General features: G+C 40.8%; 2 protein-coding genes across 2 annotated transcripts; both read left to right on the top strand.

Annotated features, from left to right (window-relative positions):
- The first annotated feature begins 189 nt into the window (after nucleotides 1-189).
- LOC145340155 (arf-GAP with coiled-coil, ANK repeat and PH domain-containing protein 2-like) lies at nucleotides 190-15,907 on the top strand. The gene is made up of 4 exons (XM_080184587.1): nucleotides 190-284; nucleotides 5,273-5,383; nucleotides 6,985-7,043; nucleotides 14,575-15,907. The coding sequence occupies exons 1-4, from the start codon at nucleotides 190-192 to the stop codon at nucleotides 14,673-14,675; spliced, it is 366 nt and encodes a 121-aa protein (XP_080040713.1). The 3' UTR covers nucleotides 14,676-15,907.
- Nucleotides 15,908-35,754: 19,847 nt separating this feature from the next.
- Nucleotides 35,755-64,287, top strand: LOC145340154 (xyloside xylosyltransferase 1-like; the record flags this gene model as incomplete). Its single annotated transcript, XM_080184586.1, has 2 exons — nucleotides 35,755-36,264; nucleotides 64,140-64,287. Coding segments are annotated over exons 1-2 (646 nt in total), but the record flags the coding sequence as incomplete, so codon positions are not given.
- Nucleotides 64,288-67,020: the final 2,733 nt, after the last annotated feature.

Genomic DNA, 67,020 nt, shown 5'->3' with positions numbered 1-67,020 from the left:
AGTAAACCTAGTCTCCAGCTTCCAGACTTCAGAGACAGGAAAGAATAAGTCTTTGAAATTGTCTAAGAAAACTTAGCTGTCTCCAGTCACATCTCCTGACCTGGCAATTATCCCAACCGAGCTCTACTCTGCAATCCCAGGGGAACGTTAAAATAACAGAATACTGCACTAGTTCAGGTTAAAAGAAACATGATGTCAATCATGCAGAATGGAGCAGATGTGAATCACAGAGACTGTCATGGTAGAGGACCGCTACATCATGCCACCATCTTGGGACATACTGGGTAACAAACTCCACTGCTCTGCGATATGTTTTCTACTTTCTTTATGTCTAATATAATACAATAAGCCATTCGATGCTTTAAGACCCGGTGATATTTTGTTACCTTGCAAAAGCGTGCCTCAAGCTTAAGTAATTTGGAAGAGCCTTCAAAAAGTATAAATTCTAGGTAAATCTGTAAGCGTATATATTCACCAATACCCTGTATAACCGCAGCATAACCTCTAATTGTATATTCAATTCCCCTCTCAGTAAAAGATAACAATCTTTTTGCTTTCCAAATTGCTTGCTGTACCTGCATACTAACCATTTGTGATTCATGCACCAGGACACCCAGATCCTCCTGCATCTCAGCTCTGCAATCTCTTTCCATGTAGATAATGTTTTTTATTCTTCCTGTCAAAATGGACAATTTCACATTTTCCCATGTTATACTTCACTTGCCAGATTTTTACCCACTCATTTAACCTATCTATATTCCTATGTAGCCTCCTAGTGTTGTCTTCACAACTTATTTTCCTACCCATCTTTGTATCATCAGCAAATTTAGCAACCATAATTTCAGTCCCTTCATCCAAGTCATTTATATAAATTATAAAAAGTTGAGACCCCAGCACTGATCTCTGTGGCATATCACTCATTACATCTTGAATAGGTGGACATGAGACAAATGTAAGTTTAATGCAGAGAAGTATGAAGTGATTCAGTTTGGTAGAAAGAACATAGGAAGGCGATATAAAATAGAGTATGAAGTGGATACGGGAGCAGAGGGACATGGATGTCAATGTATGTCATTGAAGGTAGCAGAACATGTTGACAAAGCAATTAATAGAGCATCCTGGGTTTTATTAGTAGGGTCATAGAGTAGATGAGCACGGAGATTATGTTGAATTTATATAAGTTACAAGTTCAGTTTCAGCTAGAATATTGCATCCAGTTCTTTGTGTTGCACTTTCGGAAGGATCATACCCTACAGTGCAGAAAGAGGCCATTTGGCCCATCGAGGCAAAAATCCAGCTCTATATTTAATGGGTTTTCAATCTGCAAGAAATTAGTGTAATATTCCAGGCTAGGAGAATGTGGGGATTATTTTTAGAGGGAGTTAAGGTTTGAAGTGTTGTTGGATAGGAATCTTGTTACTGTAATAATCATCTGAAGCAAATGCAAATAATTCTGATTTTTGAGATATGTTACAAGTTCAAACTAACAAAGTTTACAAATGTAAGTTTGACAAATGGGGTGGCAGTGATGTTTATGAAGTGTGATCTATGGACCGTTCTAGGTTTTCAGTGCATCCAGACTGACATGTTTTCACTTTCTCACATAAAAAAACACTCTAATGCAGATCTCTAATGCGGATACTTGAGTATCTTGTGGCTCTTGCCTTCTTGGTGAGTTGCAATGCTGAAAGGTGCTGTGAAAATTAACTTTGTGAATTGTTGCAGTAGATGCTAGATAATATTTGTACATCAGGAGGTGAAGAATGCATCGCATTAAGCCTCTGGAAAGTGGTGAACTCACTCAGTCCCCAGGACTTTCGTGATGGCCGAATTGATAAATGTAGTTCTGGTGAAGATGAGATTATTAAATCTTTTCTTGTTGGACATTATCATTAGCTGAAGTTTATGTTGTGTGAATATTACCTTATATTTGTCAGCCCCATTTTGATGTTCACGTCCTTCTATAGGCCGACTTGAGCTATGTTAGAGCTGAAGAATTGTGAATAGGACATAGAACATTACAGCACAGAACAGGCCCTTCGGCCCACGATGTTGCGCCGACCAGTTAAAAAAACAATGACCCTCTAACCTAAACCAAACCCTTACCATCCATAAACCTATCCACGGATCTCTTAAACGCCCCCAAACTAGGCGCATTTACAACTGCAGCAGGCAGGGCATTCCAATCCCTCACCACCCTCTGGGTAAAGAACCTACCCCTGACATCCGTCCTATAACTACCACCCCTTAATTTAAAGCTATGCCCCCTCATGCTAGCTTTCTCCATCTGAGGAAAAAGGCTATCACTGTCCACCCTATCTAAACCTCTAATCATCTTATGTTTCAATAAGGTCCCCTCGTAGCCGCCTTCTTTCTAACGAAAACAACCTCAAATCCCTCGGTATCTCCTCATAGGACCTCCCCTCCATACCAGGCAACATCCTGGTAAACCTCCTCTGCACCCTCTCAAGCCTCCACATCCTTCCTATAATGTGGGGACCAGAACTGCACACAATACTCCAAGTGCGGCCGCACCAGAGTTTTGTACAGTTGCAACATGACGCTGCGGCTCCTAAATTCAGTCCCCCTACCAATAAACGCCAAGACACCGTATGCCTTCCTAACAACCCTATCTACTTGATTCCCAACTTTCAGGGATCTATGTACACATACACCTAGATTCCTCTGTTCATCCACACTATTCAGAGTCCTACCATTAGCCCTATACTCTACACATCCGTTATTCCTGCCAAAGTGAATTACCTCACACTTTTCCGCATTAAACTCCATCCTCCACCTCTCGGCCCAGCTCTGCAACTTGTCCAAGTCTCCCTGTAGACTAAGACACCCTTCCTCACTATCTACCACACCTCCGACTTTGGTGTCATCAGCAAATTTACTAATCCACCCAACTATACCCTCATCCAGATCATTTATAAAAATTACAAACAGCAGTGGCCCCAAAACAGATCCCTGAGGCACACCACTCATAACTGAACTCCATGTCGAATACTTACCATCAACCACCACCCTCTGTCTCCTATCCGCCAGCCAATTCCTAATCCAATTTCCTAGATCACCCTCAATCCCATACATTTGCAATTTCTGCAGAAGCCTTCCATGGTGAACCTTATCAAACGCCTTACTAAAGTCCATATATACCACGTCAACTGCCTTATCCCCATCCACCTCTTTGGTCACTTTCTCAAAAAACTCAATAAGGTTAGTAAGGCACGACCTACCCTCCACAAAACCATGCTGACTATCTCTAATCAATTCATTACTCTCCAAATAACTATAAATCCTATCCCTAATAATTTTTTCTAAAACCTTGCCCACAACAGAAGTAAGACTCACCGGTCTATAATCCCCGGGGAAGTCTCTGTTCCCCTTCTTAAACAATGGGACAACATTCGCTAACCTCCAATCTTCTGGCACTATACCGGTGACCAACGACGACCTGAAGATCAGAGCCAGAGGCTCTGCAATCGCCTCCCTTGCCTCCCAGAGAATCCTGGGGTAAATCCCGTCTGGCCCAGGGGACTTACCTATTTTCAAACCCTCAAGAATATCCAGCACATCCTCCTTATCAACTGCAATACTGTCCGGTTTACAACCCTGTAACCCAGTGTTCTCCACAGCTACATTTATGTCCCCCTGCGTGAACACCGAAGAGAAATATTGGTTCAATGCCTCTCCAATCTCGTCCGGTTCCACACATAAATTCCCACTGCTGTCTCTAACTGGCCCTAATCTTGCCCTAACCAACCTTTTGTTCTTAACATATCTGTAGAATGCCTTAGGATTCTCCTTAATCCTATCAGCCAAAGTCTTCTCATGTCCTCTTTTAGCCCTTCTTAACTCTCTCTTTAACTCCCTCCTAGCCAATCTAAAGCTTTCTAGTGCACTACCTGAGCCCTCAAGTCTCATCCGGACATGAGCCTCCTTTTTCTTTTTAACCAGCGAATCAACTTTCCTAGTGCACCACGGTTCCCTAGCTCGACCAATTCCTCCTTGCCTAACAGGGACATACATATCAAGGACTCGCAATAGCTGCTCCTTGAAAAAACTCCACATTTCGGACGTTCCGAGACCCTGTAATCTCCTAGTCCAACCTATGCTTCCTAATTCTCTCCTAATAGCCTCATAATTACCCTTCCCCCAGCTAAAACTACGGACCCAAGGTTCATGCCTATCCCTTTCCATCACTAAGGTGAACGTAACCGAATTGTGGTCACTATCACCAAAATGCACCCCAACTTCCAAGTCTAGCACCTGGTCTGGCTCATTTCCCAGCACCAAATCCAATATAGCCTCACCTCTAGTTGGCCTATCAACATACTGAGTCAAGAAACCTTCCTGCACGCTCTGTACAAAAACTGACCCCTCTAATGAGCTAGAGCTATAGCTATTCCAATCAATATTAGTAAAGTTAAAGTCCCCCATAACAATTACCCTATTACTTTCACTCCTATCCCGGATCGTCTCCGCAATCCTTTCCTCAACCTCTCTAGAACTTTTAGGAGGTCTATAAAAGACTCCCAACAGGGTGACCTCTCCTGTCCTATTTCTAACCTCAGCCCATACTACCTCAACAGACAAGTCCTCATCAAACTTCCTCTCTGACACCGTGATACAATCCTTGACTAATAATGCTACCCCTCCCCCCCTTCTACCTCCTCCTCTACTCCTACTGAAGCATTTGAACCCCGGAACCTGCAACAACCATTCCTGACCCTGCTCTATCCATGTCTCTGAAATGGCCACAACATCAAAGTCCCAGGTACTGATCCACGCTGCAAGTTCATCCACTTTATTGCGAATACTCAGAATGGAGTTGAACAGTGTAAAATCAACAGTAATAATGAAAATACATTAAGAAGCCCAACCAGTCAAGGGTGAACAAAGTAAATATAAGGTTTTGTAGATATTTTGGAACCTTGGAGTATGCAGAAATAAATTCTGCAGAACATTTTCTCTTTGTTAAAAGGGTTGGATGGTGTTGATAATTCAGTCCATCAATATTCCCTACCCCATTAAAAGGCACCTGCTTTGACTATGTACCTACCCAAAATAGTAATGGTAAAATAAGGGATATGGAGATCACATCTGTGTTTGTGTGTTGTGTTCCTGTGCTACATTGAATGAGTAAAAAAATGAATAATAAACAAAAATATGTATTCTTGTACGAAATATTCTTCAGTTTTACGTTTGGAAAATTGAATGCATTTGGTTTGTAACAAAACAATTATAATCTGCTTCTTTATCTCAGGCAAGTTTGTTTATTTCTGAAGCGGGGAGCTGATCAAGGTGCATTAGATGAAGAAGAGAAGGACCCGCTCACTATCGCTGTTGAAGCTGCAAATGCAGATATAGTTACATTGTGCGTATTGTATTTCTGGCGTTTGTTCTTTACATATTGTTTGCATTCTGCATACTTTGAAATTGGGAATATAGGAACAAGAGATTGAATAGTCTACCTCCTGAGACTGTTCCTTCATTTATTAAGATCATGGCTAATCTGAGTCCTAATTCTATTTTCCTGCCTTGGCTCAATATCCCTTAATATCCTTGACTAGCAAAAATCAATCACCAATTTAAACAAATTAGTGACGTATCCTCTACTGCTGCTTTGTGAGAGAGTGTTCCACACTTCTACCACCCTTCACATGAAGTGTTTTCTAATTACTCCCCTAAATGGTCTGGCTCTGATCTATAGTCATGTCTCCTTGCCCTAGATTCCTCCCAACAACAAAATTTTTTTTTCAGTCTGATCCTTTAAAAATCCTTTCAAAACTCTAAAATCTTAATCAAATTGTCTCTCTAACTTTCTATGTTCAAGATCCAGTTCGTGTAACCTCTCCTCTTTAGCTATGTCAAAGAATATTCGTCTTTTTTGGCTTGATGGCAGCATCCTGTCTGTGGTGAATACCACTCAAGTTGCTACTGCATAGTAGCAACATTAAACAGCTAGATTCACCTGTTTACCTCACCCTTCTGAGGTAAACTGGATACTTTTCAGGGCTGAAAGTGAAAGCCATTTATTAATTTACACAATATACAGCACAAAATGATCCAATCAGGGTAGCTATTTTTTCGGTGTGCCCTATTTCAGCTCCAAGCTTGCATGGTGAGCAAATAGCTCAGGCCCTATTTACAAGATTGCCAATAAGACCAATCTTGTAGCATATGGAACTGTAAGAATCTCAACATGTACATTGACAGGTGAAGGTAGGCTTGCGGTAAACAGTGGTAGTGAACCCCCTGGTAGATTTCTCAACTAGAACTAATGCACAGGACCCAGTTTTTTCAGACAGAAAGAACACATGCATACATTGCACATGTTTAAGCTAAACAAAATAAGTGACGGCTGTTCTATGACGCATTGCTTGGAGCACTTCCTTGACTGATTAGTGTTAAACTAATTTAGTCTGGACTAAATTTCAATCAATGTTTGGCAATTAACTGTCAATTATCTGATGCATTCTCCATCGCAACACCTCTATCAACCAGTGTCTACTTGTCAACCAATCAGCACTTTATTCTCATACAGTAGAAATTGAAGTTTGAGTTTCATGTTCAAAATCTCCGCTGCGCTCGATCTGCCTGTCTTTTTATTTGCCACTGTTAGGTTTGTTGAACAAGTTTTTATAGGTGAATATTGCTTTTTGGTTGCAGTGTAATTAACTTTCCCATGTCAAAGAAGTGAAGATAAAATCCAGGACGTAGTTTTCTATATAATAATAGGGACGAAATCACCTGACCAAAATGACAGGCCATAAAATTAAAATGATCATATCAACTATGGATTATTTATTACAGTATTCATTCTAAAATAGCTTTAATCTCATTTTGTGTGTGTGTGTGCCTACATAAAATATTTGGAAAAGGTACATTTATTGTCACCAAACAAGTTGCAATTAATGTTTGGTTCTATCACACTTTATTATGTGCTTTTGCAAATTACAGTACTTTTTTTCATAGGTTGCGTCTAGCAAAAATGAATGACGAGATGCGAGAATCCGAAGGCCTTGGACAGTCAGGTCAATATTCCAATAACAGTCATACAGAGATGCAATATAAAAAATGCATGCAGGAATTTATTAGTTTGCAGCTGCAAGATTCTTGAGCCTTATTTAAAAAAGAGTTATCTAAATATCTACTGTTAGGGGCTGGGGAAAGGGATGGGAGCCTTATTAATCTTGTTATTTGGCAGTAGATGCCATTCTTAAAGGATGTATCTCACTTGGTTGGAGGACCAATATGGTAACCAGGTAAATCCCAAGGAAGTGTATCTTACGATCTGAAAAAAGCAGATACCAAAGCTATTTGGCAAATATAAGCAATGCACCTCAAAAAAATTACAGTATTTAATTACATTTTTTGTTTATTTCAGTCTTCTATATTGCATAACTTGAAGTTTAGGTAAAGATAAATAATGCATAAAAGTATGAACTAAAATTGACTTTTATTAGAATGATTGGAGGTTTGTCCTTAGTTTTCTCTTTTCCCACCCCAACCCAAAGGCTCTGATACTTGTGTGGTAAAATGGGCACTGATAGCTCACTGATACCTCACCATTCTTTGTGTTAGTTCAGCCAAAAGGTATGCAACCATGGAGTGCCTCACAGCCAATTCCAAACCCATCCTTACCTGATGCCCATAAACTTGCACTTTGCAGGAGGAGTCATTGGATAATAATCAGGAACAGGAACCCTGGCTGACTTTTTGCTTTGAAGCCCAGGTACTTGGAAGGAAATATTAGTATTCCCCTGACTCGTGGATTGGGGTTCAAAGCTGAGGTCACTTGATTTGAATGTTTTAGTACCACTTTAGATGGTGCATTTATCCAGTTGGCCATCAGAGGTGCAACAGATTCTGGCGATTTTTTTTTTCTGTTACATGCACACTTTTTCTTTTCTTGCACTTTAGCCCCAGTAGGCCCTTCTTGATTGGAAAACAAAATGTTTGTTTTAAATTTATTATTCCCTTGAAATTCTTAGCTGAGATCTGAATTTCGTCACAGCTGAAGTCACTGGAAGGAATTCATGGCCTATCAATAAGCAGCAATGCACAAACATAACACGTTATGGCACCTTGGCAGCCTGGTTTAGATATGGTTTAATTATTGGGAATATTTACGAAAATCTTGCCATTGAACTGGTTTTAAAATATAAACATCAATGTTTATTTTTAATTAAAGTCTGATAAAGAAGTGCAGTGTAAATGGAAAATATTGTGATTTCAGCCAGTTTCTATTTTTAACTGTGCTGTTACTTTCTTTTGTCAGAAAAGGACAGTACAATGTGGACATTAAGTATTATATATGGTATTTTTATTGCTTTGGATTTTTTAAAAAATCCAAGTTAATTCATATACTTCAAAAATAAAGCCATATTTTTCTCTGAATATTAGCAAATTTTATGAACTCATCTATTTTTGCATATGGTTTTGTTTGGTTTTCCTTTTGGCAATTTAAATTTATAAAATATTCCCAGGATTGAAGCGTAACCTAGTCGTACAAAATTAGGTAACAGTAGTAACGTTTTAAAATTTATTTTGATACATCTATAAAGGAAAATCATGATGTGGGAAAGTGTTGCTTAAATATGAGAGATGAATGACAGCAAGTTATTAAAAAGCATTGTTATTACTTGAGATTCTGTAACTAGCTGTAACAGTTTTGTAGCTGTGGACCATATCTCGTTAATAGTTATAAACTTTATTATGATAATAAATGAGCTCTGTAGTTTACTAGGAAGAGACCACAAGTAAATAGTTATGCACTTAAAAGAAAGCCATATGCAATGTTCTGTTTAGCTTTTATATTTAGCTTTGAGTTGTCAATCATGAAAGACAAATTGGTGCTACCAAATACATCTGATTTTTTTTCTTGTTATTGCTTTTAATCTTGTCTGTACTGTATTTGTCTTTTTGTATGTTGTGTGCCTTTGAGTTCCTAATCTCGATGGTAATAGCAGCTTTGCTGTATTTATGTACTTCCTGCACTTAATGCAGCATTGCTGTAAAAAGAAATGAAGCTCCTGATGTTGGGTTTAATATTCTTCTTGAGGTTAAGACTGCAAGTTTTTTTGCCACTAAATATTAAAATATGCTTTTAAGAAAAACAGCTGATAGGATTAACCTGCATTAATATTCCAAAGTTTATGCTACTTTAGTTGTCTGTATAATGTGATACATATCTCAAGATCTGAGTTAATTCAAACTCTTGCAGTTGTATTGGTATTTTTAGCAAATAACACTTTACTTACAACTCCTGCTTCAAATATAACTATGTTACCTTCACAGAAGTTTTCCAATTGTTTATGTTGATTATCAGCTGCCTTTGAGTATCATGCCATCTTTTTGGTTTGCAGGCTGATTTCTTAAAACAAGCATTACATTCAGATACTTTTTGAAATACTTTCCCAACAGGCCATCTTTGGGGATTGATTAACCTGTTCCTTATACTGAATGGCATAACGTTTCAGTACTTGTCTGAAAATTATTTCAGGCACAACCTTACAGAAAAAATTCTAAGTGTTGAACGAGCGAGAAAACGGGAGAGTTTCAGACTTTTTTTTGGGAGAGTTTGAAAATGCAATCTCATGGCATTTAGTACAAAATGTGATTCTCTCCAGGCTGGCTGCTAAGCTGTAGGAGCACCATTGCACAGGCACCATAATCTCCCAATATACTGGGAGATCTCCTGCTACCCCACGGACATTGCCAACACCTTCCTCAATCATGCCCCCCTGCAGTTTGCCCACTTCTCTCCCATCCTGGCAGAGTTCCCCTTTGCCGCCCTCATAGCTCCATCCCACAGGCTGTGCCCCCATTCAGACCATGTCATTAATATTTGAAAGGGCTTGAAGCCAATCTTGCTGGCAAAACAGGGTTCATATGATCAAGAGAAGCAAAAATAGGGTGCATTTCTGATTTTTTTTGGCCTTCTGTCTGATCTTAGCACATCACCTCACCGAAAGTTGGGCGGGATGAGGTTGTAAGATTGCGCCCTTAAACTTTCCAGATCACAGTTGCACCTATAAAGTTGTCAGACATTTAAAACAGCAGTTGCTGCAATATTATTTAAAAATCTTAAGTCATGGTGAAATCTACATGTAGTATTTTTATGTCATAGGTGCAAATGGGCAAAATATTAATCGTATTGAAATTTGCAGTTGATTTGATTATATTTATAAACAACAATTACAACTTGCAATGAATTATGATTTTGCTTCTACCAGTGTTATATATGGATCTTATTGTATATGAAATTTTTGCATAACTTTATATTTCTGTTTAAAAGGAAAACTGCCAATTTGTTTTCAGCTTAGTTAGTGCTAATGATCATTACTCTGGTTATAAGTAGTTCTTGTTTTCCGGTATCTACTCATTTAGATTACTGGTTTTAAGATGAATTGATTTCTGATTCACTGCAGAAGATAATTGGTTCAAAAAACTGAAGTAAACCCAGTAAAACTCCTATTTTTCAGTTTTCACTTTCAAATAGAATTAATGGAAATACTAGCAGAATTGGAAACAAAATGAAATATGGAAATTTTTACATTACTCTGTGTAAAGTGAAGTGCTTTCAAGTTCTTATTTGTGAATATTAGTGGTTTTACGCTAAATATCCAACCTACTTCACTAAATTGTTTAAGATTTGAGTCATTTGAATTCTGAAAAATAGATTTTAAAAAATCAGATAACTATATTAGATTAGTATGAAAGAAGCATGAGACTCTGAATTAGATCAATATGTGGCAGTGAAATTAAATTAATCTCTATTTAATTGATTAGTAGCTGCATTATAATGCATACTATCGACTTAAATATGCACTTGGTCTAAAACATGTTCTTATAATTCCATTTCAACTAGCCAGAAATGGGGTTATCTTTTGTGTATTAAAGACATCTTATTTATTTACTTTTGCCAATCAGTTCTCCTCTTACTCTTCCTATTTCCCAAACACACACCATCTCTGATTGAGGGGACAAGCTGCTTCCAACTACCTCTCAGTGCCTCTCGAGCACTAACCCTTGTGTGATGTGTAGCAATAATATCAGGGGAAGTCACTTTTCCTCCTTTATGTGGGTTGCAATTTTGTCTATCTGGTACCTACCCAAATCAATGCCGATACTGCTAGAATGCAGTGGTTTAGCAAACTGGGATTGCGCGAACAAAGTACCATAAAATGATGAGTCTGAACTTTGATGCTCTGCTGAGCTTTTGTGTGCCAGTGAGTAACTTTTTCCCACAGGAAGAAAAAAATGAAGGAAAGTTTTTTGGGGCTGCTGTTTGTGTAGTTCGATGAATGATTCAGGGCAGCATTGATGGAGGCCTAGCAGCAGAGTAACCATTGATGAGGAGGAGAAAGGAAATGTTTTTGGGGTTGAGGTTAAATTGGTGGGAAAGTCATCTTCCTAAAATGCAAATTCCAAAAGGCACATTTCTTAAATCTGGAATTAGTGGTGAAATAAAGAATTTGGAAGTTTTGAAGCAAATGTTTAAAAGTTGAAGCTGCTATCATCTTTCATACAAGCTGTCTCTTGATTCTTGCACTCTTGATTTCTATTTTTTTGCTGCTCTGAGGTTTATGCAGGTATGATAGTTATTACCTTGTGTGGTGTCTACATTTCTATTTTCTTTCAGTATTGTGAGCTATTTACTGATCATGTCAGAAATTTTTGCATGTCTTTTTTCCTATGGTACTATTTTACACTTGTACTGCTACGATGCTGCTCATTAACATTTTTATCTGAATCTTTTTTGACATGTAACATCTTTTTTGAATTCTCCACAACTAATTATTGTTAATTCTTGAGAGATAACAAATTATGCTCAATAAGCAATGTTGTAGCTGAGTTGTATTGAAAATCCCGCAATCCTTTAAGATATATTGACACTTTTCAGTGTAGTGTGTATGCGTTCCTTATATTGATGTTAGCAAGGTATTCTGTGAAGGGTGATGAATTACCTGATAATTCCAATATAGAGCCATGCTGTGGCTGTAATTCAGACAAAATAGTACCAAAAAATCTTTAATATATTCCATTCTGGTGCAGGTTTGCAATACACAAATTTGGACTTGAGATTCAGTTTGGGAGTGAATAATTGGGTTAAATTGTTGTGTTTTGATGCCATCTGAGCTTGTAGATTTGATTTTGTCCTTTACTTCTCTCCTGATCTCCATTGTCCTCTGTAGATTGGATCAAAATATACTGCTGCATTTGAAGAGTTAGCCTCCTTTTATCTGAGATTTCATTATAGCTGTTCTACATAACTTGCCAATACTTTGCAAAGTATTTAACGATAAAATATCAACAGTAACTCTTACAGCACCCTTTAATCTTTAAAGCAAAGTTCAAAATGCGTCAACTGGACATTGATACTGGAAAAGTTGAGAGGAAACAAAGAGATGATAACAAAAACATGAATGTTGTTTTACGTTGGGGGAAGTAGGAGGGAAGGTACATAGTTTAGTTCCAACAAGGTAGATTACATAGGAGAAGTGATGTTATGAAATTGGGTGTTTGACAATGCTGAATGTTGTGGAAAGGTTAATCAGTTACAGATAGCCCTGATGAAAACACATAATGCCTTCTCAGAGTCCATTATTAAGGATGAGATTTTGGAATACTTGGAAGTCCATGGTAGAATAGGATGAAGTCGGCATGGTTTCATCAAGAGGAGGTCATGCCTGACAAACCTATTTGAATTCTTTGAGGAGATGAAACAAGTTAGATAAGGAGAGCCAGTGGATGTAATCATCTTGGATTTCCAGAAGGCCTTTGATAAGGTGCTGCACAGGAGGCTGCTGAGTAAGATAAAAGCCCATGGTGTTAGAAGCAAGGTATTAGCATGAGTAGAAGATTGGCTGACTGGTAGAAGGCAGAGAGTGGAGATAAAAAGAATCCTTTTGTGGATGGCAGCTGGTAATGTGTAGTTCCGCAGGGGTTAGTGTTGGGACACAACTTTTCACTTTATACATCAGCGATCTAGATGAAGGAACTGAGGGCATTGTGGCTGAGATGATTCAAAGGTAGGTGGAGGGACAGGTAGTATGAGGTGGCAGGGAGGCTGCATAAGGACTTGGACAGGTTAGGAGAGTGAGCAAAGAATAGGCAGATGGAATACAACATGGGAAAGTGTGACAATATGCACTTTGGTAAAAAGAATAGAGGTGTAGACTATTTTCTAACGGGCGGAGAATTCTGAAATTGGAAGCGCAAAGGGACTTGGAAGACTTCTTGGGATTCTCTTAAAGTTAACTTGCAGGTTGAGTTGGTAGTTCGGAGGCAGATGCAATATTAGCATTCAGTTTGAGGACTAGAACACAAAAGCAGAGATGTACTGGTGAGGCTTTTTAAGGTTGTGGTCAGACCACATTTGGATTATTGTGACCAATTTTGGACCCCGTACCTAAGGAAGGATGTGCTGACCCAGGAGAGGGTTTAGAGGAGGTTCACAAGAATGATCCTGGAAATGAAAAGCTTGACGTGTGAGGAGTGTTTGAGGAGTCTGGGTCCATACTCGATGGAGTTTAGAAGGATGAGGGGGATCCCATTGAAACTTACAGAATACTGAAAGGCCTGGATAGAATGGATGTGTGGAAGATGTTTCCATTAGTAAGAGAGGCTAGGCTGTGAGGACGCTGCCCCAGTAAATGGGTGACCTTTAGAACCAAGGTGCGGAGGAATTTCTTCAGACAGAGGGTGGTTAATCTATGGAATTTCTTGCCACTGAAGGCTGTGGAGGCCAGGTCATTGACTGTGTTTAAGACTGAGATTGATGGGTCCTTGCTTGGTAAGGGAATCAAAGTATATGGGGAAAAGGCAGGAGAATGATGTTGAGAAACTTATCTGCCATGATTGAATGGCAGAGCAGTCTCGATGGGCCGGATGGCCTGATCCTGCTCCTTTTATCTAATGGTCTTATAGGTAGTGCAGAAGTCACATTAGAGCACAGGCTGTTGTTTGGAAGACTGGAGAAGCTGGACCAAAGAACATTTAAAGAAATATTTAGAAATATCAATTATTAATGGGTTTGATCAAGTAAATAAGGAAACTCTTACAAATGGCTGGTGTGTCAGGAATTAGAGAATATAGCTTTGGGAAAAAGAATCATTGGGGCAATGAGCCTTTGTTGTAAGCAGGGAGTGGCAATGGTTTGGACTGCATTACCTGAATGAACGGTGCAACCAGATCACAACTTTCAGAAGGGAGTTGGATACGTAGTAGAATTGGGAAATTTTCAGGGTTGTGGCATAATTGACAATTATATGATGAAATGCAAGTTATACGAGAAATAAAAAGCAGGTTTTCTAATTTAAATGCTTTAAAACATAAAAACATTCAGTAGATGTTTGGTATAAATTGACATTGTAGAATGAAATGTAACTTATACTAGAAATAAAGCATATTGTATAATTTTATGAAGTGCAATTTATTCTAGTTCTAAGATTGTGCATTTTACAGATGTGTATACTGTTAGATTATCATAAGTTACAATTTTAAAAATATTTTATGAAATTATTTGCTTCAGTAACTCAAAATTTTATCTTCTTGCAGGTGATGCAACCTACCAGGATATTTTCAGAGACTTTTCCCATATGGCCTCACATAACCCAGAAATACTAAATCGTTTCCCGCGGCGATCAGAGACTGATTAAATTTTCTCACTCGAGAGCTGTAATCATTCTTTTGGTGCAATCATCTTGAAGCATATTCATCAGTTCATCTCATTATCCATACCAAAAATAAATTGAAGATTTGAGTTTTGAAGAAAACAATTATATTTGAAGGAGCTTTTTACTGCAGCACCCACAAACAGCTGCCGTGATTTATTCTACTTGGGAGTGTGGTGTCTATGCAAATGATCAACCTTTGCACTTTTTTTGTCATGTTTTGAATTGAAAGTAAAATCTTCCAAGGTTTTCACCAGTGGGAGATGTGCAAATAGAATGGGTGTTCAAGTTGAACAGTAGTTTTGAAATTTTTGTGCGTACCCAAATTATAGAAATAATTCAATTTATTTACTCACAAGCCTGTTTTTAACCCATTTTAAAATACGCGAACTGACACGGATATTGCAATGTTTCAACTGCAGTGCAGTTGTGTACATCTCTGAACAGGGAAATATGGTAACACCAGTGCTTTTTGGAGCAGTAAATTTGTATTAGGACTGTACCCCTTTTTGAATTTATTTCCTTTTGCTGAAAAGTTAATACCAGTTATCTGTTGTTTCAGGAAATATTTTCATATTTTCAAGTTTTGTACATCTCCAATAAATTTACTACAGTGTAGAGTTACCGATCTGGTATCCCCGAAAACAAATCTACAACCATACATCTGTAATTGTATATACACTTAAAAATAAAATCTGTCATATTAAGATAAATTGGTAACGGGAATTGAAATTACTGGATGACTACCTGCATGTTGTACCATTAAATCAGTTGATGCAGTAAACAATATATCATCAGCAACAAAATCACTTTCTTTTTTAGTTTGGTTTTCTATTCTGAAGATATCAATCAGTTGTCGAAGTTATACACTCTGTACAACTCCGGCCAAACATCAATGTTTCCTATTCATTTGCCAGTAATCAAATCATCTTCAGTAAATGAAAATGCAGGTAAATTAATATTCTTGGTTGATTTTGTTTACCAAAGTTCAAGGAACTAGATCGAAGCAGCCTTTTAAATAAATTTTTATTTAGTGATGCTGCCAAAGAAGGAACACCTGATTTATTCCACGTTCTTGTGTTGTAAAAGGCTAATAAAAGGTAGAAACATAGAAAATAGTAGTAGTAGACCATTTGGCTCTTTGAGTCTGCTCCTCCATTCATGGCTGATTATCAAATTCAGTATTTTGAATCTGCCTCCCACCACACCCCCCACCCCCCCACCCCCCACCCCCAACCATATCCCTTATCCCCAAGAGCTATACCTATATGCAGAACTTTAGCCCTTGAGGAGCTATATCTATATATAGAGCTTCTTGAAATTAAGATGAAATGTTCAGAATAAAGCTTCCTGGAAAACCACGTTTTTAAATTCTCACATTAAATGTTTTTGCCTCTGTTGAAGAAATAGATAAGTAGGCATTCCGATGAAATTTCAGAATATCTTCAGAGATTGACAAACTCGAACCTTATTTTTTAGTGATGTAGTTTTCTGTTTTGTTTTGGTGCTTGTTTTAGTACATTTGTACAGAAAAATTTATATTATTATTAAAACTCCAATGGAAATGTATTGAAAACACAATGGGCTACATTATAGGCTTCAAAGCAGTTGTACATTGTAACATGTACATTACTTATATTTCAGTTTAATGTTTGATATGACTGTTTGATAGGCCTACAAGCATTTGAAAACTGTTTTTTGGTCAATAGGCATTACTGCATGGAGTGATTGTGGATTTGCCTCATAATCAGATCCATTACACCAAAACTGAATAATAGTTCTTCATAGTTTGAAATTGAAATAAATGTATTCATTCTTATTAGTTATTGAATTGAATCTCATATTTATTGTATATATCAACTTTTCTGTATTGAGCATTTTTGTTCATATTGTAGAATAATTATATACAAAGTTACTGAAAAGCTTGTATTATACATTCCATGAACAGTAAATATGCATTTAATTCTTAAAACTGCAGTAAGGCTTTTGTATTTCAATGGCTGCATTACTGTTTTGAGTTTTAACTTAATGATTTTCCAGAGAATGCAGGGATGTGAACTCAATTCACTATTGCCTGTTTTATGCCTGAAAATCAGGTGGCCAGCAGCTAAAAAAAGGGAAGGTAGATGAGTAAGGTGGTAAATGTACCGTGCTCATCCTATACATAGAAACATAGAAAATGGAAGCAAGAGTAAGCCATCTGGCCCTTTGAATCTGCTCCACACTCATTTTGATCATGGTTGACCATAAATCCAATATCTTGATCCTGCCTACCATACTTACACAGGCCAGTAAGTGGGTGGAACATGTAACACTTAAGTATGCAAATTGGATTCTGTAAAGATGCTCGTTCACTAGTGTACGGAAAACAACTTGTTTATTTACAGGTTAAAACTAGGCAGAGGCTTGCTGCAATCAGCTCCTGTGATAACTCCAGGTACAGAGGCCCAACCTGTAACCATTACTCTCAGATTGATCCTTAAAGGATCAATCACTGCAGGTTCTTATGCTAGTTGTAACTAATTGGAACGTTCTTTCAGGGAGCCGGTACATGCACAATAAACCAAATGGCCTTTGTGCTACATGATTGTAGGATTTGAGTACAAATGGGCTGAGCAGGCACCATGTCCACTTGGCTAGATGTATCAGGCTTTGAGCACCTTAAAGGAACCTCGATTTTTTTTTTAATGTCCAGATAGGACAGGAATGTTCTCCTAGGACCAACAAGAAACTACTTTCTCAGGAGACCAGGAAATATGGCATGCCCTCTGTAATTCTCACCAACTTCTACAGACGCACCATAGAAAGCATTGCTTTTGATTGTATCACAGCATAGTGTGACTTGTGCTGTCCAAGACTGTAGTAAATTACAACAAAGTGCAGTCCATCACTCAAAGCAGCCTCCCATCTATTGACACTACCTACACTTCTCCTGTCTCAAAAAAGTAGCCAGCATAATCAAGGACCCTACGCACGCTGGACATTCTCTCTGCCACCTTCTTCCATCAGGAAAAAGATACAAAAATCCGAGGATATGTACCAACATGCTGTAAAACAGCTTCTTCTCTGATGCCATCGGACTTTTGAATTAAGTTGATTTTTTTTACATCTTAGCTATGACTGTAACACATACTGCACGCTCTCCTTCACTATAAATGGTATGTTTTGTCTATATAGTGTGAAACAAACAATACCTTTCATTGTATACTAACGTGACAATAAATCAAAAGAAGTTCAGCCTATTCCAAGGCCTTTCCAGTGATCACCTAATTTCCTGTTCTCTTGTCTGCTATATCTGATGTTTCCTGGCAGCATTAAATGAGGCCCAAAGCCAAATTTGCCTGAAGCTTAAGGTCAGGTTGTTGCTGATTGATTTTGTGTCCACTGTGGGAGCATGCAAGTTTCTTCAACAAGAGAGATAGTGTCTTCGCATTTTCATTTAGGTTCTTAAAAAAGTGGTTATGTTATTACTACATTTATGACTCTTTGATAGCAACATTCATGTTTTCTTAGTTGTGATAGACACATTGAGATTCAATATTTTCTAGAAACAATTTTGAATATTATAAGCAAGTGCTGTCAGGCGTCAGATTTCACTTTCCTCACATAGAAAGCTCCACATTCTCTCCTTCACTGTTGACAGACCCCCAAAATCGGCATGGCGGTACAGTGGTTAGCACTGCTGCCTCAAAGCATCAGGTACCTGGGTTGGAATCCCAGCTCAGGTCACTGTGTGGAGTTTGCATGTTCTCCCGTGTCTGCATGGGTTTCCTCCCACAGTTCAAAAGACGTGCTGGCATTGACCTGAACAGGCGCCGGAATGTGGCGACTAGGGGAATTTCACAGTAACTTCATTGCAATGTTAATGTAAGCCTAACTTATGACTAATAAATAAACTTTAAAATCATTGGCTGACCAAAACTCAGATTTATGTCCCAAGTTACATCACACATCTGGTTTACCTTATTGAATTGTGCCAAGTCCAATTACCAGATTAAATGATACTCATTGATCCCCTCCCTTCCCCTCCCCTACCACCCCGAGTCCCCCAAGAAAGTAATGAATGAAGTTATGGAATTTAATTCCCAAAGCACCAATGAAAAAGCTTACATAGTATTTTGGGAAAACATAATCTGATTTTTTGCATTCATGGTAAATGAGTGGTTGTGATATTATTCCTACAATACATTAAGATCAGTATTTGTAGAATCACAAAATTGTTACAGCACAGAAGGAGGCCAATCTACCCAGCTCTCCAAATGAGCATTATGACTATGTGCCATCTTCTAGTTTTTCCCTGTCCCCTTGCACATCATTGATATTAAATTAATCATCTAATGCCCACTTGAATGCCTTGATGGAAGTGGTCTCTGCCACACTTGCAATACATCCCAGACCTGAAATACGTTTTTCTCACAGCTTATTTGTTTTTTTGTTGCAAATCACTTGAAATCTCTGTTCTTGATCCTCTTTATGAGCAGGAATAATCTCTCCCCATCAACTCTATCCCCTCATGATTTTGAACACTCCTATCAAAACACCTCTTAGTTTTCTGTCCAAAGAGAACAATCCCAACTTCCCCAATTTATCCTCATAACTGATGTTACTCATCCCTGGAACTGTTATTGTATCAGTAATGTTATATAGCTAATCCCATGCTGACTTTGAAATGTTACCTTTGTCTTTTGTTACTTTTTTACCAATTTTAAAATGGCTCCAGTTAACTTAATTACAGGCTCTGATCACTAGATGGTGCTGCATTATTGGTCAGAATGCTTTCTGGAAAAATGTTGTATCATTTAACTTGAATTCTAATGTCCAAAACAAGGATTTAAATAGAATCATAGAATTATGACTGTGAAGAAGAAGGCCATTCTGCATATTGAGTCTGCACCAGATGTGTTCCCTCCCTATCCCCACAACCCCACATATTTACCCTGTAATTCCCCCTAACAAAAAGGGACAATTTACCATGGTCAATCCACATTACCCACACACCTTTGGCCTGTGGGAGGAAACCCACACAGACATGGGGAGAATGTGCAAACTCCACACAGTCATCTGAAGCTGGAATTGAACACGAGTCCCTTTAAAAACTACTTTAAATTAAAAACTTCATGCTATGGTGATACAAGTTTTTTTTTAAAAGTTTTACTTGAGAGCTTCAACCTCTTAAAAGTTTGGACTTGTTCTTGATATGTTTGTTCCCTATTGGAACACCATTAGCTAAATTTTGGTGATGCTGCACATGCACTTGCTGCTGTAAGTACTTTTTCCCTGTTATATATCAAAAGTATGAATCAGCCAAATTGGTGATTCCCATTTCCAACAAAATCCGTTTAGTTGAAGGCTTGCAAGCCCTAGTGCATTGAAACTCAAAAATCCTCTTCCTCGATGCTTCTAAATTCTAAATAAGATGTCCCCTACTCGCGGCAAATTGCATTTGTGACTCTTGAAGTATTTCAAGTAATTTTGCAGATTTCTGAGACTTTTCTGTCTGCAGGCTTTCAATGTATAAAGCAGGGAATATAATTTTTATTAAATAACTGAGTTTAATGCCCATTCTCTGGATCAAAGTGTTAACTCCAATTGTTGGTATCCCCCATTGTTTAAATCAGCCTTGCACCTCATACAGGCTTCCATTTATTTTTGTATGGGGGGTTATGGGGATAGGGTGGAAATGGCCTCCTGCACAGTCAGAATTCTATAATTCTATTTAAACCCTTGTTTTGGACATTAGAATTCAAGTTAATGATACAACATTTATCAAAAGAAAAAGGTTTAATTCCACCAATGTATAGTTTGTGCGATCATCAATGCAAAGGGAAGAGAAGCGAATGCAACTGATTCTCTGACAACGACTAGACAGGTAAGAATGGAACCAGGTGAGAGCAGTCCCATCCAGCTGGTGGACAGCAGAGAGGTGTTGGCGGAGGATGGTGCAGTCAACTCGTGTCAAAGCTACAGGCAGGTTGAGAAGGACAAGAAAGGATAGCCTACCTTTGATAGGTTCTCATTTATGTCTTTGACATAAGTTGCTCCTGTATTGTAGAGAGGCAAAAACCTGATTGGATTAATTTAAAAGGGAAGCTCTGAGAAAGTTAGGTTCTGATTTAGATGGTGATAACACATTCAAGAATCTTCTGGTGGAAAGGGAGGTTGGTCATAGCTTATGATAGTGGGGTCAAGCATTGGCCGTTTGAGAAGTGGAGTAAGTAATGATGGCAGATTGTAAGGAGTGAGGAACAGTTGATGAGAGAGAAACGTTAACATTATCAGCTAATGCGGGGATCAGGATGGGGAGGTTGTTTCATCAGCAGGTTAATGGGCATAAGGCCAAGAGAGCAGTAACTAGATCTCATGGGAAATGAGGTGAGTGAAACTAGAGTAAAATGGATATTCAAGGCTAAGTGGTCTTACAATCCTAGCTGATACTACTGGGCGGGATGGAACCCTGACTCAAAAGGCTGTAATTTTAGAAAATGTGGATGAAGAGAGTCAGGGGACTGCTGGTGAACGGGTCACAGTGTGGAGGTACAGTAGGGATGATATACAGCCAAATATAGAAGAAAAACCAAGTCGTTCAGAAGTCAGAACAAAGAGAGACATGTTTAGGCAAAAGGGAGTTCAGCAAGGCTGGGTGGCATTTTAATGCAAGGAGTCTCTGGGTAAGGCTGATAACTCGGTGTTGATTAACACATTGGAAGTATGATATTGCTAACACAGAGACATGATTGAGGGAGGGGCCAGACTGGGAGCTCGATATACTGAAGTATAGAATCATCAGATGAGACCGGGGAGGAATAAAAGTGTTGCAGTATCGATCAAGGAGTCAATCACTGCAGTGAGGAGGGAAGATATCTTAAGCTGCTCAATTGATGCCATATAGATGGAACTTAAAAACAGAAAGGGGGCAATCGTGTTGCTGGGAGTGTTCTATGGGGCCCCAAACAGTCAGGAAGAGACTGTTGGCATAGGTAGCTGGGCTCAGGTGGATCCCTTGAAGAGTATTGAGGGTGGAGTAGTAGAGTTAAAAGAGAAATCAGGAGAGCAAAAGGGGACAGGAGATTGCTTTGGCAGATAAGGCAAAGGCGAATCCAAAGAGAATCTACAATTACACAAAGGGCGAAAGAGTAACTTGGGAAAGCGTGGGGCCTCTTAAGGACAAAGAAAGTCACCTATGTGCAGATCCACAAGAGATGGGTGAGATCCTAAATGAATATTTCTCATCAGTATTTATGTATTTAAGATATGAATGTTAGGGAATTTGGGGAAAGAGTGATGTCTTGGAGTGTAAATATTACAGAGGTGGTGGTGCTGGAAGTCTTAAAGCACATCAAGGTAGATAAATCCCCAGGACTTGAAGTGTATCCCAGGATGTTGTGGGAGGCTAGGGAGGAAATTGTGGGTCCCCTAGCCAAGATATTTGAATCATCGACAGCCACAAGGAAGATTGGAGGGTGGCAAATGTTGCACTTTTCTTTAAAAAGGGCTGCATGGAAAAGCTTGGGAACTACAGACCGGTGAGCCTCACATCTGTAATGGGTAAGTTGTTCAAAGGTATTCTGAGAGACAGGGTCTACAGGCATTTAGAGGTGCAAGGACTGATTAGGGACAGAAAGCATGGCTTTGTGAGTGGAAAATCATATTTCTCAAATTTGGTTGAGTTTTTCGAAGGGGTAACCAAGGAGGTAGATGAGGGCAGTTGATGTTGTAGCGAATGTTGTCCCATTGTTTAAGAAGGGGAACAGAGACTTCCCCGGGAATTATAGACCGGTGAGTCTTACTTCTGTTGTGGGCAAGGTTTTAGAAAAAATTATTAGGGATAGGATTTATAGTTATTTAGACAGTAATGAATTGATTGGAGATAGTCAGCATGTGGAGGGTAGGTCGTGCCTTACTAACCTTATTGAGTTCTTTGAGAAAGTGACCAAAGAGGTGGATGGGGGTAAGGCAGTTGACGTGGTGTATATGGACTTTAGTAAGGCGTTTGATAAGGTTCACCATGGAAGGCTTCTGCAGAAAATGCAGATGTATGGGATTGAGGGTGATTTAGGGAATTGGATCGGGAATTGGCTAGCGGATAGGATACAGAGGGTAGTGGTTGATGGTAAGTATTCGTCATGGAGTTCAGTTACAAGTGGTGTGCCTCAGGGATCTGTTTTGGGGCCACTGCTGTTTATAATTTTTATTAATGATCTGGATGAGGGTATAGTTGGGTGGATTAGTAAATTTGCTGATGACACCAAAGTCGGAGGTGTGGTAGATAGTGAGGAAGGGTGTCATAGTTTACAGGGAGACTTGGACAAGTTGCAGAGCTGGGCCGAGAGGTGGCGGATGGAGTTTAATGCGGAAAAGTGTGAGGTAATTCACTTTGGCAGGAATAACGGATGTGTAGAGTATAGGGCTAACGGTAAGACTCTGAATAGTGTGGATGAACAGAGGGATCTAGGTGTATGTGCACATAGATCCCTGAAAGTTGGGAATCAAGTAGATAGGGTTGTTAGGAAGGCATACGGTGTTGGCGTTTATTGGTAGGGGGATTGAATTTAGGAGCCGCAGCGTCATGTTGCAACTGTACAAAACTCTGGTGAGGCCGCACTTGGAGTATTGTGTGCAGTTCTGGTCCCCACATTATAGGAAGGATGTGGAGGCATTGGAGAGGGTGCAGAGGAGGTTTACCAGGATGTTGCCTGGTATGGAGGGGAGGTCCTATGAGAAGAGTCTGAGGGATTTGAGGTTGTTTTCGTTAGAAAGAAGGCGGCTAAGAGGGGACCTTATTGAAACATACAAGATGATTAGAGGTTTAGATAGGGTGGACAGTGATAGCCCTTTTCCTCGGATGGAGAAAGCTAGCACGAGGGGGCATAGCTTTAAATTAAGGGGTGGTAGTTATAGGACGGATGTCAGGGGTAGGTTCTTTACCCAGAGGGTGGTGAGGGATTGGAATGCCCTGCCTGCTGCAGTTGTAAATGCGCCTAGTTTGGGGGCGTTTAAGAGATTCGTGGATAGGTTTATGGATGGAAAGGGATTGGTTTAGGTTAGAGGGTCATTGCTTTTTAACTGGTCGGCGCAACATCGTGGGCCGAAGGGCCTGTTCTGCGCTGTAATGTTCTATGTTCTATGTTCTCTACGTGGAATTTGGCAAGGCCTTTGACAAGGTACTGCATGGTAGGTTGTTATGTAAGGTTATATCTTATGGGATCCAGCATGAGGTAGACAAATAAATGCAAAATTGGTTTGATGACAAAAGACAGAAGGTAGTAGTAGAGGGTTGTTTTTTCAAATTGGAGGCCTGTGACCAGCGGTGTGCTGAATTCATTTATATTAATAATTTGGATGAGAATTTAGGAGGCATTGTTAGTAAGCTTGCAGATGACACCAAGATTGGTGGCATAGTGGACAGTGAAGTAGGTTATTTAGGATTGCAGTGGGATCTTGATCAACTGGGCCAGTGGGCTGACGAATGGCATTTGGAGTTTAGATAAATGCGAGGTGATGCATTTTGGTAGATTGAAGCAGGGCAGGACTTGCTCAGTTAATTGTAGGGTGTTGGGGAGAGTTACAGAACAAAGAGATCTAGGAGTACATGTTCATAGCTCCTGGAAAGTGGAGTCACAGGTGGACAGAGTGGTGAAGATGGCATTCGGCATGCTTGGTTTCATTGGTCAGAACACTGAATAGAGGAGTTGGAATATCTTGTTGAAGTTGTCCAAGACATTCGTAAGGCCACACTTGGAATACTGTGCACAGTTCTGGTCACCCTATTATAGAAAGGATGTTATTAAACTAGAAAGAGTGCAGAAAAGATTTACTAAGATGCTACTGGGACTTGATGATTTGGATTATAAGGGGAAGCTGGATAGACTGGGGCTTTTCATTCTGATGCGTAGGAGGCTTAGGGGTGATCATATAGAGGTCTATAAAATAATGAGGGGCATAGATAAGGTAGATAATCAATATCCTTTCCCAAAGGTAGGGGAGTCTAAGACTATAGAGCATAGGTTTAAGATGAGAGGGGAGAGATACAACAGGGTCCAGAGGGGCAGTTTTTTCACAGAGGGTGTTGAGTGTCTGGAACAAGCTGCCAGAGGTAGTACAATTTTGTCTTTTAAAAAGCATTTAGACAGTTACATGGATAAGATGGATATAGGGAGGTATGGGCCAAATGCTGGCAATTGGGACTAGCTTAGTCGTTAAAAAAAGGAGCGTTCACATGAAGGTAAAAGGTTGAGACCAACAAGTACAGAAAATCTGAGATGTCAAGGGATGTATAGGTTTGGATAAGGAACAAAAAGGATGTTTATGGCAGTTACAGGAGGTTCAAAACAGCAGTTGCCCTAGAGGAGTATAGAAAAGGCAGAGGGGTACTTTTAAGAGAATGAAGGGGGCCATGAAAAACACTGAAAGGCATAAGAAAGGAAAGTCCCAAGGTGTTTATTAAGTATACTGAGGGCAAGAAGGTAACCAGGGAAAGAGTAGGGTCCTTCAGGAACCAAAATGATGATCTGTGTGAAGCTGAAAGATGAATATTTTGAAAGTCTTCACACTAGCGAAAGACAATGTTGGTATAAAAATCAGGGAAGAGGACTATGATACAATTGAACAGATTAGCATTGAGAGAGAGAGAGAAGGTACTAGTGATTTTAGCAGGCTTAAAAGTGGATAAATCCTCAGGCCAAGGTAAGTTATATCCTAGGCTGCTGTGTGAGGCAGGGGAGGAGATTGCTGACGCTGTGATGCTGATTTTTAAATCTTCCCTGGCCACAGGAGGGGCACTGGAGGACCAGGGGATAGCTAATATGGTACATTATTCGGGAAGGGAAATGTCAGGTAATTGCAGGCCAGTGAGTTTAACATCAGTGGGAGGGAAATTATTGAAAAAAAATTCTGATGGACAGAACTAATCTCCACTTGGAGGGGTAAGGATTCAACAAATACTGTCAGCATGGCTTTGTTAGGGGAGATTTTGTCTCATAAATTTGATATTTTCAAAGAGGTGTCCAGTTGTGTAGATGAGGGCAGTGCAGTTGATGTAGTCTAGATGAACTTCAATAAGACTTTTAATAAGGTCCCACATGAGAGAGATCAACAAAGTAAGAGCCTATGGGGTCCAGGGCAATTTGGCAAATTAGATCCACAATGGTCTTCGTGGCAGGAAACAGAGGGTAATGGTCAAAGGTTGTTTCTGCGATTGGAAGCCTGTGTCCGGTGGTGTACCTCAGGGATTGATGCTGGGTTCTTGCTATTTGTTGTGTATATTAATGATCTAGCCGTGAATGAAGGCGTCATGATCAGTAAGATCACAGATGACATGAAGATCGGTGGTGTGGTAAATAGTGAGGAAGAAATCTTTTGACTTTGGGATGATATAGACTGGCTAGTCAGATGGACAAACGGAATTTAACCCTTAAAAGTGTGAGATGATGCATTTTGGGAGAACTAACAAGGCAAGGGAATATCAATGAACGGTAGGATTCTCTGAAGTACAGAGGACCAGAGGAACCTTGGAGCGCAGGTACAAGAATCCCTGAAGGCAGCAGGACAGACAGATAAGGCGTTTTTTGGGATACTTGCCCTTATTAGCTGAGGCATAGAATATAACAGCGAGATAACAACGGAAATCTGTATAAAACGTTTGTTAGGCCGCAGCTAGAGTATTGTATGCAGTACATCTGGCAGATAGGAACAAACTTTCCCATTAGTAGACTGATCAGTAACCAAGATTTAAGGTAAGAGGCAGGAGACTTAAAGGGGATCTGAGGAAAAGCTTTTTCATCCAGAGGCTGGTGGGAATCTGGAACTTGTTGCCCTGAAAGGATGGTAGAGGCAGGAACCGTCACAACATTTAAGGAGCATTTAGATTAGCATTTTGAATGCCTTATCATACAAGGCTACTGATAAGTGCTTCATGGCCTGCCCATCCCTAGTTGCCCTTCAGAAGGTGCTGGTGAGCTGCCTTCTTGAACCCCTGCAGTCCATGTTCTGTGGGTTGGCCCACAATGCCATTAGGGAGGGAATTCCAGGATTTTGACCCAGCGATATGTTTCCAAGTGAGGATGGTGAGTGGCTTGGAGGGGGAACTTGTAGGTAGTAGTGTTCCCAGTTATCTGCTGCCCTTGTTCTTCTAGATAGAAGTGGTTGTGGGTTTAGAAGGTGCTGCATTGCGTCTTGTAGATGATACACACTGCTGCTACTGTGCTTCGGTGGTGGAGGAATTGAATGGCACCACATCTACAAACAATCAAGCAGGCTGCTTTGTACAGGATGGTGTCAAGCTTCTTGAGTGTCATTGGAGCTGCACTCATCCAAGCAGGTGGGGAGTATTCCATCACACTCCTGACTAGTACCTTGTAGATGGTGGATAGGCTTTGGGGAGATAGGAGGTGAGTTACTCGCCACAGTATTCCTAGCCTCTGACCTGTTCTTGTAGCCACTGTGCTTATGTGGTGAGTCCAGTTGAGTTTCTGGTCAGTGATAAGCCCAAGGACATTGATAGTGGGGGATTCAGTGATGGTTATACTATTGAATGTCAAGGGGTGGTGGTTAGAGCGTCTCTTATTAGTGATGGTCATTGCTGGCAGATGTGTGGTGCAAATGTTACTTGCCATGTTTCAACCCAAGCCTGGATATTGTTCAGATCATTTTCTTAGGGACAACTGCAGTGGTGGTTCTGCTGCTTTCCCTGACCAGGTCCTCTACTCCATCAGGCTCTGCTGGGCAGAAGGGAATTTTTAGATGACTCAGGTTCACCAGTCTGGTGGTCACCTGGATCTCTTGATGCACACTACATCTCTGTGTAGGAGATTGCTTCTATGTGACAACTTAGTCGGTTCCATCTCACTGTACCATTATCTGTTTGGATAAGGTAGGACCGTGCATGTGGTGTCTGTTCAACCACTTGTCCATGATGAACTTGGTCTTGGGTCCAAACTGGCGCCCCTGGTTGAGAGCTTGGCAGGTTGTGTGCTTTATGATGTTTGTTATAGTTCCACATCTGGCCAGAACAATATTAGTCCTCCCCCCGCTCCCACCCCCCCTCATCTTGTGCAAGTTATCAGCTTGTTTATACAGCATGGCTGTGAATGGGAGAATCTCAGTCTTCTTCCTATTGGAGGCTCACGAGCTGTTAAACCATTTTGTTTGAATGGTAGCTCAGAAGCGCAGGGTAGATGTCATTATTTTTCTTCAGCGGTGCTTTCACAGTACGAACTATTTCAGTTTCATCATTAGCTGAGAGAATCTTGGTGCACTGGGCATATGGATAAATTGATACGATGCTGTGAACTCTTTAAAATATTCATGGGCAAACCGTAGTCCGTTGTCTGAGATTACAAGGTTTAAGATTCCGTGCATTACAAATAGCTCCTTTAGCAATGTAATCAGTGCTTCAGGAGTTTGACCCTGCAGTTACTGGAGTTCTATCCATCTGGATAATCGTCTACCCTGATCAAGAATGTGTTACGTCTGTGTTCAAAAAGGTCCATCCAAGATGTTCCCATGGTTGTAATGAGAAGGAAGATGACATGAATGGTTCTCTTGTCTCTTGATGATGAATAGCACAAGTGATACAGTGTAATATAATCTATTCTAATGACTTTGAGAGACCTGGTCACCAAACAGAATACCTTGCTCTAATTCAACATTTCATGATGCCCAAAGATCAAATTCCCAAACCCACAGAATGACCACTCTTCCATCAAAGATGGAGATATTATCAATACACTGAGTTGTCCTCTCTGTTCATTGTACTGTCTAAGAATCGAATTGTACGGTATGTATGCGGGCATCTTTTGACACAGTACTCTTTGACCTGAGCACATTCTTTATCGGATTCCTGTGCAGCGCTGATTTAATTCAGTTGGTGACTTGTTGCTGGTAGAGTTGTGGCTGTCAATGTAATGACTTCTACCTCTGACAAGGGCTATATCAGTTTCTTCAGACCTTGCTATTGTAATACGGGACAATGCATCTGCTATGGTCTGCTGTTTTCCCAGAACATCCTGTCTTTACATCAAACCTCATAGTCCTCGGTCTAAATCATTGCACTTGTGGAGCCATTCTTGCTGACTCTTTAGAATCTGGGTGTGTCACTTAGGATTTGTAGTGTCTCTATCTTGGATACCAAGAATATAATCTGTAATTGTTTCACAAACTCATGTATCAGCTAATGCTTCTTTTTATAACCTTATTTGGTTTCTATCAGTGAACAGAATGCATAGTAGACTAATCTACACTTTTTATCCTAGTATATTTGAAAGAGTACAGTTCCCAATCCTGATGGTTCTGTAGCAATGATAGTAGGTATCTGTGAGTCATAGTGAGCTAAAGTATTAGGGTGATATCAGCATCTCTTTGATTTTCTCGAAAGACCCCTGGTATGCTTCTTCCCAGCTCCATGTCATCACAGTTGAACTCCCAGCTACCTGACGAAGGGACAGCCTGTCCTGAAAGCTTGCGGCTTTTGCTACAAATAAACCTGTTTGGACTTTAAACTGGTGTTGTGGGATTTCTTTGTGTTTTACCCCAGTCCAACGCCGGCATCTCCACATCATTACAGTTGATACAATGGCTCACTGATAATCACTAGAATGGGCAGGATCTTTTCAATTTTCTTTACCATATCAATGAATCTCATGAGCTCAGTCATATTACGAGGAGCTGGAAACCCTTGTTTGTTCTAGTCTTCCGTGGATCAACTCTGACGACAGCTGCATCTACAACATGCTGAAGGAACCAGAAAGTTGGTTGCAAGAATTTACATTTGTTGTTGAGTGTAAGTTCTCCTTCCTCTAGGCATTTTAACACAGCTTGTACTGTTCTGTCAGAGTGAATCTGCGGATCAGGACATCATCCATATAACTTTATCCAGTCCTTCTGGGACACCTGACATTATTCTCTGGAAGATTTCTGGTGCTAATTTGAGGCTGAAGGGTAATCTATTGAAACAAAAGTTCCCAAATGGTGTACTGAAAGTTGTGAGCAATTTAGACACTTCATCAAGGGGTAGTTGCCAAAAACCATCATTTGCTTCTAACTTCATGAAGATTGTCCCAATTTTGCTAAGCTCTCATCCACAAACATAAGAAGTACTTTGTGTTCAACTATTTTGTTCAACTAGGTAGAGCCTACTGAAATTCTGAGAAGTCCATTTGGTTTTGGCACTGAGACCATACCAGGTTTGTGTGGGTTTTCCCACAGGTGAAATGACCCCTTGTTTCAACATAGAGTCAACTTCCTTCTTTGCTTTTGGTAAGAGTGGCTGAGGATCCTGCCTGGGTGTAGATAAACACATTGGCTTTGTTTCAGTGCTATGGAGTGATCTTCAGCTTTCCTAGTCCTGTCCACAGTTGTGGAAATCTGGCTTTGGAATTTTTGGGCTAATCTTCTCAGTTTTCTAATTCCTCTACTCCAGGAATCAGATGCAAGTCAGTACAGGCTTTTCTGCCGGGGAGTGAACAGTGCAGGTCAGGTTTCAGTTATTCTTCTCTCTCTATATTTGAAGGGTTGCTTTTAGCTATTCAGCATTCAGGGGTGGCAAGGTGGCAGTACTACTGCCTCACAGCACCAGGGACCCAGGTTCAATCCCGGCCTCGGATCACTGTCTGTGTGGAGCTTGCACATTCTCCTCGTGTCTGCGTGAGAGTTTCCTCCGGGCGTCCCAGTTTCCTCCCAGTCCAAAGATGTGTGGGTTAAATTGATTGGCCACGCTAAATTAATTCTAGTATTGGGGGATTAGCAGGATAAATATGAGAGGATGGGGGAATAGGGCCTGGGTGGGATTGTGGTTGGTGCAGACTCAATGGGCTGAATGGCCTCCTTCTGCACTGTAGGGATTCTGTGATTCTATCCTGCGACCTTGAATTCTATATTTTCTGGCCTGTATATTTTTTTGCTGAAGAGAAGTTTTCTTCAACCACCATTCAGAATCAGAAATAATTGAAACTGTTGCACCTATAACTAACTTAAAGCATGTCCTGTTTCCTTCTACTGGGATATCAGCAACCCGTAACTTCCACCAGGTTCCTGGGTCTCCCCACAGAAAGGCAATTCCATATCCTTGATACCTCTCTTTCACGGATCTTGCCATCTTTTTGCTCATTCTGTACAGGCTTCTTGCTGCAACACATAGCCTTAAAGTTACCTCCTTTCTGCAAAAAGGCATTTGGCCTCTTTGGCAGGACCATTTTCGCTTTTACTCGCCACACCAATTACAGTTAGCTGGGGTGGCTGATGGATGGTCTTCCTGTCTCCCCTGTTTTTGTGCAGCCACTTTTATGTAAACATACTGTACTGAGTCAGTCACTTTTGGGATATGGTTCATCTTATCACCCTGAATCACTGATAGGTTTTGCTTCCTGGCCTCAGTTTGTCTGCTCAGTTGCATTGCCTTTGTTGAGGTTAAGTCATTCCTCAACTGCAAGTGGTCAGGTGATGCTCATTCAGGACTCTGACAACAATTTTGTCTCTGATTAATTAACTTGTTTAACCTGCCATATTCACATTTTGCTGCAGGTCTACACAGATCACTGTTAAATTTATCAATGCCTTTTCCTTGATGTTGGTTACACTTGTTAAATTTAGCCTGCTAGATAAGACTATTTGTTTTGCAGAATGAAGTAGGCACCAAGTGCTTTTATTATTTCACTTTCTTCACAGATCATTGCTCAGCCCATCATGTTTAATAGGTCCTGTCCTGGGTGCTACTTGACATAATACAATGTAATTTTTTAAAAAATATTTGTTCATGGGACATGGGTGTTGCTGGCTTGGCCAGCATTTATCATCCATGCCTAATTACCCTTCAGCTGAGGGCATTTAAGAGTCAACCACATTGCTGTGAGTCTGGAGTCACATGTAGGCCAGAGCAGGTAAGAATGGCAGATTTCCTTCCCTAATGGTTATGTGTGAACCAGATGAGTTTTTAGGACAATCAACAATGGTTTCATGGTCATCGTTAGACTTTTAGTTCCAAATTGTTGTTGAAATTCAAATTTTACCATCCGCTTAGAACCCAGGTCGCCAGAGTATTTATTACCCGGGTCTCTGTATCACTAGTCCAGTGCCAAATCACTATACCACTGCCTCAAATAAACTTCTGCTGGGTTGAGACCTGGCATATCAGCAACCCATAGCTTCCACTTGGCTCCTGGGTCTCCCCACAGGCAATTCCATATCCTTGATACCTCTCTTTCACGGATCTTGCCATCTTTTTGCTTATTCTGTACAGGCTTCTTGCTGCAACATGTAGCCTTAAAGTTACCCTCCTTTCTGTAAAAATGACATTCAGCCTCGTTGGCAGGACCATTTTCGCTTTTACTCACCACACCGATTTACAGTTAACTGGGGTGGCTGAAGTTTTCTGGTAATGGTAGAGATTTTTCCATGTTTGTTACATAGGAACGTAGGAATTAGGAGAAGAAGTAGGCAATTCAGCCCTTTGAGCCTACTCCGCCATTTAATGATTCAGACTCCACTGCGCTATGGGGCAGCAAGTTCCACAAATTCACCACCCTCTGCAAGAAGTAATTGATCCTCACCACAGTTTTATATCTTCCATCTCTCAACCTATTCCTGTGATCTCTTGTTCTAGATTGCCCCACAAGGGGAAACATTTGACCTACCTTTACTTGATCAATCCTTTTTTTTTAGTATTTTATACACCTTGATTAGATCCCCCCTCATCCTAAACTCCAGCAATTCCAAGCCCAAACTCTTTCTCTCCTTATACATCAAACCTTTCATCAACCTGGCAAACATCCTCTGAATTGCCTCTAATGTCACACCATCCTTCACTAGCTACACTGTACAGTATTCTTTGTCTTGTGTGTTAACACAGAATATTCAGAGTCTGCTGAGGTAGTAAAATGTAAACTTTATTGAGAAATATTTTAAGATTGGCTTCACCTTACCATGAAGCCGATAAGAGAGAACAACGTATTGAGATATTGTATCGCTTCCTCTAATGTATACTGTATTATTGACAAATCACAGTTAAAATTAACCCCTTGTACTGCACCCTCAACAGAATATAAGAATGTTGGTTGCAGGTTGCATTACGTAGCATTTTAGTGTGATAATGGCATTATGTTTGGGCAGTTTTTGAATTGTGGCTCTTTCTGAAACTTTTGCTAAATTTTCTCAGATTGCCACCTATTTGAGGTGGTTGTTCTGTATACCAGGTTGCTTGTTGCCTGCATGGTGTTTTTCTTATGCATGCGCAGTACACTCCCACAACAGTCTGGAGGGTATCCCACATTAACTGCCACACAGTCTGAGTATCACCCCAACCCCACTCTGTCTGGATAGTATCACAAACCACTCCTCTACCTCATGGATAGAACTCCACCTCCACCCCTTCTCAGTCTGGAAATTACTCCCCCCCCCCCCCCCCACCCCATCCAGTCTGGGTGATACCCCAACCCCTCATCCAGTCTGGGTGATACCCCACCCTCTCCCCCAGTCTGGGGAGTACCCCATCCCCACCCTCACAGCACACAGTCTGGATAATACCCCACCCAGCTCCACAGTCTGGACAGCCCCTCTCAAAATAAATCTGGACATTACTTCTGCTCGTCTACTACATACTGCCGCCCCCCCAACCCCCAACCCCCAACCTCCTCTTCCACAGTTGAGATCACTGCTTTTCAAAGTGGGGGTTGCAACCCATGAAGGATGTTGAAAAATGGGTCACCAAAAATGATCTCCAAAGATCACTTGACCTTTTTTCCCATTTTGTCTCCGGGTAAATTCTTGCTGCAGTACCTGGGCATAAACAGGTCAGAGCGACCTGAACATGCACTTGGTGCCAATTTTCTTTCCCTTCCTACTAAGCTGATTGGAGACGTGGATTGTTTAGTTGCACAAAAGAGGACCAGAGATGTCAATAACTGATAAACCTACCACCCAGGATTTCACATCTGAACCAGCTGGAGACAGCATTAGTTGCTCTGCTGAATCCATGATGATCCGGAGCACAAACCTTTGGATTTTTTCAAAGGATGTTGCAAGAACTGAAATCATCAGCTCAGGTCCTTGTAGAAATGTAACATTGAATGACGAAGCACAATTAGTCTCTTATATGGTAAAAGAAAATGCCCCACACTATTACAGAGATGTTAATTCTCACCAGGCATAGCTCACATAGTCTTCAATGGGAAATCAACTGAAAAACTGAAATATATCACTCTCCGTGATAACAGTGTCTCATTGAGTTTGTGGTATTGCTGAGAATTTAGAAGTACGGCCTATTAAAGTTAGAGGGGGATTTCCCAATACAACTGAATGAAGGTACAGACGTTACAGATTGCACAACATAGTTGGTTTACGTTAGGTATGTTTGGCACAATGAACTCGGGGCTTTGTTGTGCTGCTTGACGTTACTGTCCAGCATGAATGTGCACAGATCTTTGAAGCATTGAATAGTTATGTGATTTTAAGTGCAGGCTCAACTGGGTTCATTACAGAGGACTCATAAGTACTGGGGTAGCCAACATGACCGTGGCATGACTGGAGTGACATCATAGAATCACAGACTCCTACAGTGCAGGAGGCCATTCAGGTTCTATCCCCATGATACCATGCATTTACCCTAGCTAGTCCCCCTGACACTAAGGGGCAATTTAGCATAGCCAAAGCACCTAACCCACATGTCTTTGGACTGTGGGAGGAAACAAGAGCACCCAGAGAAAACCCATGCAGACATGGCGACAATGTGCAAACTCCATGCAGACAGTGGCCCAAGCCTGGAATCAAACTGGGGTCCCTGGCACTGTGAGGCAGAATGCTAACCACTGTGCTACCATCCTGCCCACCACAGCAGGGTCATCTGTCCAAAGCGAACACGAGTCGAGGGGGGATGGCTGTTTGGCAAAAGTAGGTCACTGGACAAAAAGTTTGAAAAACACTGATCCACGTAATCTTCCTCCCCCCTCCGAAGATCTGGATACCCCTCCTCACAAGATCTGAATACCCACTCTTCCCCACCCCAAGTCTGGATACCCACCTAACCAACTTTTTACAGATGCACCATAGAAAGCATCCTTTCCAGATTTATCACAGCTTGGAATGGCTCTTGACAAAGATCCAACAACAAACAACAAGGATCGTGAATGAAGCCCAAATCATCATGCAAACCAACCTCCCATCCATAGACTCCATCTACACTTCCTACTGCCCTGGAAAAGCAGCCAGCATAATCAAAGACCCCACACACCTCAGACATACTCTTCCACCTTCTTCCGTTGGGAAAAAAAGTCATGTGCCAACTGACTCAAAAGCAGCTTCTTTCCTGTTACCTTCAGAATTTTGATGGACCTACTTTGTATTAAGCTGAGCTTTCTCTACACCTTAGCTATAATTGTAATACTATATACTGCATCCTTTCCTTCGCCCCCATGTAATCTATCAATGGTATGTTTTGTCTGTCTAGCGTGCAAGTAGCAATGCATCTCACTGTATCCAATACTTGTGACAATGAATCAAATCAAGATCTGATACCAATTCCTCCACCTCTCCACCTGCAGTCTGGCTATTCCCCTATGTCATGATTTCCCCAGAAAGTTGTTTGCGGGGCAGCATGGCGGCACAGTGGTTATGCCAGGGACCCAGGTTCAATTCCCAGCTTGGGTCACTGTGTGGAGTTTGCATGTTTTCCCTGTGTCTGCATGGGTTTCCTGTGGGTGCTCCAGTTTCCTCTCACACTCTGAAAGAGGTGCTGGTTCAGGTGCATTGACCCAAACAGGCGCTGGAGTGTGGCGACTAGGGGAATTTCACGGTAACTTCGTTGCAGTGTTAATGTAAGCCTATTGGTGAGAGTAATAAATAAACTTCAAATAAACACTTTCCCAAGCCGGCTGTTTAGATTTCTTGCTAAGTTCCTGAGAGGTGGCTTTTCATTGGCTGCTGCATTTCCGATTGCAGGCGCGTCACAGCGAGTGGGGTTTTTGATTGGCTGATGGTTTGGCGAAGCCTGTCTGTGATTGGTTGGTCTCCTCCGGGGGGAGGGGCTGGATTAGGGGCAGGCAGCGGCGGCGGGCTGAGTGTCCTCCCTGCAGCTCACACACACACACACACAATGGCATTGTGGAGGAAGCTGCTCCAGAGCAAGGCCAAGTTCACCTCATTCCGCTCCTACCAGTTTGCGCTGCTGTTCGCCGCCGCCTTCGCCGTGTTCGCCTTTTACTACTTCGGATCCAACCACGAGAATTTCTCCAGCACCACCCGGAGGATGAAGGAGAGCCAGGCGGGGAGGAGCGGCCAGGGCGATGTCCAGCTGACTGTCAACCTCAGCGGCAAGAAAGCGGCAGAGGCTGCGGCGAGCGGTCGCTTTGAGAGCAGCGAGCCGGCGGGGAGGCAGAGGCGCCTCTTGCACCTTCTGATGATGTTCACCAAGGCGGACAAGAACTCCGGCCTGCAGGAGAAACTGAGGCTGGCCATCAGCTCCATGGTGAAACACGCGATGTTGGAGGATAATGAGGTGCTGCATCTGCACTTTGTGGCTGACCTGCCCAGCAAGAAAATAGGAGAGCCGCTTCTGCAGGAGCTGCTGCAGGATGCTGCCTTCAACTACCAGGTACTTCATCTGCGCTTTACCACTGAAAGGTGCCAGCCCTCTGACCGTGCCCACTCGCAACAACAATTTCCCACTGTCTTATAGTCTGTTTATTGTTTTTAAATAGATTTTGGTGAGAATGGACAGACAGTAAAGTTTATTTATTAGTGTCATAAATAAGGCTTACATTAACACTGGAATGAAATTATTGTGAAAATCCCTTAGTCGCCACACTCCAGCACCTTTTTGGGTTAATGTACCTAACCAGCATGTCTTTCAGACTGTGGGAGGAAACCCATGGAGACACGAGGAGAACGTCCACACAGACAGTGACCCAAGCTGGGAATCAAACCAGGGTCCCTGTCGCTATGAGGCAGCAATGCTAACCGCTGTGACAGTAGCTGAGTTTGAACATTTTGGCTTCCTTACAAAATTGTTCAATATGATTTCTGAGGGCAATGCTGAACTTGAAAGCACTGACGTTACAGTATTTCGTACGAATTAGGAACAGAAGTGGGCAAATTCAGCCCTTTAGCCTGCTCTGCCATTTAACAGATCATGGCTGATCGCTCCTTGGTTTCAACTGCACCTCCCCAACTGTCCCCCATATCCTTGCATCCCTTTTTTATAATTAGGAATATATCTATCTCCTTCTTGAAACCATTCAATGATTCAGATTCTACCGTACTATGGGGCAGCGAGTTCTGCAAATTCACCACCGAGAAGTAGTCTCTCCTTTTTTTTTAGTTTTAAATCGACCACCTGTCAGCCAATACCTGTGATCTCTTGTTCTAGATTGCCCCATAAGAGGAAACGTTTGGTCTATGTCGACTGTATCAATCCCTTTAAAAATTTTATATATCTCAATCAGATCCCTCTCTTATCCTTCTAAAGTCCAGCGAGTATAAACCCAAGCTGTTTAATCTCTCCTTGTATGTCAACACCTTTGTTCCAATGCTACCACATCCTTCTCCAAATAAAGAGACCAAAACTGGACACCATACTCCAGATGTGGTCTCAGCAACACTGTGTATAATTGCAACAATCTTTATTTTTATACCGTTGGTAAAGGAAGTTTTCAGTTGGTGTATGTCCACATGTACTTCAAGGCAGGTTATGCTTAATTTGAATGTGTAGAACCAGGTGGCTTTCACATCTGGGTATATCAAAGGAAGTTAGTGAGAACTTTAACCATGATCTTCCAAAGATTCCATGAAAGTGTTATTTAAGAAAGACGAGAGATGGAAATGATAGACCGGTTAGCCTAACTTCTGCTGCCAGGTAATTATCTATAATTACAAGTGGAGTGACCAAACACCTTGAAAACTGTCAGCTGCTTAGAGGGGAACCAAGCATTGGTTGGTAAGAAATTTGTCAGGTATGATTTACTCATTGATCTTTTGGAAGAGCTGGTTAAAGTCATGGACAAGGAATGTTTAGGGCTGTTGTTCAGATGGTTGTCCAGAAGGCATTTGAGAAAGTCTGTCATGAAAGATTGTTAACTAGAATTGATGCTCATGGTGCTGGGCCACCTCCATCGTTGTGAAAGATGCCAGAAGAGTGCATGGAGCATCCAGCCCAGAGAGTTGGGTTCATTGGCAGGATTTGAGTGGAGGTGACCCACAATGACCTGCGTTTGTCCATGATTTAGATGATGGGATTAAAAAATCACATATCCAAATTCAGATAGGTAACTTTTTTTAAGCAGTGTCAATGAAAGCATACAATTACGAAGAGACCTGAATGGATTAATTCAATATAACTGTGCCAAATAAAATTCATTGTAGATAAATCTAAGACCATCTATTTTGGGCCTAAAAGTAATAGAACTAGTGTACTTCCTAAATGGTGAAAGACTAACAACAGTACAGGTCCAAAAAGACCTTGGATCTATGTACATAGATCGTGAAAATCTCAAGTTGCAAAAAAATCAGTGGAATGTTGGCTTTTCTATCCAGAGCACTAAAATACAAGGAGCTAGAAGTAATGTTCCCTTTACAATTGTGGCACTCAGCACATACTGATTTCACCAGCTATCTTTACATTTTATTAGTGTGGCTGAACGCCTGTTCGATATAGAATACATGCCTTCTACTTTACTGCACAGTCACTCGTGCAGCTTAGTGGGAGCATGTGATGTTGCCCCTCCCTCCTTTTTTTTGTACGTCTTAGGAAGAGATGGAACAGAGAAAAAGTTGTGCCTCTGAATCCTCTCAGTGAAAGCAACAACATTGGTCTGTTTCAAACTTTTTCAGGTAGCTCCTAAGATTTTTAAATTTTCATTTTGTTAGGTTAAATCCAATTTATCTTGCAGCAACAATGCAGTTTCCACAAGCAGGCTGATTTTGCTATGTGTCAAAATGCATGTGTGAATGAATGCAATGCTGCACAGGACCAACAATTACCCGGTGTCTAGGAAATCCACCATTTTCTGTCTATTCTGAGTTGATTCACCATTCCGATCAATTTAAAACTGGAATCTGGATTTTTTTTATAAATAAGACAATAAACAAAGTTTAGAAAGTATATGAGGAACTAACAGTACACGTTATTTATTAGAAGACTTACATTCACACTGCACAATGAAGTTACTGTAAAAAATCCCCTAGTTGCTACACTCCAGGACCTGTTTGAGTACACTGAGGGAGAATTTAGCATGGCCAGTGTACCTAATCTGCACGTGTTTGGTCTGAGAGGAAACCAGAGCATCCGGAGGAAACCCATGCAGAGATGTGACCTCAGACTTCTGCATCTCTTTCCCAATGGAAGAAAGTGGAAAAGAGATTGTCCGGGGTGCGTGGGGTCTTTAATTATGCTGGCCAGAGAATGTGTGCAAACTCCACACAGATAGTGACCCAAGCTAGAAATCGAACCTGGATCCCTGCCAGCAGTGTCAGTGCCTGGCAGCAGTGCTGACCATTGTGCCATCCCATGTACTTAAAATGGTAAAGAATTAACCAGTTCACAAACGGTTAATCAAGTAAAATATATTTTTCCAGTCATTTTAGTAATCTAAAGTACTTAACTGGGAAATAAATTTGACAGATGTCCTAATATGCATGGAGTCCAGCGTTCAATACAGACTCAATTAAAACTGAACTTGATACTGATGTCTATAGATTCATACATAATTCAGGTGGAGATGTTCACATTGGAATGAAGTTTCTTTCTGGGGTATCTGATATCAGAGAGAATTCATCTACTTTCAAAAGAATTTCCCAATCACGAAGCTGATGTAACCTGACAGCTGACACAGCACCAGCAAGAAATCCATCCTATTACTGAAAGTCCACGCATCATTTTGTGTATTGTCTCATGTTTTGCACATAATTGACGGAGAGATGAGGCAGCCACCTAATTAGGTAGACCAAAGGCAGGAATGGAGATGCACTGACTCCAGAGTGGGCAAGATAGAAGACACAACTTGGGCCCATCAGTGCCTTGTGTCTACCAATTTGATCACGATCTTAAGAGCTGGCAAATGTGTTTGAGGCACGTAAAAGAATTATATTGAAGTGTTGCATCCCTGCTATATGCCATCTGAAACACCCTCTGCAAACCCCTCTTGCAATCAGCAAACAGTTATCTGTGAAAAGATTTGCACGGCCCGTTACTTTGAACCTTCACTTAACCTGCTGAGAACTTGTTTCCATATAGAGCTGGCCTCCCATCCATTGATAATGTCCATACTTCCTGCTGCCTCGGCAAAGCAATCAGTATAATTAAGGACCCGATACACCCTGGACATTCTTTTCTCCGCCTTCTTCTGTTGGGAAAAAGATACAAAAGTCTGAGGTCATGTACCAACTGACTGGAGAACAGCTTCTTCTCCGCTGTTGTCAGACTTTTGACAGGATCTACCTCACATTAAGTTGATCTTTCTCCTATATCCTAGCTATGATAGTAACACCACATTTTGCACTCACTCCTTTCCTCCCCTATAAACAGTATGCTTTGTCTGTATACTCTGCGGCTCTGCAGTGTTGGGATCCCCTCCGGAGCTGTGTGGAGTTGGGATTCCCCCCACTCTCCCGGGGCTGTGCAGAGTTGGGATTTGAGAGTGGAAGAGTCACCAGAGGAGTTGAGATTGACCATCTGTCAAGACCTTGAACAGATGAGCTCATTCAATGAGAGGGTTACTAACCTCATAGAGAGTCCTATTGCAGAAAAACCTCAAGTGCATGCAGCAGTAATGCACCATTACACACAGATTGCAGGGCACTCTATGTAGCCTGGAGCAGTCAGTTCAGAACCTGTACACTTGGGATACATGAAGTGCTTTGTAGGCTGGACAGGGCTGCCTTGCAGGTGGCCCAAACATAACTGGAGGGGATGTCACCTGTGCCCCAGTGGTAGCTTCCAAGTCAGCTGTATTGCCAAGTAAAGGCTGAGGATGTGCCAGAAGAGGATGAGGGTCCCATGCCTCTTGGGGCACCCTCAGCTTCCTCTAACAGAGAGGGTACGTGTAAGTGAGATACTGTATTCCAACCATTGGTAAATTATATCAAATGGCATGTCCTTTCAGCTGTTTGCAACTGCCAAAGTATTGACCATATCCAACCAGTCGATGCTTGTAAATTTTAAAACATTGTTTCCATCTACAATTGGACAACACCTGCTAAATAATCCTGATAGTATTAAGAAACACAGTAAAAAGCAATTTAAGATTCAGTTGGGCTTGCAGTGTGCCTCACTTTGTCTGCTAGAAGTCACATATATTCACACACAGGGCCCTGCTCTTCGCAGACAGCAGGAACATGTCCACACTTTGCACCTTTTTCAATCAAACAAAAGTTTGGGGAATGTTCATTCCCCGGGGCAAGGTCTTGACCAATCAGAGTCACTGGTTTGAATTTGATCAAAGCTGGGCAGGTAACTGTTCTATGCTGCACTCCCCATGTCTCCACCAATTAGAGTCCAATCAGCACTCCTGATTCTCTCTCTCTCTCTCTTTCTCTCCACCACCCCCCTCCCCACACACACACACACACACACACACACACATTGCAATTGGTTATTTCTGGTGAGCTATCCTGATGAGGACTTTGGCAGCATGTCTCTTATTTCTTCTTCAACAATTACATTTACATTCTTAATGATCCAGTTAGAAGTGCAAATTTTTGTCATTTTTCTGCAAAAAGTTTACAGAGGAGGAGAAAAACATTGTATTCAGTCGCTGAGGTTAAATAATATTTGCTCACTGACCGACTTCCTGTATTTACTTTATGTGGAAACCTTGGGTTTCTGATTTTGCTTATCTGAGATAAATCCGATTTGAGGGTGTTTGCTCATAATGTGGCAGGCGACGCATGGTATAATGTTCCAGTCATAACTGTATTCTCTGGCACAGTGAAAAAAATCGGAAAATTGTATTAAAGATATGCATGCTGAATTTTACTGTATAAATCTAATGCAACAAAGGTGGATCCTGTGACTTTTTAGTGTTTCAATTTCTCATATTTTCAGGTTTGATATTGGCAGCTTTGAGTTTGACTATCCAGCGTAATTCGGTCATGTTCCTTGCAATATTTTATGCAGGTTAGCATCTATCTCCATGTTTAATAATATAGTCCTTGCATCTATTATAATACCTTATTTCAAAGCACAATATGCAATGAACAAATGTGTCTATAATGTCAAGACATTGGTAAGGCCACACTTGGATTATGGTGTGCAGTTCTGGTCACCCTATTATAGAAAGGATATTATAAAACTAGAAAGAGTGCAGAAAAGATTTGCTAAGATGCAACTGGGACTTGAAGGTTTGAGTTATAAGGAGAGGCTGGATAGACTGGTACTTTTTTCTTTGGAGTGTAGGAGGTTTGGGGGTGATCTTGTAGAGGTCTATAAAATAATGAGGTGCATAGACAACGTAGATAGTCAATATCTTTACCCAAAGGTAGGGGAGTCTAAACCTAGAGGACATGGGTTTAAGGTGAGAGGGAAGAGATACAAAAGGGTCCAGAGAGGTAACTTTTTTTTCACAGAGAAGGTGGTAAGTGTCTGGAACGAACTGCCAGAGGAGGAGTAGAGGTGGGTACATTTTTGCTTTTAAAAAGCATTTACATGAGTAAGATGGGTATAGAGGGATATGGACCAAACGTGGGCAATTGGGACCAGCTTAGTGGCAAAAGCTGAGCGGCATGGGCAAGTTGGGCTGAAGAGCCTGTTTCTGTGCAGTAAACCTTTATGAACTCTGTTACACACCAACCAAAATAACAATGAAATGAATAACTAGGTAACTCTATTTGTGATAGACTTGGTTGAGTCAAGAATGCTGACCAGGAATATAACTAAACCCAAATATAAGTATTGGTACCCATCGGTACAGTTGCTGCAAAACTTTGGCAATAATGTTCTCACGTAGTGGCTTTTATGTTGACAGTGACCATTCTGCTACTGTTCCTTGTGATAATATCCCCATGGTTTTGGTGACAACAAATCTTTTTGTCTCTGAATGGTATGCAATAAAATATCTTATCCCTGAGGAGCCTCATGCGAATGCCTGGAGAACCTCGTGAATCTTCATTCATAGGATGTGGGTATTGTCAACATTTATTGCCCATCCCTAATTGCCCTTAACTGAGTGACTGGCCAGGTCATTTCAGAGGGCAGTTAAGAGTCAACTAAATTGCTGTGGGTCTGAAGTCTGAGGTATAAGACACCTATTTAAATATCTAGGTTCTGAATTCCTAATTTACGTCAGTGGGATCCTCTGCTCTGTCTGACGTAAGAAGGAATAAACAACCAGTCTTTATGAATCAACTATAATTTATCAAAGAAGATGCTATATGTATGTAACAAAAACAGTGAAGACATCATGGAAGTTTCTTATCCCTCCATGCCGAGGATTCCTGGACTGCAGCCAGCAAAGGTGATGTCTTTCTTCTTCTGTCTCTGAAGGTATGTTAAACTGTAACAGAAGAATTAAACCGCACAAGCCATGGTGAAACTGTATCAATGAAGACTTGAGTTTCCACATTTAGCCCAATTCTGACTGTTCTTCACCCATTATTAGGAAATAATTAAAATGTCGCTTTTCATTATCTTAAGGTGGGATCAGCTGGTGGTCCCCCCCAAATAACTAGAAGCCAGGTCTGAGACAAATACCCATCTTTTCTATTCCTATGCCCCAGGAGTTACATTCACATAAAACAAGTTAACCTATTGCCATGGATACTAAGATAATTAAGAACAGATGTTAGTAATATTTCCTAGTACGGTGTCAGGAAAGAAGAGTCTTTTTAAAATGTGTGTGCTCTGTCCAACAAATGTGGTTAATGGATCAAGACCATAAGATATAGGAGCAGAATGAGGTCATTTGGCCCACTGAGTCTGCTCTGCCATTTGATCGTGGTTGATTCAATTCCATTCTCCTGTCTTTTCCCCGTAACCTTTGATCGCCTCACCAATCAAGAACCTAGCTGTCTTAAATACAGTCTGTGAACTGGCCTCCACAGTCTTCTGTGGCAATGAATTCCACAGATTCACCGCCCTCTGGCTGAAGAAATTCCTCCTCCTCTCAGTTCCACAGGGGTGTCCCTTTACTCTGAGGCAGCGCCCTCGGATCCTGGTGTCTCCTATGAATGGAAACGCAAGTCTAATTTGATTTGATTTATTATTGTCACATGTATTAGCATACAGTGAAAAGTATTGTTTCTTGCGCGCTGTTACAGACAAAGCATACCATACATAGAGAAGGAAAAGAGTGCAGAATGTGGTATTACAGTCATAACTAGGGTGTTAAGACAAGGTAGGTCCGTTCGAAAGTCAGCAGGGAAGAAGCTGTTTTTGAGTCGGTTGGCACATGACCTCAAACTTTTGTATTTTTTTCCCGATGGAGGAAGGTGGAAGAGAGAATGTGCAACGTGCGTGCGGTCCTTGATTATGCTGGCTGCTTTGCCGAGGCAGCAGGAAGTGTAGACAGTCAAGTCCAAATCAAAGACATGATGGTTCTTGTTTAAAGTTAAGCTGTCATACTAAGTTCAAACTGTGGTGTTCAAATCCCTTGCTTATTTCTGTAAATCTGACAAAGATGCTTTGAATTGTGCATCACGTAATTAAACCAAACGTGGTTGTATTGAACCAGATAAGCTGACACCTACACAGTTGCTGGAACTGTTCTCGACCCATTTTTAACTATTTCGTTCTTATTCAGCAGACAGCCTTAAATAGTCCAGTTTAAATTTCTAAGACAAATTCCTAAAATATGATTTCAAACCAATATTGAACCTAAAAACCAAAATATTATCAAAATCTTAGACCAAACAAGGACATCAGCTTTCCTTTCCTGTAGATGTTATTGAACCAAATGGCTTTTTATGACCACAGTACCCCCTGATGCCACCTTGAAGCTGAATGTTGCATCTATTTAAGAGTCGTGGAGGTTTACAGCATGGAAACAAGCCCTTCAGCCCAGCTTGTCCATGTTGTCCTTTTTTTTTAAACCATAAGGTAGTCCCAATTGCCCACATTTAATCCATATTCCTCTATACCCATCATACCTAGGTAACTATCTAAATGCTTTTTAAAAGACAAAATTATACCCGCCTCTGTTACCATCTCTGGCAGTTTGTTCCAGACACTCACCACCCTCTGTGGAAAAAATTGCGCCTCTGGACACTTTTGTATCTCTCCCCTCTCACCTTAAACCTATGCCCTCTAGTTTTAGACTCCCCTACCTCTTGGGAAAAGGTATTGACTATCAAGCTGATCTATGCCCCCCATAATTTTATAGAGCTCTATAAGATCACCACTCAGCCTCAAGAGAAAAACGTCCCAGTCTACCCTTATAACTCAATCCATCAAGTTCCGGTAGCATCCGAGTAAATCTTTTCTGCACTCTTTTTAGTTTAATAATATCTTTTCTATAACAGGGTGACGTAATACTGTGTGCAATTCTGGTCACCCTATTATAGAAAAGATATTATTAAACTAAAAAGAGTGCAGAAAAGATTTACTAGGATGCTACCGGAACTTGATGGATCGAGTTATAAGTGTGGCTTACTAATGTCTTGTACAACTTCAACAAGACATCCCAAGTCCTGTATTCCATGTTCTGACCGATGAAACCAAGCATGCTGAATGCCGCCTTCAACACTCGACTTGTGCTTGTGCAGTTTTTCCTATTGGTTGGATATATGATACCACAGGCCACACTGCTGCCTATCAGTAACTGGACTAGTTCTTGGCTCCCCATGACAAGAAAATTATGTCCAGTGTCAGTGCTGGGCTACTGGTTCCACAGCGAGATCAACAACAACTTGATGCAGGTGCCCAGGAGACCAGTGAGTTAGACCTGGGGTGAGGTGACATGGCTCGTCAGGCTGCTGATTCCTCCCTTGGTCTATCTGGTAGCAGTGACTCTGGGTTCAATGTGGGTGGCCTAAGGATTCCGATCACTGCCTCCCAGGTCAGGGTTAGGGTCAGAGTTACTGCTTCTCAGCCTGTTTGTATTGAAGTTCCAAACCTTACTTCAAGGCTGTATTAAGAAATAAACAAGGTAAATGTAATGGTGATGGGGAAACATTATTACTGCAGCTTAAGCAGAATGTGGTACATATTATGTGGTCAATTTAGATATGTGATCTGTATCATTAATACAGCTCCTGCAACTGAACATGAGAGAGAAGTGTGCTGTCTGCTGTTCCAGTGTCACCATATTATGAAAACGGTAACATGGTCACCGTTACCAGTTTTCTGTTCCGGGTTTGTTTATTAAGTGAATTTAAAATTCCCCACTTTGGTAGAATTTGAACACACTTCTTGGTATTAAGATCCCTGGGTTACTGATCTAATAACATCACCACTAAACTTTGTTCACTGTGTAAAGGTTGAAGGCAATGCTGGTTCTAAGTACTATTGGTACAGGGGTGGAGATGGCAGGCTCTTCCTGCAAGCCTTCATAGACTAGGTAGTGCACACAATCACCGCTTCCTAGCTGTGCCTGAACTACCTTACACATTGCTACTCCATTGATTCCAGCTTGTTGTGAAACAACTTTGAAAGGCTGATGATGGTGATATGGGCCAAGTGCCGTCAGATGGGATTAGGCGAGAGTTTGGGTGTTTCTAATGTGTCGGTGCAGACTTGTTGGGCTGAAGGGCCTCATCTGCGCTGTATGATTCTATGGTTGGGAGTATGCTGATGAGGGCAAATGGCTGGATTAGAGGTATCCTGCTTTTAGTGGACAGGAGATACTTAGGGAAGTTTCCACATTGCTGGGTAGATACCAGTGTTGTGGCTGTATTTGAACAGCTAGGCCAGAGGTGCAGCTAGTTTTGAAGCACGTGTCTTGCTGGGGCCCATTGCCTTTGCTGGATCCAATGTGGTCAGTCATTTCTTGGTATATCGAAATGGAACATATCAAGTTGGTTGAAAAAGGACATCTATGATTGTTGGAACCTCTGGAGCAAGCCACAGTCGATTGTCAACAGGACTTGTCTTTGCTGAAGCTGGTTGCTTCAGCCTTTTCTTTTTTTTATTTGGTCATTAATCTGGCATCTTTTAACGGACAGCACTTTGGCATGTGACATTACCATTAAAAGCAGCTTGAAACTGTGGAAACCATTGATCTACCAACACAGTATTGGTTCCAAGGTGATGCTCGTGATCATAAACTATTTCTTGCAACATTACCACATACAAATGTACAGTGTGCATTGGTGTCTGTTTCAAAAACAGACAAATATGTACGTGACTAATGTTAAGAATCCATGTCTATAACAATATTACTGTCAAACTTAATTTAAAGAAAGGGATGCTAATACCATTTGAAAATTAATTACATTACAAAATACAGTTGGGATTAAATATTGTTGAAGAATTAGTCATCCAGGATCTTGGGTCAGACTTATCGAATCCTGTGCATAATAAAACATGAAATATTGTGGTGTGTATGTGCTGGGCCCACCATCATCATTCAATTAGTTGTTTAATTGCTCACTCATGACTGTGGCTGGATGTCAGAGCTTTTATCTGATATAGTTATTGATTTGTGGGTTCATTTAGCTCTGTTTATTACACACTGCTCCTGCTCTTTAGCATCCACGTTTCATCATGTTAGCACTTTATTTTTAGAAATACTTGGCAATGCCCTCCTACACTTCTTATTGAACCAGGGTTGGTTCTGTGGATTGATGGTGATGCTGAAATGAAGGCTATGCCATGCCATGATATTATCTATTGTGATTAAATACAACCCTGTGGATGATGGCCTGCAGCATCACATAGATGCCCACTTTTGAGTTGGTGGATTTGTTCTGATTCAATGTGTTAATGCTTCACAACATGGTGGATGGTAGCCTCTGTACGATGACAAGACTGTCCCCAAAAGGAGGGTGAGATAGTCCTTTGGTCATGGGTGGATGCATTTCCGACTGGGAGATTGGTGAGAATGAGGTCAAGTAGATTTTTTGCATCTGTGGTTTCTCTGTCCACCTGCTGCTTGACCAGTCTGACAGATATGCCATTCAGGGTTAGGTCAGCAGTGGTGTTTATTGAGCTAGTCTGGTACTGAAGCTTTCCTTGCTGCTCCCAGTTCTTCTAGCATTCCTGATATACAAATATTTGTTGAATACGATTGGAAAAAGAGACACACTGTTGAATCTTTTCATCTTGCACTTCGCAGGACGGATGCTAGGATACCAATTTTCAAAGGGAACAACGATTTATACTGCATGGGAAACAGGGTGCTGCTTGGTTGGCAAGTAGATTCTGGTTGCTCAAAATGTTGCCATGAAAAATGCACCTGGAAACAATTATCCCAAATTTAAAACAAGTTGCTTCTAATTAGTCGGGTGATCTATAGAGAATGCACCAGGGAACAGAATCACCCAAGCATTAAAATGTGCAGTGCTGAGATGATTTATTTTGCCTGCAGATGACTGGGTGCTGCGTATGAATATACGTAGCATTTAGCAGGCATAAATCAGCCACTTTCCAAATCTGGCTGATAATCTCAAAATGGTTGTTCGTACAATTCTTGGCGCAGTCAGGATTGTTCAGTAAGTGCTCCATGGCACTTACCCCATGGTGTGTTTCATGGTAGCCGTTGGCCGTTCACGAGATCTTCAGGTCCTGCCACTGACAATGGGGTTTTGCGTTGTTTCTGCCCTTTACTGCCAGGGAATCCATGGTGGGGGGGAGGGGTGGTGGTCACTTGTTGAGACCAGAGGATCTTGCCACCAGCCAATGACCAGAAAATCCCATCCAACATTTCTGCCATTTCCTAATTCCCCAGGAAAATTTCTCCTGGGTCTGCTTCCAAGGGGCCAGTATTTTATTTATTTAGTATTTTATTTATACTTGTAAAAGCTTTTACGACCTGTTCATATTTTTGGCTAGTTCACGTTTTTTTTTTTAACTTTTTATCAACATTTTAATGGCCCTTGGTTTTTAAAGACACTCAGTCCTCAGACTTGCTTTTTTTTTTGCAATATCATAAACCTCTTATTTTAATCTAATGCTATCCTTAACCTGCTTAGTAAGCTACATATGGATCTTTCTCGCCGAGTTTTTGCTTTTCAATTAAATGTATTTTTGTTGAACTTCTGAATTGTCTCTTCAAATATTTCCCACTGTTTTATTTCACGAGGATATCTTTTAGTCTATTTATCTAATCAACCTTAGTCAGCTTTTTCTCTCATACCTATGCTTAATTTTGTTGAACTTTAGGATTATGGTTTGTGATTGTGAAGGATTATAGTGTTGGAGAGCATTAGAGATAGACAGAGACAAGAATAAAGGCAGGATTTCAAAACTGTGGGATGAGAATTTCAATGTCAAGGTGTTGCTTAACAATGTTGTTATAAAGATTCAAATGTAACATATTTACAGTGTATTGCTTACTACTTCGCAATCTGCATCTCGAGATTACTTCACTGTGGTTGGAGAACAGGGGAGGCAATGGCCTAATGGTATTATGGCTAGACTATAAATCCAGCAATTCAGCTAATGTTCTGGGGGCCAGGGTTCAAATCCCACCACAGCAGATGGTGGAATTGGAATTTAATTTAAAAAAATCTGGAATTAAGAATCTACTGATGACCATGAAACCATTATTGATTGTTGGAAAAACTCATCGGTTCACTGATGTCCTTTAGGGAAGGAAATCTGCTTACCCCGTCTGGCTTGCATGTGACCCCAGATCAACAGCAATGTGGTTGACTCTCAAACGCCCCCGGACAACTAGGGATGAGTAATAAATGTTGGCCAGCCAGCGACAACTGTCCCACAAATGAATGAAAAAAATGTGACTGTAGCTGTTCTGCTAAGAGAACAGATTCCCTGTAGATGGCGTCACATTGAAAATCTGACCATTATAATTGTGCTCATAAATTCAGAATTGATATATTTGGTAAATTCATTTCCTCAGCTCTATGTCTTCTAAATTTAGCACAACTCAACAGTTCATCTCAAAATTCCTGTAGTATATTAACTGAGGGAAACCTGGAGAAACTTGGGTTTTTCAACCTTGTGAGGAGGTGACTGGGCAAGGACCTCATGTAAATTAAGAAGTAGTAAATGGCATGAGAAAGGTATATCTGCAACAGAGTTTCACTTCAAGTTAAGCTGGATAATATAGCAAAGGACCATCTGTTCAATAGGCAAAATTGGAAATCGTGTCAGAATATCCTTCACTAAAAATGACACATAATCAGAATGGGTTTCCAGTTGGGATGGTGGAGGCTTAAAACACTGAATTAATTTAAAGTTCTGTAAAAGGAGTGGAGTGGGAGCTCCAAAGTTCTGCCAGGTTAAAACAAACCAAATATCGTGTTGCATTTGAAGGTCTCCTATTCACAAATAGTTGTCCACTACTTATCAAACAAGAGGGCAATTCTGTCTCCAAGTCTCAAACATTGTTACTGGCTGGCCTAACATTGTAGAATCATGATTGATGTACAGTACATCTGCAAATCCATGCACGAGTACGGATGTTAATGTTTCCTGGCAATGTATCATGCATTTTGGCATTTCTTGGAAGAAGATTAAAAAAAAATCATTCTTTTCTTTGATTAACATTGGAACATTTTGCCTGTACAAATAATGAAGCTATAACATTGCTCACCATTGTTAAAGAATAAATAGGACAGCCATTCCCAGTGACCACATGTACAGTTAAATATAGAAATCAAGAAGTTGCTGCCCTATTCCTTTTGAAGCTTCATGATAACAGTGTTCCACTGAGAGACTTGGCATTGATAGACATAGAATCGTATAGATCTGCCCTCATTCACTATCCACCTAACGCACCTCAGAACATTAAGACTGGTCCTTTCCAGTATAAGTAAATTTCTAAAGCAACCACTTACATTTGTATAGAACTTCTAATATGGTAAAAGATTCAAAAGTGCTTCAAAGCCATCTAACAAAATTTGACACTGAACCAAGTAAGGAGACATGAGGGCAGATGGCCAAAAGCTTGGAAGAGAAAAGAGAGGTAGAAAAACCAAGAGATTTAGAGAGGGAATTTCAGAGTTGGGAGCTGAGGCAGCTAAAGATTGGGTGCCAATGGTATTTAACAATGAATATGGGGATTTGGCAGACTGCAGAATTGGAATATTGATGAGCCCCAATTACTAACAAACAACCTCTCTGCCACTGAAAGTCAACTTTAAAAAGTACTTCTACAGATTTGTATTAATATTGGAATTTTTTTGGCTTTTTCTTTTGTTATAATCTCTATTGATAATATTGATTCTGAGTGAAACTTGGCTTAATGGATTTTAATTTGATTCTTTTAGAAACCATTGAGAAAAGTGACTAAACAAATTCATAGGCGACTGCTGATGAACCTTTAACACAAAATTAAACATTCATTAAACGAAAATAAACTACATTGGCCCAGACAGAAAGGTTGGAAAGATCTTAATATCAGCACAAAAAAATGATTCAAGTCATATTCTTTTATACTAGTAATATCTTTACAGACATATTTAAATTCAGGGAATTAAACAAATTATAATTATCTTCTACTCTAACATTCAAGGTAAGCATGGGATGCATGTGAATTAACAAGTAAATTGCGGTCAGATACACTACACTCCAAAATAAGACAGATTCCATGGATTTCTCAACAACTCAGCCAAATATTTGTCACATTGTGAGCTTAACAATCTGACTGCAATTTTTTTTTTGAGGGTTTTCAATTTCCACTTTTGAAGAACCTGCCTTGGAATTCTCCCCAAAGGTTGCTCCCACTCTGGTTGCAACAATGGCCCATTTCACAGAGTAATGATATATGAGCTGATTTAGCAGTAGAGCAGCACTGTGGGACAGTGGTTAGCAATGCCGCCTCACAGTGCCAGGGACCCGAGTTCGATTCCTGGCTTGGGTCACTATCTGTGCAGAGTGTGCACGTTCTCTCCGTATCTACGTGGGTTTACTCCAGATGCTCCAGTTTTCTTCCAAAAAATGTGCAGGTTAAGTGCATTGGCCATGCTAAATTCTCTTTCAGTATTTCCGAACTGGCGCCAGAGTGTGGTGATAAGGGAATTTTCACAGTAACTTCACTGCAGTGTTAATGTCAGCCTACTTGTGACAATAATAAATAACTGTCATTTGAATAGAGCTAGTGGTTTGTATAACAGTGGGAATACTGAGGAAAGCAAATTTTGGCTTTCTTCATTTTGTACGTAAACAGGATTTTTGTTTACCAAAAGCATAACTGCTATCATTTTTGTGATGTAATTGAGTTGGAGATAGGTAACCCGCAGATAAGGATGTGTGAAGAAATTGCATCATGATGCCAGCTCTTCAAATATTTTTACGATTTTGTTCAAGTTCTCTTTGGCTGTGTTTTAGTTTGTCGGAGCAAGTGGACTTGAGGAACAACGCCTGTTTTCAGAAGAGGAGGATTGAGGAGTAGCTTTTTCTGTTTACAGAACACTCCTGATAATTTTCAGATTCCAAGATGGGTTTCTCAAACACAAATAGATGCTGTAGTCCTGTTGCTGACCTGAACACTTGGTGGCGCTATTGTACAACAGATTTTGTATGTACTCTATCATGGCAGATTGATTTTGACAGCCTGCTGCACAATAACAGTGCAAATAAAGATGGGTCAAGGCAAAAATTATGGCATATAGTAATCGGTGATTAATCCCTGTTCAGACGAAATAAAACCCCTTAATTTTGGAAATTATTTGAGTCGTTAATCATGTCTTGATAGTTTGAAACAAGTTTAATCTCTGTCGTTCTTTTTCTGTTGCCGCTATGCCCACTTGCCTCCACATTTTCAAAGGGGGACAGCTCCTCTTGCATTCACAGCAATCTTCATTTAACTTGTGTTTGAAAGTGAAAAAGTATTGTTTTACAGTTACGAGAGAAGTGATGGCCGAGTGATATTATCGCTGGGCTATCAATCCAAAACTCAGCTAATGTTCTGAGGACCCAGGTTCGAATCCTGCCATGGGAGATGGTAGAATTTGAATTAAATTAAAAAAAAAAATCTGGAATTAAGAATCTACTAATGATCATGAGACCATTGTCAATTGTTCACTAATATCCTTTAGGGTAGAGAATCTGCTGTCCTTATCTGATCTGGTCTACATGTAATTCCAGACCCACAGCAAAGTGGTTGACTCTCAACTGCAAGGTCAACTAGGGATGGACAATAAATGCTAGCCAGCCAGCAAGGCCCATATCCCATGAATGAGTTAAAAACAGTTATCCTGTGCTGCTGGAATTGTCAGTAAAGAATAGAGTCTTTAAGCTTGGCTCTTTTCTCTGTTTTTCCCATTTATGCAGCTGAGTTTGAAATGTTGACTTCTTATCTGAAATGTTGACTTCTTATCTAAAATGTTGGTGACTGGATTGTTTCACAATATACCCTGCCATTGCTATCATCTTTGATATTTTGTTGAGGATGATAGCGTCTTTCTGATGACTTTGTTCATTATGTGAAGTCAAATTCACAAATACAAAGAACATGGAGCAAGGATTTTAGTTCCCTGCAATAAGCATTCTTCAAATTCTCTCCTAATTCAATGCTATCTCAACTTTCCTCTACTCCCTAATTAAACAGTTCAATTAAATCTTATATGGTGTTGAATTCAAAATACAGTCATTACACATTAAATACAATAATATTTAATATAATTTGAACATGTCAAACTACAAAATTTCAAATACAAGTATTGCATTTAATTATAAAATCCTGGTTTTGGAATGAAAAAGTTCCCCAGTTATTAATCGCTCGTGCAGCAAATGTAGTCTAGTCAAAGTGAGAATAGATGACCGTCAGAATTCACAGTTAAAGTAGGAGATTGCTCAAGTCTAATCCATTTGTGTGAAAATATTTTTGTTTAAAACGGAAGCAAAAGTTGGCAAATAAAACTAGTCACCAATGGGAAATGTCTAAACAGTTGATGGAAAAAGTACAGACCACATACATATGCCAGAAAAGAGAGGGGCAAAAAAAGGAATGAGCTGGAGGATCTGTGGGATCATTAAATCAGAGGGTGGGATAAAATTAAGTGAGGATTAATGTTGAAGTTACTCAAACGAAAGGTAGATGAATAGCTAAGAACTAATGGTTTACATCTGGAGGTCACGAGAGAAGGCGGAAAGAACGCGTTTCAGACCTTGCTGTAATTTTCTATGTTATGACAGAAACCTGGCGGATGCCACTATGAAACAAAGGCAGAGGTATACTAAAAAAAAAATTATAGGCCCTTTAGCCTTTCTGTAGTTGTTAGCATGCTGGGAGAAATATAAGTCAATTGGGATTAATTAGCATGGATTTCTGAAAGGTAGGCCATGTTTAAAGTTTATTTATTAGTGTCACAAGTAGGCTTACATTAACACTGCAATGAAGTTGCTGTGAAAACCCCCTAGTTGCCACACTCTAGCACCTGTTCGAGTACATGGAGGGAGAATTTAGCATGGCCAATGCACTTAATCAGCGCATCTTTCCGACTATGGGAGGAAACCCACGCAGACACAGGGAGAATGTTCAGACCCTACACAGACAGTTAGCCAAGATGGGAATCGAACTCGGGTCCCTGGCGCTGTGAGGCAGCAGTGCTTGCCATTGTGCCACCTCTACGTTTGACTGTTCACAGAATTGTTAGGGTGCTGAAGGAGGCCATTCAGCACATGTCTTACAGAAAACTGAGGAGATGGATAAAATCATTTCTTAGAAGGATTTGATTTGTCATTGTCACATGTATTAGTATAAAGTGAAAAGTATTGTTTCTTGCATGCTATGCAGACAAAGCATACCATACGTAGAGAAGGAAATGAGAGAGTGCAGAATGTAGTGTTATAGCTAGGGTGTGGAGAAAGATCAGCTTAATGCAAGGTAGGTCCATTCAAAAGTTTGACGACAGCAGGGCAGAAGCTGTTCTTGAGTGCCCAGACTTTTGTATCTTCTTCCTGATGGAAGAGTGTGTGTCCAGGGTGGTTGGGGTCCTTAATTATACTGGCTGGAAAAATGGTTGATATGTTGACAGTCCGTATGAATTTCCAAAATAAACTCCCTAAGATGCCATATAAGAGAGAATGATATCCCTGATCTAAAGGGAATCAAACCGCATGGATTGAAAGCTGGTTGGTGGATAGAAAACAAAGCAAAAGTTACATGATGTTTAAAAATATTATGAGTAGTCTTTCGTTAAGGTCTAGAATTAATGAAACAATATTAAAATCTAGTTTTGGGGTTATTGTCAAATTGTGGAATGGTTGTAAAAGTCTGCAGGATGTCATAGTTAAGTCAGTGAGATGGACACTTGGATGATAAATTTGCATTTGCCTTGCAGCATAACAGCCACATTCTGGGCCTAATGTGCCATAAACGTTCATTTTTTTAAAAAAAAGTTATTAGTGTCACAAGTAGGCTTACATTAACACTGCAATGAAGTTACTGTGAAAATCCCCTAGTCGCCATGCTGCGGCACCGGTTCAGGTTGTCGGAGGGAGAATTTAGCATGACCAATGCACCTAACCAGCACATCTTTTGGACTTGTAGGAGGAAACTAGAGCATCTGGAGGAAACCCATGCAGATGCAGGGAGAACACGCCAACTGCACACAGTCAGTCAGTCAGTCATTCAAGCCAGGAATCGAATCCAGGTCCCTGGTGCTGTGAAGCAATAGTACTAGCCACTGTGCCACCATGGCTGCCCAGACCCACTGTTGGAGCACTCCATGTTTCTCTAGATCTCCTGAGGTGTTGAGACCATCTGATTTAGATCGTTATTCCCTGCCAATTCAGGAAGCTGCTGTGATATAGGTTTTAGCAGTTACTTCTGTTACTGACCACAGTTAGACTGAGCACTCGCCCTACCCACACAGGCCTGTGATTCCCCGATTGCTGACATGTGTAGACAACTTTTTGAAGAGCCAGCCCCAGTGAGTTTGTCATTTGTACTGATTTCTGTGGGCTCAAATCCCTGGGCTCTGCTCTGCCAGCACAAGTCCACACAGATTTATTTGCCTTTTCCCAAAGCCAGAGAGTTCATCCCAGTCCCAGAGGCAAGGCAGAGATCTCAGCCCTAACTGATCTCCTTAGAAAATAGACCGGAGTCTTATTGAGGGCCCAAATGGACTCATCCATGGGTGTGTTGTATCTAATGGGTTGAATCCGAGCTATGTATCACTTCTTGGCTCTGCCTGTAATACTTTTAAAATGGCAGTTGATCTGTCATCCAGAATTTGTAATCTTTGCTTGCTCTCCTTATCTTTAAAAAAAAAGGTCAATTTTGCACTTTTTAAATTCATTTTCAAGATGCTGATGTTACTGGTGCAGGTAACATGGATTGTCCATCCCTAAATTTTAGCCAGCTCTATAAAGTGTCTGAACACCTGCAAGCTTTTTTTGTTTGCACAATTCTCCTGATGCATTTTGGAGCCTGCTGTGAATCTGCTTTTCAAGATTGAAATCATTTCTCTTGGCATGGGGGGAATAGATATTAAATGGGATCAGAATGATGCAAGTTCTCAGCAGGTCAGACAGCGTCGGTGGAAAGCAACAGAGTTACTGGGTCAGACTCTGATTGTTCTTCTCAATTCTTCTGATGTAAGGTCATCACGACCTGAAATGTAAACCATCTTTCCCTTTGTTGTTACCTCGGAACCTGCTGAGAATTCCTTGCATCTGTTGGATTTTCAGCACCTGCAGTATTTTGCCTTTGTGCTGATATTAAATAGAACCATAGCATCCCCATGTAGAGAAGGAAGCCATTCGGCCCTTCAAGTCTGCACCAACTCTCCAAAAGAACATCCATAAGAACATAAGAAATAGGAGCAGGAGTAGGCCATCTAGCCCTTTGAGCCTGCCCCGCCATTCAATAAGATCATGGCTGATCTGTCGTGGATCAGTTTCACTTTTCCACTTTCCCGCTTTCTCCCCATAACCCTTAATTCCCTTGCCTACCAAAAACCTATCCACCCATGACTTAAATATATTTAGCGAGGCAACCTCCACCACTTCAACGGGCAGAGATTCACCACCCTTTGAGTGAAGAAGTTCCTCCTCCACTCCGATGTAAACTGCACCCCCCCCCGCCCCCATCTTGAGGCTGTGCCCTCTAGTCCTGCTATCCTTTCTAAGCAGGAACAATCTCTCTACCTTCTAAGTGGGAAGAATCCCATCCAGGCCCTATCCCATCTTCATAGCCCCATGCATTTATCTTGACTAATTCACCTAACCCACACTGAAGGGCAATTTAGCATGGCCAATCGATGCGACCCGCACATCTTGTGGGAGGAAACCAGAGGATACGCATGGAGACATGGGGAGAACATGCAGACTCCATGCAGTCACCCAAGGTGGGAATCGAACCCAGTTCCCTGGTGCTATGAGGCAGTAGTGATAACTGCTGCACCGCAGTGCTGCCCAGTTGTTCTTAACAAAATCCACTTTTTCTCAATGGGAATCCAACTCCATATACATCAGGATGATTGGTGAATTGAAATCTTTCACAGCATATCCCAAGGAATATTCATCATTTAAAACAGGCTCACAAATCTGTTCTATTCCTCACCTGAAACCCGTGGCAGCCCAGAACCATTTGTGTGTTGGAATGTCTGGACTTGGGGGATAGTGATTTTAACTATCCGGAATTTGTTTTATTTTTAAGTAGCTTCAGGAGGGATAAAATTGAACCACCGCATCAAAATGATGACGAATCGCATCAAAATGTTTTCCTTTTATTAGTTATTTATCAACCTCCTTGTGTGTGTGTTTCCATTGTTTTCTGCTGTAAACAATGTTACAGGAAGAATGCTTAACGTCTGTGTCACAATCCGACATTGGTAGACATTAACTGACAAATGGGGTTCGATTACGCTTTATTATCCCACTCTACAACTAATCTCTTTTGATTCATGGGATAGCCTCTGATTTCAGTAGAAAGAACAAATGTTTCTTGTGCTATTTACCATTTATATAGATGATCTGGTGGAGGGAACCGAGTGTATGGTGTCGAAATTTGCTGATGACACCAAGATTGGTGGAACGGCAAATTGCGCGGAGGGTGTGGAGAGTCTGCAGAAGGATCTAGATAGGTTGGGTGAATGGGCCAGGAACTGGCAAATGGAATTTAATGTTGGCAAGTGTGAGGTGGTCCACTTTGGTAGGAATAATGGCAGGAAGGACTATTACTTACGTGGCGAAAAACTGCAGCAGGCGACGGTGCAGAGGGACCTCGGGGTCCTTATGCATGAGTCGCAAAAACCCTGCAGGTGCAGCAGGTGGTCAGGAAGGCGAATGGGATGTTGGCCTTCATAGCGAGGGGGATTGAATATAAAAGTAGGGAGGTCTTGCTGCGGCTGTATAGGGCATTGGTGAGGCCGCAGCTGGAGTACTGTGTGCAGTTTTGGGCGCCGCACTTACGCAAGGATATTTTGGCCTTGGAGGGAGTGCAGAGGAGGTTTACTAGGCTGATACTGGAATTGAGGGGGTTGAGCTATGAGGAGAGGCTGAATAAACTAGGCTTGTACTCGTTGGAGTTTAGAAGAATGAGGGGAGATCTCATTGAGACATATAAGATGATGAATGGGATGGATAGGATAGAGGTGGAGAGACTCTTCCCGCTCAGAAAGGACAGTAGGACTAGAGGGCACAGCCTCAAGATAAAGGGGGGGTGGTTTAGAACGGAGTTGAGGAGGAACTTCTTCACTCAAAGGGTGGTGAATCTCTGGAATTTTCTGCCCGTTGAAGTGGTGGAGGCTGCCTCGCTAAATATTTTTAAGACGCGGGTTGATGGGTTTTTGATAAGAGAGGGGATTAAGGGTTATGGGGAGAGGGCGGGAATGTGGAACTGAGGCATGACAGATCAGCCATGATCTTATTGAATGGCGGGGCAGGCTCGAAGGGCTAGATGGCCTACTCCTGCTCCTATTTCTTATGTTCTTATGAAACATGGATAAACTAACCCAAAGGCAGGAGTGTTTACTGTGAGCTTATAATACTGATGATTAGTAAACATGAGTTGACTTCCACCCCAATCCCGACATCTAAATTTTGATGTGAAAGTGCTGAATTTAAACAGCCTCCATTTTGGCTGATGCAAGGGTCTCGACCCACGGTGTGAGAGTAATGGATTGATGGGGTAGATTTAACTGTCATGAACTGATTTTTTTAAAAAAAATCCCCGCTCTTTAAACTTAAAAGAAACAGACTGCAGCCGTCACTGTTTTAAAAGATCTCTCTGCTGGTCTGCTTTGGTTAACTGTTGCAGGTTAGAAACAAAGTAACATCTGTTCATGTAGTTTCTGTAGAGTACATTGTTAGCGTTTCCCCAGGGACTTGCATTGTTATTACAAATATTTGGCTGAGCTTCAAAAGCCATAATTATCTGAGCAGTGTTCATTTTTTGACAGTTTAAAGAGTTGGTTAATGCATTAGCTGCCTCGATGCGGGACAAAATATAAGTTTGCTATTTATGAGAGATTAAACACTTGAGATTTAAAAGCTTTGAATGTGTTTTATGAGTGGCAGCTTTATTCAATAACAAGTATGTAGATTGTTAAAAGTTTATTTCATTCATTTCCACATGGCTCCTGAGGTCTACCCATAATGGATATGGGGATATGGCTACAAGGTTGAGGGGACATGGGGATGGATGGGGGGCATGTTTGGCATAGAATTAACATTGCATGTGAGGGATCATGCTGGATGCGTAAGAGGCATGAGTTGGCATGGAGGGTATGAGGATGCATTGGTGGATTGAGGACATGATTTGGCCCTCATACAGAAGGTCTGAAGGGTTCTGGGGTGTGGGTAAGGGAATTTGAGATGTGTGGATGAAAATGCCTCACAGCTTCTGAAACAACTGGGATGGAACAGAAATGGACCACCTAACCAACTCACTTGGCAATTTCCTGTCCTCAAGTGTGGTCACTTACACTTGCTTCTAGAGTCAGTGGGGCTCGACTCCATCCTGAGGCACCCATTTCCCTCAGAGCAAAAAGTGTATATCTGGATATTCTCTTACCGAGGTGGATCTGCAAGTCAGGAAATTTCCCAACTTGTGCTGTCTGTCTTGGTATTATCTATTTCAGAGCCCCAGAATTGGGGTGGTTGGTGTTCTCAGTGGGTAATTGTTTAGTGTGCTGACATGACATTCATTGCTCTATTTTCACAGAAGTGTTTGGCTATTAAAGATAAATGTCTGTATTTAAATGGCAGACAAGATGGGGCGATACGAGTGTATTCTGCCTTCATGTGCCAATGGCAGTAGTCATTTTTAAGCTCTGATTTCTCTTGAGCCTGTTCAGGGCTGGACTCTGTTGCAATTATCAAAATATACCTCCAATGTGGTTCATCTTCCCCCTAAACATGCTCATTTCCTTCTATTGAACACAGGAGTATGAAACATTTAAATAAAAGCTGAATGAAGTGGGTTAATGTTCTCCATAAAATATTGGACCCTGGAATGTCAAACAAGCCAATTTTAAGTATGAATCTGATTTTTTTTCCTCTTTTTAGTCTCCCCTAATTTTGTGTCAAAATCCTTCAGTTGTATGATTTCCAGTGCGCAGCATAATATTAAATATCGGATAGACATCAACACGTTTTTACGGGATTACAACAGTAGTTTCATGACATAAAGTTTAAATATTGGCTTGATATTTCAATACGGATTCAGATAATGAAGGCTCAGCAAAAAAAATCAATCTATTCCCACTAACCTGAAATTTAATACTAAAAAGATGAAAAAATGTTTGTTAAATCGTGAAGAGGCTGAGAACAGGTAAATGTTTCTGAGCTATGGAGGTCATTCCCAGGCTTTTATCTCTAGGAAGAGTGTTCACTTTTGGAACACTCTGCATTGCAGGGATAATGATCAATTTTGTGCTGTAAGTCACCAGCTGCACTTCAGTTTGCAAAGCACTATTGCACATATTTAATAACTTAAATGTATTTTTGATATCCAGTAATCTACATTTCACAGCTCAATCATCAGAAATTATAGCCTTTCAAAAGAGAATGAAGCAATGAGTATACTTCAATTTGTAAAAGTTCTGCTGTGAAGATGAAATGCTTCTTTACACTTTGCAATTATCATCTTTTAACTTTTGTAGTTATTAAAACATGTTACATTAATACATAAAGCTGTAATACTAATACATACTAGAGTAGTGCTTTAATGAATGTTAAGATTTGCCAGTACTAGGCTATTAATCATCAACCATATGCTGTATCATTCCACTTGCTGGTAGTCCAACAGACTACATGGAAAAATTGCATATTTATTTTGCTGTAATATTTAGAAGTTCTGGTATACTTGATACTAAATTCCAAAATAATACAGTAAATATATTTACAGTACATAATACTGATCTGCATATGTTAGGGCACTACAATCTTCTGGTTGCTACTTTCACTTCTAATAATTTGGTCTTCATATTTAGTTTTGCAGGCAGTTTAGTCAACTCTGAATTCATGAAATAGTCTTAAACTATACTTTTTGGTAAGCCTTGCATAAATTATTGAAGCATAGCTACATTTAAGGCAAAAGTGAGTGAAAAAGAAAGGAATGGGAGACTGTGTTTGTGGGGTTAAGTAAGTTACATTGAAGGAAATTTGTGGACAATAACAGACTAGCCTGGCTAACTGGTTTGTTTCCACACTGTCCATTCTATGTGATGCTATTAAGTGTATTCTTTAGCCTATAATGCTTTCTTAAACCTGTTAGAAAGATTGCACATTGCAATCATTAAAATAAAACTGAAGGATGCAAGGGGCTAGCTTACAGGATAATTGATAGGGAGCTGAATGTTATGCCCTTCAGTTCACTGAACTGTGTTTGAAGTCAAGGGTTTACAATCTATTATATTTTTATTGATTGTTCATGTTATTCTTCACATTCCCCAAGGTACTCAACGACATAAAACTAGAAATCAAAACATATGATTAGCTAAATGTTTGATAGTATCCAAATTCATTATAAATTAGTGTAAAATAAGGAAAAATATTTTCTGATAAATTGCCCCAAATTAATCAAATTAAAGCTTTAAGGGCAGTGGCATGCCAGAGTTTTGTTTACTGGTAATGAAGACTGACCATTCTGTGAAAAGGACACCGCTACAATGGACGAGTTTGAATCTTTTCTACAAAGGTTAGTGTGTATGTATCACAAGTATAGCAACTTCATGTTATTCCATGTGCTTCTGTCACAGTATGTATTGAGAAAGCATTTTCATGCAGTTTCTGGAGGAGCACTTTGGGGCTGCAACTTCCAATTATGGATTTAACTATTCACGTTTGTCCCTGAAGATTGCAATCCAATTCACACATTGCTATCATAGAAACACACAAAATACTCAGCCCTTTGACCCTGCTCTGCCATTCAACATGGTCATGGCTAATCCTCTATCTTGATACAATACTCCAGGAGAAACATTCTCCTCATACCTTTTGACCCGAATGAGCACTGTTAGCCTCAGCACTAACTTTAAGGCAAATTCCAGCCCAGCTGACTGTTGTATGCTGATTTCAAAAGACTGTGATTCCAATGATATTTCCTTAAAGTATTGCTTTCCTTCATCCACATTTGTTATTTATGTCTTAGGGGTGGAATGTTTCATTTGTCGCAAAATATTGGACTGGATCATGTCTGTCTTGTAGCTAAATAAGTAATGAGTACGTGAAAGAAGCCAGTGAGTGTGCAGGTACTCTTTGTATAACAGTAAAGCGTGACAAGATAATTTGGCCGCTTAGATTTATTTTTCTTATTGCTTAATTTTAAATATATAATTAAACTTTTGTGCCATTGGTCTGTGCTGCTATAGGTGAATGTATGGGACAGAGAATGCATTCCACTAATTCTTATTTTGCTATTTGAAGTTTTGTTTGTTAAGGGAGGCATTTTATTCTCCATGTTAAAAATTGAATTGAATTATAAAATCATAGAATAGAAACAGGCCATTTGGCCCATTGAATCTGCACTGATTTGCTAACAGATCATCCCATCCAGTAACCTTATGTATTTACCCTGCTAATCCTCCTAATCCATACATCCCGGGACACTAATAGGCAATTCAGCATCTGCACAATTTTGGACTGTTGGAGGAAACTGGAGCACTGGAGGAAACCCATGCAGACATGGGGAGAATATGCAAACACAACATAGACAGTGACCCAAGGCTGGAATTGAACCCGGGTCCCTGGCGGTGTGAGGCAGCAGTGCTAACCACTGAGCTGCTGTGCTGCCCCAAAAATGTTTATATTGCCTGGCCTATGTCTTTATAATTGTATTGAGAAGAGATTTCTATAGGAATTGGCATTGTCTAAGGCTAATGATCAAGACTGATCTTGGTAGTAAGCAGAGCTTGTGCAAGGGTGTGGGTTCCCACAAATGCATTTGAACTCTGGAGGGAGCAGTGCCACCTTCCTCGCATTGATCACTTGTTCCTACCACTTTGGTAGGAATAATGGTAGGAAGGATTATTACTTACGTGGAGAAAAACTGCAGCAGGCGATGGTGCAGAGGGACCTCAGGGTCCTTGTGCATGAGTCGCAAAAACCCAGCTTGCAGGTGCAGCAGGTGGTCAGGAAGGCGAATGGGATGCTGGTCTTCATAGAGAGGGGGATTGAATATAAAAGTAGGGAGGTCTTGCTGCAGCTGTATAGGGCATTGGTGAGGCCGCAGCTGGAGTACTGTGTGCAGTTTTGGGCGCCGTACTTACACGAGGATATTTTGGCCTTGGAGGGAGTGCAGAGGAGGTTTACTAGGCTGATGCCGGAGTTGAGGGGGTTGAGCTTTGAGGAGAGGCTGAATAAATTAGGCTTGTACTCGTTAGAGTTTAGAAGAATGAGGGGAGATCTCATTGAGACATATAAGATGATGAATGGGATGGATAGGATAGAGGTGGAGAGACTCTTCCCGCTCAGAAAGGATAGTAGGACTAGGGGGCACAGCCTCAAGATAAAGGGGGAGCGGTTTAGAACGGAGTTGAGGAGGAACTTCTTCACTCAAAGGGTGGTGAATCTCTGGAATTCTCTGCCCGTTGAAGTGGTGGAGGCTACCTCGCTAGATATTTTTAAGACGCGGGTTGATGGGTTTTTGATAAGAGAGGGGATTAAGGGTTATGGGGAGAGGGCGAGAATGTGGAACTGAGCCACGACAGATCAGCCATGATCTTACTGAATGGCGGGGCAGGCTCAAAGGGCTAGTTGGCCTACTCCTGCTCCTATTTCTTATGTTCTTATGTTGCCAAAAGAGGGCAAACCAAAAATATAAACACAACGTTATTAACAAGATGGAGTGTTGCAAGACGCTGAGTAAAGTTTGCAAATTGCTAATCCTCACAGTACATTCAATGGAATGAACATTTTTTTGAATTATTAATTTAAAGTTTACTGTTACTAAGGCATTGCAATTCCATTTCTGTGCAAATGGGCAGGTGGGCTCTTTGTAACCATCTGTGTGCTCTCCTTGACAGATTATATTCCATGATGTGGATGCCCTGACTCAGAAGTTGTTCCCTGTTGTTGAAGGGATGCAGAAACATTTCAGTTCTGGATCTGGTGCCTACTACAGTGATTCCATTTTCTTCTTGTCAGTTGCCATGCACAGAATCATGCCCACAGGTAAACTGTGTGTGTTGTTTGTATACTCGGTGTGCTGGGGAAATTTGAAACATTGGAATGTTCGATGTATTTTCTCTGTCAAACAATCTATGCAAGAATCCCCTAGCCTATAATTTGAATGTGGTCACTAAATAGTCTAACAGGTTTCTCTGCATTACCATTTTGAAAATTCACCGAGTGGCCACCTGAAAGTGGATTTGTTTTGGCGTTAAACTTTGCTCTGTGATTCCCAGGTTGCAAATTTGTTAGCTCAAGTGAGGCCAAACTAGTTGAAGAACTATTCTTTAATTCTGGTATGCTATTAGTGTCCAAAATTTGCAAACAGATGGTAGGTTGTAATTGAGGGCTATATTGTCATTGAATCATCGGTCCATATAGCACAAAAAGAAGCCATCGAGTTTGCGCTGTCCCTTTTGAAAGAGCTACCTGAATAGACCTACTTCCCCTACTCTTTGGCTATAGGCTCTGCAGATTTCTCCTTTTTTGGGCATCAATTGAATTCACATTTATTGTTAAATTTGTCTTCACTAACCTTTCTGGTGTTGTATTCCCAAGTCCAAAGTAAATGCAGCATTTAACAGAAAAATCAAAATTTCCCACTAGATTTATTCTTTTAAAATCTGTGACCTATGCTTATTGACTCTCCTGCCGTTGGGAATAACTTCCCTCTATATTGTTGTCAAAATCATTCCTAATTTTGAACAGCTCAAGTAAATCTCCTCCTAGCCATCTTTACTGTAAGGAGAACAGTTGTTTTTTTTTTCTAGTCTTTCCACGTAACTGAAGTCTGTTATTCTTGTTCTGATTTCTTTTTTACCCTCTCCAAAGCATTCTATTTTCTATAGAGTGATGCCTAGAACTAGACACAAGATGCTAGCTAAACCTAATGGTTCAACATAACATCTTTGCTTTTAAGCAGTCTGGTCCTATTTATAAATGATGTGGAGATGCTGGCGTTGGACTGGGGTAAACACAGTAAGAAGTCTCACAACACCAGGTTAAAGTCCAACCAATTTATTTGATAGTAAACTCACAAGCTTTTGGGGTTTGCCCCTTCGTCAGGCGAATGGAGAGTTCTGGCCTCAGACAGAGCGTATAACAGCACACACAGTTTACAGATTACTGATTAGAATGCGAGTCTTTACAACTAACCTGCTATTCAAGTCTTAAAGACTTGGAAGACTTAAAGAATAGCAGGTTAGTTGTAAAGACTCACATGCTAATCAGTAATCTGTAAACTGTCTGTGCTGTTATATGCTCTGTCTGAGGCCAGAACTCTCCATTCACCTGACGAAAGGGCAAACCTTGAAAGCTTGTGAGGTTACTATCAAATAAATTGGTTGAACTTTAACCTGGTGTTGTGTGACTTCTTACCCTATTTATAAAGCCAAGACCTGTATTTTCTTCTAACAGACTTATAAGTTTATCCAGCTACATTTTTTTAATGAATTTATTTGCACACTTATCCCCTTTCCAGATAAGTACCCAACACGTTTGATCAGAAATAAATTCTTGAGTATTCATATGTTAACTATATTCACAATTTCTCCTCACTTAACAGTAGAGATTTGCTTTGTTGCTTTCAGTGGGTGGGTTGGGGGTTGGGTGGGGTGGGGGGGTCATTAAATTCTTTCTTGAAAGATCTGAGGACCAAAGGCTGTGTGCGCAAATTGCACTGCACAGTGTGGCAAGGTCTTGGGTTCAGGGTCTTGTCCGTGAGGAATGAGCTAATCTCAGCCAGACAGCAATGAGAGACTCTGCTATCTGCATTCCTCCCTTAGTCAAGGTTTACATTGTTGGTGCTTATCCTGTGTTGCTCAATGTGATGGTCTTTGAATGCAGTGTGAGGAGAGGAGTGGATACCCTCCTCTCAAACAGCCTAAGAACCTATTGTCTTTGTTGTCCATGCTAACTCTTGCTTCAGTAAATGCACCAAGACCGAAGAAGGATGCGGCGGGGGAAAGTAAATTTATGAACGAATTAAAGGATTGCACTGATTGGAATTCTGAAAATTTGTACTGACCTGGATAATGTGCCACTGGCTTTTTGCATGCTTGTATTATTGAGACCCAAGGAGTGAAACTGACATTGTATTTTCAATAGAGTGATGCCCAGAACAAGACACAAAATGCTAGCTAAAGCTAATGGTTCAACATAACATCTTTGTTTTTAAGCAGTCTGATCCTATTTATAAATGTTGTGGAGATGCCGGCGTTGGACTGGGGTAAACACAGTAAGAAGTCTCTCAACACCAGGTTAAAGTCCAACCAATTTATTTGATAGTAAACTCACAAGCTTTCGGGGTTTGCCCCTTTGTCAGGTGAATGGAGAGTTCTGGCCTCAGACAGAGCATATAGCAGCACACACTGTTCACTATAAGACTCCAGGATCACTCTGTTTTCTTCCTATCTAGTGTATTGAAGAGGAAGGAGGAGTATCTATGGTGGCATTTTTGTAGAAAAGTTACTGTAATTGTCTGAGCACATTCAGTTGCAATTGTTTTCCCCCTCATCTGCACAATAAATAAAACATTCTGTAATTGTGATAGATTACTCCTGTTATAAAGAAACCAATTAATTATTTGTTATCTGAGAAGGTACGTCTGTTCTCATCTGCTCTTTTCTCAGCTTGGTTGTAGATAATATCCCTCTACATATTTATAAAATCAATTATCTCTGTGAGATTTATGGTGCCTGGTTTAGGATATTTCAGTATGTTTGCCTTGGCTGCATC

The sequence above is a fragment of the Carcharhinus amblyrhynchos genome, unplaced genomic scaffold (genome assembly GCF_965287045.1).
Source record: "Carcharhinus amblyrhynchos unplaced genomic scaffold, sCarAmb.v2.hapA scaffold_807, whole genome shotgun sequence".
Classification (NCBI taxonomy): domain Eukaryota; kingdom Metazoa; phylum Chordata; class Chondrichthyes; order Carcharhiniformes; family Carcharhinidae; genus Carcharhinus; species Carcharhinus amblyrhynchos.
Note: the sequence above shows the minus strand (reverse complement) of the source record. Positions and strands in the feature narration are given on the sequence as shown.

What these genes read in the sequence shown, in the direction of transcription:
- LOC145340155 (XM_080184587.1), top strand. Translation starts at nt 190, where the DNA reads ATGATGTCAATCATGCAGAATGGAGCAGATGTGAATCACAGAGACTGT. An exon ending in ACCATCTTGGGACATACTGG is followed by an intron (nt 285 to 5,272) that starts GTAACAAACTCC and finishes TCTTTATCTCAG; the next exon opens with GCAAGTTTGTTTATTTCTGA. An exon ending in AATGCAGATATAGTTACATT is followed by an intron (nt 5,384 to 6,984) that starts GTGCGTATTGTA and finishes TTTTTTTCATAG; the next exon opens with GTTGCGTCTAGCAAAAATGA.